The sequence below is a fragment of the Stegostoma tigrinum genome, chromosome 9 (genome assembly GCF_030684315.1).
Source record: "Stegostoma tigrinum isolate sSteTig4 chromosome 9, sSteTig4.hap1, whole genome shotgun sequence".
NCBI lineage: Eukaryota > Metazoa > Chordata > Chondrichthyes > Orectolobiformes > Stegostomatidae > Stegostoma > Stegostoma tigrinum.
The window spans coordinates 21,900,028-21,972,116 of NC_081362.1; the positions used below are offsets into that span (position 1 = coordinate 21,900,028).

At 42.5% G+C, this 72,089-nt stretch overlaps 2 protein-coding genes across 3 annotated transcripts in view; one reads left to right on the forward strand and one right to left on the reverse strand.

The window, feature by feature from the left end:
- The first annotated feature begins 11,663 nt into the window (after positions 1-11,663).
- LOC125455124 (solute carrier family 22 member 3-like) lies at positions 11,664-47,744 on the forward strand. 2 transcript variants are annotated; one of them, XM_048536766.2, is made up of 11 exons: positions 11,664-11,683; positions 16,099-16,202; positions 16,284-16,438; positions 16,730-16,898; positions 17,002-17,119; positions 19,704-19,810; positions 23,472-23,686; positions 28,289-28,397; positions 31,945-32,057; positions 46,938-47,037; positions 47,133-47,744. In XM_048536766.2, exons 2-11 carry the CDS (start codon positions 16,135-16,137, stop codon positions 47,185-47,187), a joined length of 1,209 nt encoding a protein of 402 aa, XP_048392723.1. In that variant the 5' UTR covers positions 11,664-11,683; positions 16,099-16,134; the 3' UTR covers positions 47,188-47,744. The 2 variants fall into 2 exon arrangements, with proteins under 2 accessions (XP_048392723.1, XP_048392722.1); XM_048536765.1 differs by lacking the exon at positions 11,664-11,683 and adding an exon at positions 12,197-12,705.
- Positions 47,745-66,791: 19,047 nt separating this feature from the next.
- Positions 66,792-72,089, reverse strand: part of LOC125455031 (cystatin-like) — a 5,598-nt gene continuing 300 nt past the window's right edge. Inside the window, exons 2-3 of the mRNA XM_048536519.2 lie at positions 69,021-69,086; positions 66,792-67,056 (exon numbers count right to left, since the gene is read on the reverse strand). Coding sequence (XP_048392476.1) covers positions 66,982-67,056; positions 69,021-69,086 — 141 coding nt within the window. The 3' untranslated portion in view covers positions 66,792-66,981. The remainder of the gene's footprint in view (positions 67,057-69,020; positions 69,087-72,089) is intronic.

Below are 72,089 nucleotides of genomic sequence, written 5' to 3' on the forward strand. Positions count from 1 at the left end.
TAGGCCTGAAACGTCAGCTTTCCTGCTCCTCTGATGCTGCTTGGCCTGCTGTGTTCATCCAGCTCTACACCTTGTTATCCCTTGTCACTGGATTTGGGGGTTGGATAAAAAAGCATGGAAGGATGGAATCAGGCTTGAAAGTTGCTGAACTTGAAGTTGAATCCCAAAAACTGCAGGGTCCCCAGGTGGTAAATGAGATGTTCTCCCAGCTTGTACTGAGGCTTACTGGAACATTGCAGCAGGATTGAGATAGAAATGTTGTCATGGGAACATGGTGGCGCATAGGATCCATACTCACTTGTACATTTTGGGTAGAATCAGCCCAAAAATAGTTAATGCATTTCTGGCCCTGAGCATCAATCTGTACCGTCTTCATTCTCCCTCATTCTTTTGAGAATTTCTGAATTTCTGAAAACTTGGATGGAACATAGCTTCACAGGTTTGGCTGAGTTTGCCTTCCAAACATCTGCTGATCATAGTAAGTGCATATTCAGAAGTGCGGATCCTGAGTGTAGCATTACAATATAAAAACCTTGTTTCGTTGCATTTGTTATGATCCTGACTTACGTTCTGGCTAGGCCAGTAATCTTTGGTTTTAAAAGGAGACAGGAGACCTAGTGAGAAAAAAAGGCTAAAACTCCCATTGTTTTGGATATTAGAACAGTAATGTAACCAACAAGGTATTTACAACCTATTTCTAACACTCAGAATTAACATGTAAATAGACAGTGACTAAGCACCTTAGTGCACAATATACAGTAAAATGATCAATACAGTATGCATCGATATCTTCACAATTCCTCATAGACATTAATGACATGGGGGTTCTGAATCCTATTAAACGTCACAAGGTATCACATTTCTTCACTTCTGCTAATCTGTCCTTGAAGATTCTTCTCAAAAACCAATCCAACTGCTTCAATAGCCTCTCTCATTCTGCTCTATAGCCCTCCTAGCCTAGACTCCGACCTTCTTCTGCATATGTTTAGTCCAGGTCAGTTTCTGATCAATGTTAACCTTCAGGATTTTAAGAGTAGGGGATTCAGTAATGACAATGCCATTGAATGTTGAGGGACAACAGTTAGGTTGCCTCTTACTGGGGATGGTCATTACTTGGCATTTGTGTGGTTCAAATGTTATTTGCCTCTCATAAGCTCAAGCATAGATAAGCCCAAGGCTTGCAGCAATTGAACATGGGCTGCTTCAGTATCTGAGGAGTTGTGAATGGTGCTGAAGATTGTGCAAACATCAGCGATCCCCACTTTTGGTGAGTCTAACTTCAGTGAGTACTGACATGACATTTTCGTTAATCAAACACGTCACTCTCCTCCTCTCTTGCCTCCCGTGCTATCCTTTCTATAGCATTTGCACCTTGGAACATTCAGCTGCTGCCAGTCCCGTCTATCTCTCTCTCTCAGCCATGTTTCTGTAATAGCTATTATATCCCAGTCCCAGTTCCCAACCATGCCCTGAGTTCATTTGCCTTACCTATCAGGCCCCTTGCATTGACATAAATGTAGTTTAATTCATCAGTCTTCCCTCATTTCCTGCTATGCCTGCCTTATCTATTCAACTGGGTCTCTTCAACACCTGTACCAGCCTCAACCTTCTTTCTTGTCTCACTACTGTTTAGGATCCCACCCTCCTGTCAGACTAGTTTAAACCCTTCCAAGTGATTCTAGCAAAGCCCCATGACAGGTTGTTAGTCCCCCTCAAGTTCAGGTGCAACCTGTCCCTCTAGTACAGGTCATCACTGCCCCAGAAGAGATCCTTATGTCCAAAAATCTAAATCTCTGCCCCCCTGCACCAGCTCCTAAATCAGACATTTATCTCTCCTATCCTCCTATGCCTACTCTCACTAGCATGTGGCACTGGGAGTAACCCAGAGGCTACTCCCCTTGAGATCCTTCTTTTCAAAGACCTCCCTAACTCCCTGCGATCACTGTGCAGGACCTCAGCCCTTTTTCTATCAAGGTCCTTAGTACCAATGTGTACAACAACCCCCGGCTGCTCATACTGCCTTTTGAGAATTGTTGCAACCGCTCCAAGACAGCTTTGACCCTGGCACCAGGGAGGCAACATGCCATCTTTGAGTTTCATTCACAGTCACAGAAATGCCTGTCCGTTCCCCTGACTGAAGAGTGCAGTATCACAATTGTTCGCTTGGACATGGCCATAGCCTGCTTTACCGCAGAGCCAGTTGTAATGTCAAAGACCTGGCTGCTGCTGAGAGACTATACCTCCCCCCTCAAAAGTATCCAAGATGGTTTGTTTGAGAGGGGGATAGTCACAGAAGACTATCACACTACTTGTCTACCTCTCCTGGTGATCAACCGTCAGCTTGACTGAACCTGCAGTGTGACCACTTCCCCGAAGTTACCATCTATCGCCTTTCTCCTACAATTTATACTCAATTTGGCACACATGTTCCTAAAGGTCAATCTTCATCTTGTGGCCATTGACAGATACGATGTCTTCAGGTGTACCCAATATATTGGAGATGACACTCATTGTATCTGCCATGGACACACTTGAAGCATTCTTTAACTGCCTAACAATTGGAAATTTGGAGATGATAACTGGAAGAATCTTGTCTCTATGCACTGTGAATAAATTTGTTGTGATTTTGAAACAAGGGATAGTGCTGTGGTTGGTGACTCTGGTGATCTCAAACTCCTCATTGTCTACTCAATGCCATTGTTAATTCCTAGCCGTTGTGCCAGGTGTCTTGTTCACTCTATGCCCATGTGTCATTGATGTAACTATGACAGTATTTCCTGGTGAAAAGCTTTAGGTAAAAACCCTGATTTCCTTATGACAGTTACAGCTCCTGTGATATCTGGTTAATTAGTTCTTGACCAGAAGCACCCAAGAGAGGAGGAACAGTGACATAGTTTCAAGCAAGTGGCTTGGAAAGAAACTCACAAGTGTATGTGCCCCATGCACTTGCTGTATTTGCCCTTGCAAGAGGTAGGCATTGTGGGTTTGGAAAGCGCTGACAGGGGAACCTTGGTGAATTACTGCAGTGCATCTTGTAGATAGTCCACACAATGGTGAAGGGACTGCATGTTGAAGGTGGTGGATGGCTGTCAATCAAACATTGATTCTGTCTAGATGGTGTCGAATATCTTGAGTGTTGCTGGAGTTTGATTCATCTAAGCAAATAGGCATTATCTGTCACACTCCTCACATGTGCCTTGAAGATGATAGGCAGGCTTTGGGGAGCTAGTTACTCACTGCCATACCCCTAGCCTCTGACTTGCTCTTATAGCTACAGCAATTATATGGCTAGGCCAGTTCAGTTTTTGGTCAATAGTAACCCTTAAGATTTTGATAGTGGAGCATTTAGTAACGGCAATGCCATTGAGTGTCAAAGGGCAATGGTTATGCTGTCTCTTATTAGAGATGCTCATTGGCTGGCATTTGCGTGGCATGAATATTATTTGCCACTTGTAAACTCCAGTCTGGATTTTGTCCAGGAAATATCCCACTTCTGAACTCCTGATGGAGGGAACTGTCATTATGAAGATGGTTGAATGGAGAGGACCTCTTGAGGTCATGTCTTGGTGCTGTGATGATTGGCCTCCAGCAACCACAACTCTCTTCTAGTTATTACTCGAACCAACTAAGAACACCTAGGAAAATGGCTCAAAGATTACTGCCCAAGGATTTGCTGAGATGATCCATTGGCTTGTCTAGACTTGCTGCTCTTCAGTCTTCCTTCTCCAGCTCTTCCCTGAGGTGCAATATAGATTCAGATTTGAAGTTTTCTATGATCTCAATATGCCTGTTAAAAACTGGCTGTAATTTCTGGGCAGACTTGATGGCAGCATTCATTGCTACTTCTGCTGTAATTGATATCTTGGTCCATTTACGCCTACCATGTAAAATCTCTGTGCAGAATCCCCATTGCTACATTTAATTGTGAATGCACCAATGTAAGGATGAATGATTCATTATATGCAGTTATGTTTGCTGTTGTAAGTTGTATCAATGATTGCCAAAGATCTAGCTACATACCCTTCTGAATTATGACTGCTAGCATATTTGCATTGGCTCCCCTAAAGACTTAGGTCTTGAGCATGTGTTTACCAATTTTCTTCAGCTAAATAATATTAATTTTGGTGAAAGCTTCCCATTGTTTTTCCCTATCCATACCATCTATGCCCATGAGTCAGAACCCCCTCAGCCTTCTCTGCCATAAAAAAAATCCCAGCCTATCTAGTCTCTGTTCATAGCTGAATGGCTCCTATATCATACGATCTAAAGCTATGGGCCTAGTATGAGAAAATAAGACTAGTTTAGGAAGCAGTATATTTTTTGGGGTACAGACTTGATGGGCCAAAGAGCCTTATCTGTACTGCATGATTCTATCATTTTATGATCCTATCATTATTTAAGTGCAGTGGCCAGACCTGCACACAGTACTCCATCTATGTCCGAACTAATATTATACACAGTTCCATCATAACCTCCTTGATCTTGTACTCAGTTCCTTGACTAATAAAGGTGAGTAGCTGAGATACCTTCTTAACCACCCTATCTACCTCTGCTGCTGCCATAAAGGATTTATGAACATGCACACCAAGTTATCTCTGATCCTCTGCACTTCCTAGGATCCTATGCTTCAAAATGTATTCCCTTGCCTTGTTAGTTCTCCCCAAAATTCTTTTCTTGATAAGAAACTGTTGAGTTCAAAATTTGTGAAATGTAGGTCAGCTTAATTGTTTATGTGAGAGACACCCCCTCCCAGCTAGCCTTCTGTGCCCTGACTACCAGCCAATTTGGGTAAATACACCTAATACTTGCTGATGTTATTGTCTAGCTAAAATGGTTTCACATTTTAGCAACTTGCTAATCTCACATTCTTCCTTTTTCTTTAAAAGGTTTTTGATGGGTGTTAAAGCGATAACCTGCTCCATTATTTGCTCAGCCTTGGTCACAGTCACAGTCACAATCGCAATCATAGTCACAGTCACAGATCCTACTGAACTGATCAATTGGTCATTTTGGCTGTTGCCTCAAAGTCATCAGCTCTAGATGATAAATTGTAAAGTTCACTTTCATAGGAAAGTGATCCTCCATAGTTCAGCAGGATCTTTCTGATCCTCTTCAGACCAGCCTGAAACAATGACCCCATGAAGCCCCTTGTTTCTAGTGGCTATATTTATTTTCACTGCTTGCTTGCCCATTCTGCAGTAGTTAAATCTAAAAAAAACTCCATCATTCGTTTAAAAAAACCTAAATTCAGATAGGACGTCTGTAACCTTCCAATTCACATTAGGGAATTTGCTAGTCATCTTCCGATGGGCCCCTGAGCTTTGCAGATGTTATTGATGTAGAGGGCATTTGCTGGCTTGGTAGACAATGCGGACAATGATCTTCATTTGCTTTTCTCTAATCCTCTCCTGCACTGTTTTCAGTTGTGGCTCAAGTTTTTCTGAGTCACATGCATTTTTCTTTCTGTTCAAGAATTATGCCCCAATTTATTTCAAAGGCCCTGTGTTTTGAAGTCCAATTCAAAGGTGACTTGCTGCTCCCGTGGATCACCAGCCAGCTTACAAATGAAATCACACTTTACCTGTCGTACTTTGTATAGTAACTATTTTCTCCAGGTTCTCAACGCAAAGGTAACCTCTGTCCTTTGAATCTTGGCTACGGCTTTGTGTTTTAGGAAAAATCACCAGCGATGTATCTGCCGTAATCTTGTTTCAGAGATAGTAGGAACTGCAGATGCTGGATAATCTGAGATAACAAGGTGTAGAAATGATATCTGAAGAAGAATCTAGGCCTGAAAAGTCAGCTTTCCTGCTCCTCTGATGCTGCTTGGCCTGCTGTGTTCATCCAGCTCTACACGGTGTTATGTTGTATTCTTGTGTTGTGTTCCTTAAGACTGAATTATTGGATTATTAACAAGCACAACTCCGAAAGCAGTAACACAAGAATACACACTTAGAGGTTAATCTCCTCATGGTACAAATATGTCTTTAACAAGCGTAGCTCTTAAAGCAACAACTATGCATACATTGAGGTTAATCTCCTTTTGGCACAAATATGTTTTTAACCTACACTGCCTGGTAGACCTATCTGGTATCACACTTGTGGCAACAACAAAGTTATAGGTTGACTGTTTTTTTGCCCGCCCTGACTGAATAGTTAGGAATATAAAATAAAATCAAGCAGAGTCAGCATGGCTTCATGGAAGAGAAATCATGCTTGACAAATTTATTGAAGTTCTTTGAAGAGGTAACAAACAGGATAGATAAAGGAGAATTAGTAGATTAAATATATTTAGATTTCTAAAAGCATTTGAAAAGGTGCCACACATAAGGCAGTGTAATAAGAAAAGAGACCATGACGTTAGCAATACGTTAGTATGGAGAGAGAGTTGGCTGACTAATAGAAGACAAAGAGTCAGAAGGCATTTTCAAGATGGCAATCTGTAACTAATGGAATGCCACAGGGATTAGTGCTGGGCTACAATCATTTGCAATAAATAAATGACTGATGAAGAAAGTGAACGTAGTGTCACTAAGTTTGTGCGATAAGAGAATGATCAGGGAGAAGGTAGGGCCGATCAGGGATAGCGTAGGGAACTTGTGCGTGGAGTCTGAGCAGATAGGGGAAGCCCTAAATGAGTTTTTTGCTTCGGTTTTCACTAAGGAAAGGGACCTTGTTGTGAATGAGAACTTTGAGGAGCAGGAAAACAGGCTTGAACAGATCGAGATTGAGGAAGTTGATGTGCCGGAAATTTTAGTGAACATTAAGATTGATAAATCCGCAGGGCCAGACCAGATTTATCTTAGGTTGCTCTGGGAAGTGAGAACGGAGGTTGCTAAGCCACTGGCGAAGATCTTTGCTTCCTCACTCTCCATGGGAGTCGTACCGGAAGATTGGAGAGAGGCAAATGTTGTTCCTCTTTTCAAGAAGGGGAATAGGGAAATCCCTGGAAATTACAGACCAGTCAGTCTTACGTCTGTGGTCAGCAAGGTTTTGGAAAGAATTCTGAGGGATAGGATTTTTGACTATTTGGAAAAGCATAATGTGATTAAAGGGAGTCAGCATGGCTTTGTGAGGGGCAGGTCATGCCTCACAAGTCTTATTGAGTTCTTTGAGGAGGTCACGAGGCAGGTTGATGAGGGTTGAGCAGTGGATGTGGTGTACATGGACTTCAGCAAGGCATTTGATAAGGTTCCCACAGCAGGATCATTCATAAAGTCAGGAGGTATGGGATACAGGGTGATTTGGCTGTCTGGATTCAGAATTGGTTGGCTGACAGGAGGCAGACAGTGGTTGTAGATGGTAAGTATTCTGCCTGGAGGTCAGTGCTGAGTGGTGTCGCGCAGGGCTCTGTCCTCGGGCCTCTGCTCTTTGTAGATTTTATAAATGACTTGGATGAGGAGGTTGAAGGGTGGGTTAGTATGTTTGCTGATGACACAAAGGTTGGAGGTACCGTTGATAGTATTGAGGGCTATTGCAGGCTTCAGAGAGACATTGACAGTATGCAGAGCTGGGCTGAGAAATGGCAGATAGAGTTCAATCTGGATAAATGCAAAGTGATGTATTTTGGAAGGTTGAACTTAAATGCTGAATATAGGATTAAAGGCAGGATTCTCGACAGTGTGGAGGAACAGCAGGATCTTGGTGTTCAAGTGCATAGCTCCCTCAAAGTTGCCACCCAAGTGGATAAGGTTGTTAAGAAAGCATATGGTGTTTTGGCTTTCATTAACAGGGGGATCGAGTGTAAGAGCCGCAAGGTTATGCTGCAGCTCTACAAAACCCTGGTGAGACAACACTTAGAATATTGTGTCCAGTTCTGGTTGCCCTATTATAAGAAAGATGTGGAGGCTTTGGAGAGGGTGCAAAGGAGGTTTACCAGGATGCTGCCTGGACTGGAGGGCTTGTCTTACGAGGAGAGGTTGACTGAGCTTGGACTTTTCTCTCTGGAGAGAAGGAGGAAGAGGGGTGACCTGATTGAGGTGTACAAGGTAATGAGAGGCATGGATAGAGTCAATAGCCAGAGACTTTTCCCCAGGCCAGGATTGACTGCCACGAGGGGTTATAGTTTTAAGGTGTTAGGAGGAAGGTATAGAGGAGACATCAGAGGGAAGTTCTTCACCCAGAGAGTTGTGAGCGCATGGAATAGTTTACCAGTGGGAGTCGTGGAAGCAGAGTCATTAGTAACATTTAAGCGACTGCTGGACATGCACATGGACAGCAGTGAATTGAGGGGAATGTAAACTAAGTCATTTTATTTTTGGATTAGGATTATTCCACGGCACAACATCGTGGGCCGAAGGGCCTGTACTGTGCTGTACTTTTCTATGTTCTATGTTCTAAAACAGAAAAGTAGGTGGGCAGGCAAATAGTGAGGATGCCACGAAGAGTCTGCAGAGGAGTATAGACTGCTTAGGTTAGGGACCAAAACTTGCCAGTGGAATACAATGTTGGAGAAAAGAGGAGCTGAATATTATTCAAACAGAAAAATAATGTAGAAATGTGTGGTATAGAAGAATTTACTTCCGCCACCTGCAATCTGACCCCACCACCGAAGAGACATTTCCCTCCCCACCCCTCACTCATTCTGTAACTCCCTTGAACGCTCCACGCACCCCACTGACCCCACTACACCCGGCATCTTTCCCTGCAATTGCAGGAAGTGCTACACCTGCCTCTACAACTCCCCTCTCACCTCTGTCCAAGGCTCCAAACAATCTTTCCAAATCCGACAGGGATTCACTTATATATCTTCCCATCTGGTCTACTGTATCTGTTGTTCCCAATGTGCTCTCCTCTACATCGGTGAGACCAAGTACAGACTCGGTGATCGATTCGCAGAGCATCTACCCTCCGTACACTATAATCAACAAGACCTTCCCAATTCTAACCATTTTAACTCCCCCTCCCACTCCCTTGGTTGGCCTCCTCCAGTGTCACAGTGATGTTACACATAAACTGGAGGAGCAGCACTTCATATTCCGCCTCGGGATCTTACAGCTTGATGGCCTCAACGTAGAATTCACCAGCTTCAAAATCTCCCCATTCCCAGCCTTATCCCATGTCTAGCCCTGCCTATCATTCCTGCTTCCTTGACCTGACACAATCTGTCCATCGTTCTCACCCACCCTCCCCACTGACTAATCTCCACTACCTCCACCTGCATCCACCTATCACCATCCCTCATACCCTCCCCCAGCTCCACTCCCTCAATTATTTCTGAGCTCTGTTCCCTCTCCACAATACTGATGAAGGGTGTACACCCGAAACGTCAATTTTCCTGCCCCTCTGATGCTGCCTGACCTTCCTGCTGTGTTCCTCCAGTTCCACACTGCATTGACTCCAGCATCTGCCGTTATTGTTATCTCCCTCAATTTCCCTGCCTCTTTTAAGAATTGTGCACTGTCTTACAAAAAGTGCAGAGTTTGGAAATTAGAAGTGGAAAATGTGGAAAGAATGGAATGAGACCTTCAGCGAAGGTTTTCTTTCCCGTGAGGGATGGCATTAGGATGAGGATGAGAGAGCTGGTGGTTCTGATTTGGGTAGGAGTATCTGCTGTAATGTGTATTGCCCTGAGGAGCTCTGTGTAGTTGGAGGGTGGAGGTGATTGTGCCATTCACCTTTCTTGCTCTCATGAAAGTATTCAATCTCTTTTGAAGTGGTGCAGCTAACCACAAGGGACAAAACTCTTACTGCTCACTGCCTCAGCGAGACCCCAGCTCTCTAAACTGGAGAGGGTTCAGAAGAGATTTACCAGGATGTTGCTTGGACTGGAGGGTTTAAATTTCCAGGCAAGGAACTTCTTTTCACAGGAGTGTAGGAGGTTGAGGGGTGATCTTATAGAGGTTTATAAAATCATGAGGTAAATAGATAATGTGAATGGCTGGTGTCTTTTCCCTCAGGTGGGGGAATTTATGACTATTTTTAAAGTGAAAGATTTTAAAAGACGTGAGGGGTTATATGTTTAGACAGAGTGATGCTTGGGTATTGAATGAACTGCCAGAGTTAGAGGTGGATGCGCGTACACTTATGTTTGGAGGGATATAAGCTAAGCCCAGGCAAGTGGCCCTAGTTTAGTTTGGGATTGTGCATTGGCATCACTCCTGCTGCGCAATGAGCCACCCTGACAGCAGCAGCAAGCCCACTGCTGAGGTAGCTGGAGTTTTGACCCTGTGCCCACCCCTTCTACAGCTGAGAGTCTGTCTATTGTAATTCCATTCTCTTCAGAAACTTCTAAATTCCTGACCTCGGAAACATTATCAAGCTCTGATGGGCTAAAGGTCAGTATGTTGCCCTGTGACCAGCGATCATGGTCATTCTGCATTGCAGCACTCCAGGCCAAGGGTGTGTCCAGACAGTATTCTGTACTGTGTGACTTAGTTTTAGCTTTAAACAAACACACAAGCAATTTTCAAGTAAATGCAATCAATGCAGTTAATTTTTGTGACATATAGATGTCACAAACAGCAATGATAATAACATTCTAATTTTTCTCATCAAAAACAACAGAACAACAGCCTTTGAAGCAGTGGCAAGTCCCAAACTAATCAATGGGACCAATATTTCAGTGTATATGTGTTTATTCTATAAGGAAGGCTCTCTATGGAGACAATGGAAAATGATTAGTATTAAGTCATAGCCTGCTAACTACACTGATTTCATTCCAGAAATAATATTTTGGGACAACCCATACAAGTAGTGTCACATAGTAAATGCAACAAACTTACGAGGGACTGAATGACTTTCCACACCTTTATAATACATTTACTGCTAGTGTTTTCGTTCAGTCATATCTGGGCCTGATGTAAACTGATTGATAGAGATAGATCATTATAATTACTCAACAAGCTCCATTGTTGTAACTCACTCAGAGATAGTAAGAAGAACTGCTGATGCTGGAGTCTGAGACAACACAGTGCGGAGCTGGAGGAACACAGCAGGCCGGGCAGCACTAGAGGAGCAGGAAAGTTGATGTTTTGGGTTGGAAACCTTCTTCAGAAATGTGGGAGGGGAAGTAAAATAAGAAATAAATAGAGAGGGGGTGTTGGGCTGGGGAAGGTATGTGGGATGGTGATAGCAGGTAGGGAGTGGTGGGATTGGTCAGTGAGGTGGGAGGAGCAGATAGGTGGGAGAGAAGACGGACAGGTCAAGGAGGCACGGATGAGAGGGAGGGTTGGTCTTGAGATAAGGCTGGGGGTGGGGACATTTTGAGGCTAATAATGTTCACATTGAGACCATTATCACAATGACCCCACCCAGAAACTGGAGGAGGAGCACCTTATATTCTGCCTCGGGAGCCTACAGCCCAATGGCCTATATGTGCATTTTGCTAGTTTCAAAATCTCCCCACCCCCGACCTCATCCCATGCCCAACCATCCCTCTCATCCCCACCTCCTTGACCTGACACAATCAGTCCATCTTTTGTCCCATCTATCCATCCCTCCCATCTCACTGACCAATCCCCGGCACTCCTTACCAGCAATCATCAATCACCATCCCACCTACATTCCCCAGCTCCACCCCTCCTCTCTCTATTTACTTCAGAGCTTCCTTCCCTCCTCCCCGTCCACATCCTCGCCCATTTCTGAAGAAGATTCCCGGCCTGAAATGTCACTTTCCTGCTCCTCTGATGGTACCTGGCCTGCTGCGTTCCTCCAGCTCCAGGCTAAGTAACCCCAAATAAAGGTGTGTCATAACTTTATTGAAGATTATCTGCAGGATGTAATGCAACAAGATACTAATGTTCTTTTAGTAGCACCTCCCAAGCTGTGTGTTTCAGGTCCTTGAAGCAAGATGGAAGCAGGTCTATGGCTCCAGAAGTTTCTAATCAAGTTACACATCATCCTAGCTTGAAAGAAGATTGTTGTTGTTGGGGAAAAGTGCTGGAACTTGCTGCCAAGCAGAATTGAGGGAATACCTTCACCCTAGGAGCTGCAACAATTGCAGAAGATGGCCTGCCATTGCCTCCTTCAGGGCAACAAAGGACAGGCTAGACATGTCCACCACATTTGTTTCTACAGTTTTCATATCCTTATAACATTTTTATTAAATTGCATTAAGGTGATAGATTGTATTCAAAGCTGTTTCTGAGTTTTGATGGCTTTTATGAATGGTCAACACTTTTTGAATCAGTTTATTGGAATTTACAGTCATGGTGTTTATGTGAACTCTGTTCTACTTTCACTGTGTACTAGTGAACCGTGACAGCCCATGAGAGAGGACGTGAGCCCGCAAAGGCGGACAGCAGTAAATCTTTGTTTCTTTGTGCAAGACACTGTCCAACCTAACCTGCAAAAATGTTAACCTATGATGATATTTTAAAGGACATCGGAGAGTTTGGAAGATACCAGAGGTGGATTATCCTGCTTTTGTCTTTAAGTGGGGTAACATTTTCGTTCCTGATTATCGCATTTGTTTTTCTGGGAATGACTCCAAATCACTGGTGCAGGGGTCCCCCTGACCTATTGGCGCTAAGAGAAAGGTGTGGATGGTCTCTGGATCAGGAAAAGAATTATACTGTGCCTCTGGAGAGATCGAGCAGCTCCTCATACAGTCAATGTGAAAGCTATGAGATAGACTGGAATGCAACGTTTCTCACCTGTGAATATCCTGTGTCATTAATGACTAATGATTCTGGAGATTTTCTACGCACAACTTGTAAAAATGGTTGGTCTTTTGATGGTTCACGAACAACAGTTGTCAGCGAGGTAACTGGAAATCATATTTGTTTCATGAATCAGCGAGTTTTGAGAAGATTTGTAGCTCAGGTTGAGGTTCTGGATGTGAGATTGCTTGCTGAGCTGGAAGGTTCATTTTCAGACGTTTTGTCACCATTCTAGGTAACATCATCAGTGAGCCTCCGACGAAGCCCTTGTTTCATGAATGTGCAGCGGGGTGAATATTGGCAAATGTGTAATGTTCTTGCTAGTTCCCGTTGGTCCACAAATAGGTAATTGTGAAAGTGAGCCTTTTTAAGTTTGACTACACTAAGTATAACTCGAGGTTTCATAGAATCATAGAAAGTTACAGCACAGAAGAAGGCCATTTGGCCCCTCATGCTTATACATGTTTGTCCCATCTTGAAGCATGCCTCAGTTTTCTCCTTGTAAATCTGTAAATTAGTCCTCTAAACATTTGTGTAATTTCATTCTGAAAGTCCCTATTGACTGTGTTGCCACCTGCCTTTCAATTTGTGCATTTTAGATGCAGATATTTCTCTGTGAAAAATATATTCTTCTATTTCCAGCCCTTGAATTTGCCAACGATTTTAAATGTGCATCCTTTGGTTAGTGATTCAATAGCTTCTCCCTACTTTCTCTATTTAAACCCCTCATAGTTTTAAATATTTCTATTAAGACTTCTTTCTACAATCTGCTGTAAGGAGAAGATGCCCATTTCATTGATGCCTCTCATACCTGCTGTCATCCTTGTAAATTATTGACAGTGCGTCAGGAAGTAAAGGTTATAAAGAGTGCTTATTTTTTCCTTCTGGTGTGTGGTAACACTTAAAAGTCTCATTTCCAATGGTGAATAATTTATAGAAATTGCAGTAAATCATCATAACTTCTCCACTTTGTAATCTGTATGTCCGGTGTTTCCATGTAACTGTCCTTTTGTCCTCAGGTAGGGGGAAGAAAAGTGCAGAGTGCAAACCCTCCAGATTTCCTCATGTAAACATGTAAAATCCTGATGGGACTGGACAGGCTAGATTCAGGAAGAATGCTCCCAAAGTCCAGAACTAGGGGTCACAGTCTAACAATAAGGGCTAAGCCATTCAGGGCTGAGTTGAGGAAGAATTTCTTCCCTCAGAGTGTTGTGAACTTGTGTAATTCTCTCTCACAGGAAGCTGCTGGGGCCAATTCATTAGATATAAAAAAGAGGGAACTGGATGTGTCCCTTGTGGCTAAAGGGATCATGGGGTATGGGGAGAAAGCAGGAATGGGATACTGAAATTGCATGATCAGCTACTGCTGCACCTATTTTCTACATTCCTATGTTTCTATTGTGTTATTACATTAGCATAACTCCAACAAGTTGTCTCCTTTTCTCCTGATACTGAGACCAGCTGCAGAATTCTGGCTTCGATTTTCACTCAGGTCTTTTTCTAGCTGAAATTACACATTTTAGATAAAGAAAGACTTTATAACTTAACCTATGAACTAAGAATGAAAAGAGGAAAAATCTGTAGTTGTATTAGGTATAGCTGTCATAGTCTTGCCAGGGCTGCTCTCTCATTTGAGAGAGATGGCTGATAGTGATTTAACCTCAGTATCACCACATCTCAGGCAATGGGAGAGATCAAGAAACTGAACCTTTATAGTGACCATTGTCAGTGCAGGAATTGAGTCCACGCTTAGCACCACTTAGCATTGCAAACTAATTGTTCAGCAAGCTGAGTTAAATCAACCCCCAGTAATTGTATGGTGTCCGACAACACCATTATCTGGATTGTTTAACTTTTTAACTTCAGAGTTTTAGACTCAATCTTCTGCCTAAGAGGTTGGTGGCAAAATTAACCATCTAAATTACTATATAACAAGGTGTAGAGCTGGATGAACACAGCAGGCCAAGCAGCACCAGAGGAGCGGGAAAGCTGATGTTTCAAGTCTAGACCTTTCTTCAGAAATTTGTTTGTTTTGGTTTCATCAATTTCTGATAAAGGATTAACTAGTTGTAGATTTAAATTATGGCACCAATGTTCTGCATATGTAACTGCAACAGTTGCTTACTCGCCCGAAAGGGATTGTCTTTTATGGCTGACATTCCCTCTTCAATTCATTGTAACAATCTTAATGAAGAGGCACACCCATTACTCAATGCTGTCCAACCAACTCTAACAATTTCATGAATGGCTTCTCTCATCACAGATGGACTGAGGATGTTTGCTGGCAATTCTACCAAGTTCAGTTTCATTCACAATTTCTTTAAGGACAAAGTTTCCCACTCTGCCTGGCAATGGGATCCGACAAAAAACAATTTCTGTGCTGATAAGTGGAGATACTGTTCACACAATCTCACACAAAAATAGTCTCATCCTTGTTGCAATTGCCATTTATACTGCTGGCTTGCCATATCGAAACTGGAGCAGTGATTCAGAAAACCCAAGAGGAGGAGCATGCTTTATTTCTGATGTTTCATATTATTTTCATCTTTTGGCCCAAAGGCAGATCCTCTGCAGTCATTTGCCAAACCACAGCAAAGCTTTGTGAATTTTCTTTTACTCAAAGGTAACCAAGGAGGCAGGTCTCATCTGGAATGGAAATCTAACTTCATGATGTTGGTATTGACCTAATCTGTCGAACAAACTGAGCTAGCTGGTCCCTTGACACACTATGACCCCTGGGTCCTTTAGCCATCCTATAATGTACAATCCTATTCACTTCATGCCTAAGGTCAAACTTGGTTTCATAGGAAATACAGGCTTGCTTTGAGCTTCGGTACTTTGGGAGAGGAGCCAGAATAGTTCCACAGGGTAGTGGCTATTCTCACGGTTATGCCGCATGTAGCACAGATCACAGGTTTCCCGATGCACAGGACGAAGGTAGGGAATTGATAAATATGGCAGTGACAACATTGAAGTGGGAAAAATGCAACAAATTTCAGTAGAGATGGAAACTATTTAGCCTTTGATTTCTGCACTGGTTCTCTGAAAGTGTTATCCCTCTTAATGTGGCCTTCATCAAGTATATATCCTTCCTTTCCCTTCTTTTTTCTTACTTTATAAAAATTATTAAAAACTCCAATTTTTTCTCCACTATTCCAGCAATCCACTGTGTAAGGAAAATTCTCTCAACCTTTCTCATCATTTGCTTTGCAGATCTAACTATTAAGTCTTCAGTACCCAGGGGAAATCCTTCATTTTCACTGTTCACACTGTTGAAGCCTTTTCTTTATTAATGGAAGAGAGTTTGACTGTACTACAGAAAAGGAAGGACACAAGAGGGTGAAATTCCAGGAATCTGTCCAGGAGCAAGCCAGTATTATCAGGAAAGAACCAGATGTATCAGATGTATTTGTAACATTTGAGATTCGGAAATGCATGGTAAATCTATACAGCTAATAAACTATCTCCTTTCTTCCCATATTATCATCTCCCAAAGTATGAACTAGTGTGTGAAGATGCCTGGAAGGTGGATATGTCTCAAACATGTATTGAAATCGGCTTTTTCCTAGGAGCACTGATCACAGGCTATTCTGCAGATAGGTACGTGGCACACACAGCCTGATTATTGCCTTGTCCACTTACTCCTTCATTGCCTAAGTGAAGCAGTCTTTCAATTTTCAGGTTTGGACGAAAGCTTTGCTTGCTGGCCTGTCTGGCTGGAACAGGAGTTTCTGGGATTGCTGTCGCTGTTGCACCAACTTACCCAATGTTTGTGATTTTTCGAATTCTACAAGGCTTATTTGGAAGAGGGATATGCTTGATCAATGCCGTCATCGGTAAATTTTAGATTCAAATGTGTTTTGAGTGTAGTAAATGCCTTTTAAAAGTATAATTTTGCAATCTTGGCTCTTAATAACATAAGCGTACTTCCATCCACTAATCCCTCCTGTTGATACAATAATCCAACTTTGTTTCACTCTCTCACTAGATATGCAGCCTTACCCAAGAGTCTTCTAGTCTGTTGTTGTCAGCTCAAAGCTCAGTTATAGTCAAATAAAATAACCATGTGTATCTGATGTTTTATTGTGTGTAACCCACAGAGCAAATGAACTTGCTTTCTCTTTCAGCCGCAGAATTGGTTGGACCAAGATACAGAAGAGTTGTTATAGTTGTAACACAAGCAGCTATCTCATCGGGTATCATGGTACTTCCTGGTTTGGCCTATTTAATTCGATCTTGGAAAGGAATCCAAATGGCCATTACCATTCCAAACTTTGTTCTGCTGCTTTACTGCTGGTAACTTGAATTTGTAGGGAAAGTTCACATTGATAATATTGCACCGCAATCACTTGCTGTATGACGGAATTGATTGCGTATTATTGACTGTTTCCACTTTTAGCTTAATCCCAGAATCTCCTCGATGGTTGTTGACTCGTAAGCGGATCAAAGAAGCATTGAAAATTGCCCAGGATATTGCAGAACAGAATGGCAAGAGTCTCCCATCGACTTACAAAGAGGTAGTAGATGGTGTTTTATGCTGGGATATTGGATAACCAGCTCTGAATTTCAAATGTCCCAGTCTTGATGCTGTACAGAGCTTAAAATGTATAAAAATTTAAAAATATTGTTATGATTCCTGTAAGGACCCTTTAACCAAGGTCACTGAATGTACTGAACACCACTGCAAATGAAGAAAATAATGGACAAGATTCCATTTCTTTTAACTTCTGTTTTAAAATGAGTCAGAGTCAATCAAAAAGTAACAGGCAACTTGTGTCCATAATGACATATAAATAAGAAAATATTTTTGTATCCAGTAAACAAATTAAACAATACTATGTATGGATCATATATATTGAAAACATATAAAAGCAAACCCTAAATAGTTTTGTCATGGACACGTCTAGGCCTAAATATACTTTGAGGTGAAAGAAATAATGGGAACTGCAGATGCTGGAGAATCCACAATAACAAAGTGTGGAGCTGGATGAACACAGCAGGCCAAGCAGCATCTTAGGAGCACAAAAGCTGACGTTTCGGGCCTAGACCCTTTATCAGAATTGGCGCGCTGTGTTCATCCAGCTCTACACTCTATACTTTGAGGTGACATTGGTGTCACCACTACTCTGCTGTCACCTATAAAGGATCAGTAAGGGGAGCAAAATAAGAGTTCAAGCACCCATTTAATACTTAGTGAATATCTGGCCACTCCTACGTCCCCAAAACCTGTTGGGTTTTTGCTTTTTTTTGTCTATCTGTATGTTTTATTATTATTTACTCCAAGATTGGTTCTTGGATTCTGGGTTTGTGAGAGATGTGGGTTTTTCTGTGTGTCTGAAGTTATCAATTAAATTGAAGCATTTCTGCATCTATGGTGGTTTATTTCAAAAGCAGTTTTTGAGGCACAGCTTTACAGAAATGGGTTTGCTCATGGACTTGTGTGTACTTTAGATTGTTTTGCAACTCAGCAAGGTAAATTAAGGGGCCTCAAGGTTTGTTAAAGACTTTTAGGGAAATACCCATAGTTTATAGTTTTTTTTGCAGTTTTATTTTGTGATTGAAGCAATCCTACAAAGACTTTTGAACGAGATGGCTGTGTAGACCAGTTCTCTTGAGACGGGAAGGATATATAATGAACCAAGTTACCTTAGAGTGAAGAGTGAATGTTAGCCCCAGACTAGAAGTGTTGGACAAAACCCTGAAGAGGTTATTTCATACTGAGTATATTTAGCACGTATATATTAGCTCCAGGAAAAAGCAGCTGGTAGTCCCAGCCTAAACGTTGACATCACAAGTGTCTTAAACATTCTGGGCACTGTCCGATCCATTGTCTTTTAGCTGAGATATTGTCTGAGCTGTAACTTGAATGCCTCTCTACTTTGCAAGTTTGATAAAGTAGAAAACAGGAACTTGCACATCTGGGGAAACCATAGTTAATGAGTTTTGGGTTACTGTTGCAGAATTAGTTTTATAAGGTAATGATTCTGAAGGAGTTTATGTTCATACTACATTGACTCCACCCAATCTGCTGATTCACAATCTGTGGTGCTCGACTATAGCTTTTGAAGGGAGCAGACATACCAGCTCCCTAAAATCCTATAAATTATAGCAAATCAAAAATAGCTACACTTATTAATATTTAGCAATAACCCTTATTGTTATCAAAAACAGTACCTTTTTTATAGATATTCTATAGTAGTGTCTCCTCTACCACTAATCATGAGATAGTTCAAGCACAAAGGAGGATTAGTAGCAATGAAGTACCTTACATCACACTTGCCCAGTACCACATATTAATAGAGGCGGTAAGGAGTGGTCATCTGGGAAAATGTTACAGGGTTGTAGCAGTATGAATCTGATCCCTACTGTAAGGTGAAAAAATTGAGAAAGCCCTGAAGAATAGAAAATGCTTTGAAAAGATAAGTTTACTAGATTAAGTGGAGACTTAGTGAAGACACTGTCAGAGAGAGAGACACCAGTCACCATGGAAGCAACAAAAAGGCTAACTTAGAACTCCAGAGGCAAAACTTCATTCAGTAGCTCGTAAGGTGTAGGCTAGAAGAGCAAAGAAATGCCAGCTACAGTTAGAAAATACAAAGATCTTAGCGAAGGAGGTTCTGAAAGGAGCTCCGTAATGGAAGTTTCCAGGAAATAAAGTTAGTGAGGGTCAGTGTGGCCTAGATGGGCTAACTAGCCTGCTTCCACACTGTAGGGATTATATGATTATACGGGATGAGGAGCTAAATGGCAAACAACGTACCATCTGTCATAGGTCTCTCTGCTCAATTGTGGGCGTTCTCCTTCCAAAGGAAGGGCAGACACTACGGAAGACGAAAGTGATGGCCCAGTTGTGACTGTCTGTGTTGATGTCACAGTTAAATCATTTTTAGTATCCATTTAAAAAAAAACTTTCACAAAATCTATAACATTGTAACGACCCATTTATGATACTATTTTGGAGAGCTTGTTGAGCAGAAATGATCTACCATTTTCCCTAATGAAGTACAGGTACTACTCTTCAAAATTACTTCATTTGTACAAAAGCATTTTGAACATGAACTTTCCTTCCAATGATATGGTGCGTTTGCTGGTGTTTTTCAGATGGTAAGAGGAGAGAACAGCTCTGACAAAATAAAAAGTCCCTCCTTACTTGATCTGTTCAGAACACCACAAATGAGAAAGCGAACATTTATTTTAATGTACTCCTGGTAAGGTCACTTATATAAACTTTGTGCGGGTTGCTCGAATGTGTTACTGAAAAATTAAGACTCTTTTTCTGTTTGAAGTACAATAGTGCTCTACCTTTGTAATTCAGGACTATGTTGAGTTTGGGCGGCACGGTGGCTCAGTGGTTAACACTGCTGCCTCGCAGCGCCAGGGACCCGGGTTTTATTTCACCTTCGGGCGACTGTCTGTGTGGTGCTTGCACATTCTCCCAAATCTGCGTGGGTTTCCTCCGGGTGCTCTGGTTTCCTCCCACAGTCCAAGGATGTGCAGGCGAGGTAGATTGGCCATGCTAAATTGTCTTCGTGCCCAGGAATGTTTAAGTTAAGTGGGTTAGACCTGGGAAATGCACAGGTAGGGGAAATGGGTCTGGGTGGGATGCTCTTTGGAGGGGCAGTGTTGACTTGTTGGGCTGATTGGTCTGTTTCCACACTGTAGGGATTCTGTAAATTAGTACTGTTGAATAAAAAAAGCATACTGACCTGGAAGATTCGAGGTCCAACTTGCGCTCAGTTCATTATTGTAGAAGGAATGCTATAGGCCTTTGTTTTAGGCAGTGGAAAATCGTCCTTCCTTGGCCTTTAATAACTCCCATTGGAAGTGTATGTGTGTAGATGTTGGGGTTCAGAGTCAGCAGTTGTCATAATGCCAGCAAGTTTCTGTGCATGACTACAAGTTAAACCAGCACGGATGAAGTGAAAGAAAATTAGGCAGGAGTAGCATTGTTCAATATGAGCAGGCAAAAATGTTTCTCGGTCACAATTCAGAAGGAATATTTGTAAAGATAATTTGATTACAATTTGTAAGCAGGTAATGTTGCAAATCATGCAATTTGGCACTATTTGTTATTGGAAGCCATTTACCTGTTACGTGACAATCTATAATATCTGTGCTGTCTATTACAGTGTAACTCTTTTCACCACTCAATTATCGGGTATTAAGGTAAAAAAAAGTCAAATGATGTGCTTCATCGACATTGCCTTGCCCCAAAGATTCATAAACCAGGGTTCGCCTGGTGAAAAATTGCAGTTTCCCATCCACCCAGCCAGCATTGCGCATGGGCCTTATATTCTGGAATACTTTTACCAGTCATCACCTCAAAGTCTAACTTGAGTGCTTGGCCTCTACATTAAAGTCATTGGGCAAAATCTCACTGCTTCTAAGCATCTTCCGAGGTTGGAACTGAGCGTGGGTCCCACTGCCATTAGTGCTGTAAAGGTGCCCACCTGTGCCCCGTTCCTGATGAAGACATTAACTCGAAAGAACATAATCCAAGATGGTGGATAGGGTATGAATGCAGTTGGGCCAATGTGAGGGCCTGCGGAGATGCTAGCATGGAGTACCACTGCAGCATGACGATGGACATCAAGACGGAGGCACTCTTTGAAGATGTAAGAATGTTTTAAAATAACTTAGGATAACCAAAGATGTGCAGGTTAGGTGGATTGGACATGTTAAGTTGCCCGTAGTGTTCAGGGATGTGTAGATTAGATGGGTTACAGGGGGGATGGGTCTGGGTGGGATGCTCTGAGGGTCGATGTGGACTTGTTGGGCCAAAGGGCCTGTTTCCACACTGTAGAGATTCTATGAAATGAAGATATGTCTTGTCCAACCATGGGCCTTGTCCATAGTTTAAGGACCATCTGTAGCGGTTAAGATCCCGACAGCACTCCAAGTGGCTTATTAACTGGAATGAATGGCTACCATGTCCCTGGGGGTGGGGGAGGGGGTTGCGGTGAGAGGCTAATGGCCACCTCTCATGCTCATTCGTTCTGGCAGGATTAGCCAGTGGCTGGATCGTGCTGAGTGGGTGATCCAAATTCCATGTGCCACGTTTAAAATATCGCCCCCTGTGTCATCAGGCTGACCTCAGCAAAGCTGGTCAGATTCCATCAGTGAGGAGTACACACTCATCACTAAGGAATCTATGGTATTGAGCAGGCCGGTCTCATTGAGATCAAACTTTGCGAAGCTTTGTACCAAATTCAACTTTTGCTGTTTTTGACCTTGTGGAGTTTCTCTGGAAGCTTCTGCTGTTCGCAGTGAGTGTTGGGGAGAGTTGATTGAAACGTCACTAATTTGATTTACCTTACTTCTGATCTTATGGGGGAGGAAGAAACTGCAAAGGATTAATTGAACAATTGAGAAAGAGGTATCACAGAATAAGTTTCCTTTCTTACTTATACACCTCGACTCCATAGGGTTTACAGACTTAGGAGCCTAATTTGGTTTTTGTTGTTGAAATCCATAGAGTACTATGTTTTCCCTAGGCGCACCTGGAGAATTATGTTGGGTCTGACTGAAGAATTTCAATACATTTCCATTAAGGAAGCAGCACAGTGAATTGAACTGAACATGACAGTCGTTTTGAATTTTACTTTTTTGCCACCAGCTCCTTCCAGGTTGGAGGATCGCTCCCACATCAGCAAGGCTGAAACACAAAACTATCGACATAAGCAGCATTCCCAGTGCAAGGTGACAGAACACAAAAGAATGTAGCCATTATGGTGTAGATACGATATCTCAGTGGAAACAGCAAATCCCTTCATTTTGAAAAACAGCCAGGCTTCTCTAGTCAACAACTCATGCCTAATTAAACATTCACACATTACTTCAAAAAGACACAGAAACATTAAGATTTTTCTAATTATTTGGTCATCATCTAACCATTGACATTTCAACAGAGCAGCCTTTATCTGTTTTTATCTCATCACTTTCATTTCAGCTAACCCAGAAAATTTGAGATTAGCACCAACACCCTAGATCCTCTGTCATTCTTGTCTGGCCTATATATAACGCCAGATCCAAGCAAATATGATTAACTTTTAACTGCTCTGTAGAATGGCCTAGCAAGATACTCAGTTGAATTCAAGAAGGTGACTCATCACCTCCCTCAAACGAGGGCTTGATTTGCTCAGTTGGCTGGAAGGCTGGTTTGTGATGCAGAGTAACACCAACAGCACAGATTTAACTCCTGCACTGACTGAGAAAGACTCTCCTACTCAATCATTCTCCCTCACCCCTGCCTCACCTGAGGTGTGGCAACCCTCAGATTAAACCACCATCTGTTTTCTCTCTCTCTGTCAAATGAGAGAGCAGCCCTATGGTCCAATACAGATATAGTGACTTTACCCCATACTAAAGGGCGATTAGGGAGAGGAAATAAATGCTTTGCCAACCTTCCAAACATGAATAAGAAAGGATAATTAGTAAACCTGAAGGGTTTTCATTGGGTGAGCCACCAAGTCATAGCATTCATCTGGGTCTAGAGGAAGAACAGTGATCAGGAGAGAGGTCAGACACAGTGATTGCTGAAGGGCCCATTGCCTATGGTTCCAAATGACAGCCTGTGGTGTCATGGTCACATTTTGGTTGAAAATGTTACTGGGTCTAAATGCCATTGACCCATTAGTTCGTGAGGACTGGCGATCGGTATGAATGAGCCTCTAAGCAGGAGCAGCTATAAAAAACATGGGACAAAAAGCTATTTAATTTCTGTCCAATCCCTTCTTGTTAAGTGGAGCTTTAAAGAGATTAAAAAAGTTATGTTTTGATTTCAGCGGTGAGCGTGCGCAGTGAATGTAATGAGTGTCAGGCATTCAGAGGAACAAAAGCTGTTGTATTTCTTGTATCTCTTTATTTCAGGTTCACAAACAATTTGGTGTACGTTGGGCTTATCTTGCGTTTAGGAATCCAGGGAGGTGACAGTTACACAGATCTCTTAGTCGTGGGTGCAGTGGAACTTCTAGCAGCGATTCTTGGTATCCTGGTGGTCGATCGCTTTGGACGGCGCAGTCCCTTGTTGATTTCCAACATACTGGCAGGGACATTCTGTCTACTGGCGGCATGTATTTCAGTTGGTAAGGCTTCACCAATTCTGTAAAGAAATTATTATCCCCATAATACATGGGAGAAATGTTAAAGAGAAACCTCAGGTGTTGCTGAGCTTTGATTTTCTCCTTGAACCCTGCCCTTCTCTGCAGAGTGGAATCGGTTTCAGTTCTTATCCAGGGGTTTGCTGTTTCAGGCAGAGCACTAACCTTCCTGTGCCAAAGGCACTTATAACCAAACAGTGGGATATGGCTTCTTGAATTATTGTTGTAAATGTGATGGGAGAAGAAATCTTTTCACTCAATAAGTGGTTAGTGTATGGAATGCACTACCTGGAGACAGGTTTAATGGTCGCATTGGATGGCTGTTCAGATGGACATGATATCACAAGCATACGGGGAGAAAGCAGGAGGTTGACACTGGACTCCACCTATAACCCATGAAGCTTCCCCCACTGTCTTTCATGTTCCCTTTTGTGTTGCTGTCCCTGTGGCCTCTAGGACCTTTCAACCTCTGTTCATTCCTATTGAGCACCTTTATACAAATATTAGTACCCCTACCTTTCCACCAGAGCCCACAACCTTAGAAATCCCCTTGTCCTTCTTGGTTTTACTCTCTCCATATGTAGAGGCCATTACCTGTGTGAACCTATCCCTCACCGCACTTATCCCTCCACGACTCCCTCCTACTCTATTTGTGGGCACACCCTGATTTTTCCAATGGTCCCCTGTAACAGTGACAGTTCCCTCAACAGCCCAGTCCAATGAAGTCCATGCCCAGTCTTTGATTGGCCATTTTCTCCAGGACTCCATGGACTGCCACCTGATACGTTCCCTGAATATTATTGAACAAACCTCGAAGACTGGCTTGACAGGGCAACCCTTACTGAGCATGGCCCAGCCCCAGAACTGATGTCTCCACGACTCCCCGAGTGACTGGCCTATAATCCCTGGAATGGTTGCACTTGACTTGGAGTAACCCCAGGCAGGAATGATGTGGATGCCCAGATGGTGACTGACTATGTCCAAACCCCTGAACAGGACTCAGGCAAGGGCCTCATTTGGGTGTGGCCGTATACCCAGATTGACTGTCTTGACTCCACATTGAGCTGCCCCCCTCCCACTACCATACATCACCCTTTTGGTAAATGACATGCAGGAGTTTGCTGCATAAACAGCTGGCACATGTTCCAGATGTACCATTGGTACAGCACAGAACCGCAGAGTGACGTGTCTAGCCCCTTAACAGTTCAGTGCCGCCAACAATAACAGCCTGTCAACCTCTTTCTTGGCATTAATTCACGATGCAACAAAGCAGTAAAGAGGCTGTGAGCCCATAATTCAGTGCTCATGTCAGTGTGCATGCCCTAATGGAATCGAATGAGCTTTGTTGTCATATGTACTCTAATGATACAGTGAAGAATTTATAAGTCGCCACTTATAACACTATTATAAGCACCGAGGTACCACATATTCAGTTACAGATTAGTGACAGCAACGTCACCAGCACACAGAGCCACCTTATCTATACAGTGCTGAGGTGCAACCCTTCGTAACAGAACAGAAAAAGCAAGAAAAGGATATTACATTACAGCTATATGCAGCATAGGTCAGAGAGACAAAATTTAAAAAAAGCCTTTCCCAAAGGGCTCCGTACCAGAGCACTACCACCACACTATGTACCAGGGCACTACTGCCACATTCTGTGCCAGAACACTACCACCACACTCCGTACCGGAGCACTATCGCCACTCTCCATACCGGAGCACTATCGCCACACTCCATACCGGAGCACTACCGCCACACTATGTACCAGGGCACTACCGCCACACTCCGTACCGGAGCACTACCGCCACACTCCGTACCGGAGCACTACCACCACACTCCGTACCGGAGCACTACCGCCACACTCCATACCGGAGCACTACGGCCACACTCCATACCGGAGCACTACCGCCACACTCTGTATCGGAGCACTACCGCCACATTCTGTACCGGAGCACTACCGCCACACTCCGTACCGGAGCACTACCACCACACTCCGTAACAAGGCACTACCGCCACCCCCCGTACCGGAGCACTACCGCCACACTCCGTACTGGAACACTACCGCCACACTCCATACTGGAGCACTACCGCCAAACTCCGTACTGGAGCACTACCGCCACACTACCTACCAGATCACTACCACCACAATTCCTACTGGGGTCCTACTGCCACATTCTGTACCGGGGCACTGCCACCACGCTCTGTACTGGGGAACTGTCACCACTTTCTGTACCAGGACACTGCTGTCACGCTCCGTACCCAAATGCTGGTTGCTGGCGAAGAAAGCAAAGTGAAGTATACAGAGGCTGGCACCCTCAAAATAAAGCAAGCACAAAGTGAATGAGTGTTGCAAAGGCAAGAGGAGAGCCCTAACCATGTGTGTTTCATTGCACACGAAGCAGCTTGACAATCATGCAAGCCATACATCACCTTGCGCTCCATAATAAACTGTTGAAGGGCTGAAGTGGCATGTGGATCAGATCAAGAGCAGACACGATGATGTGGGGAGGCTTGTGATTTGTCAATGCCAACCTACAAGGGTGAAGGGTCTCGGAGGGTGGTATATATGGAGCATGTAGGATTGTTGTTGTGTATCTGCTCGGATTTACATTGGGTGCTTGTCATTTAGTTTCTCAGGGAAGCAGTGAATTGGACGTAGCTGATGGAAAAGGCCAGATTGGGCTTTATTAAGATGCCAATGCATGAATGAGGTGGTTGCCATTTAATGGTGAGATTCTGAAGTTGCCATTTCCTCTTGAAGGGAAAATCGCAAAACTTCTCCTTAACTTTAAGATTCAGATTCTTAAAAATTCTCATCATAGTTTCCTACCTTTCTTGATATTACTCACACCACAACAGGGAGGGGAATATTCCGCCCAAGTCTGAATATCTCCTGGTTGCTACTTAGAGCAAGCTAAATGTACTGTGACAAGTATAGAAAGCAACCAATTATGTTTCATGTTAAGCTTTACTAAAGTCACAGTAGAAAAGGGTGTGAATAACACAATTCTTTCAGGAGAGGACTACTCCATCGTCTTTGATGCTTAAACATCTTGAGCACTTTTACATAATAAGGAGGAGATTATCATTAATGTTTCATTAATTCTTGGAAAACCTGTCTGACTGCTCTTCTTGTAGCAGTTCAGAGAAGGTCTCTGGCACTGAGGTGCCAGTGAATGGGGCTGCAGAGTCAGCACTGTATCCTGTCAATGAAATGGGTCTCATCTTTACGTGATCATATGGCTGCTTTGCAAACAATGCCCCATTTCTTTGTCTAATTTTACTGAGAAGTGTTTCCACAGCCTTGGAACTTGGCCAGAGCCCCTTGGGAATGTTTCAGATCTCAGCTTTTTTGGCAATTATTCCTGTTAAGCAGGGTGCAAAATCTCACCTGACAGAGCATCGATAAAGTGAATAGCAAAGCTCTTTTCCGCAGGGTGGGAGTGCTCAAATCTACAGGGCATAATTTTAAGGTGAGAGGAGAAAGATCTAAAAGGAATCTGAGGGACAGCTTTTTGACACAGGGAGTTGTTTATGTGCCACATTAACACACGAGGAAGTGGTAGATGCTGGTGCAGATACAACATTTAAAATGCATTTGGGCAGGTTCATGAATAGAAAAGGTTTAGAAGGATATGGGCCAAATGCAGGCAAATGGGGCTAGTTCAGTTTGGGAAACTTTTTTGGTATGGGCTAATTGGACCGATTAGTCTGTTTCCATGCTGTGTGACGCTATGATTCTGTAACACAAACAATCATCTCTACATACCAAGTGGTGAATTTGTGATTAGAACTGCATTCATGATACCAGGAGGATTTTGTCATTCAATTAATTTGGTTGATGCCAGGAGTTCTGAAGTGGAGTTGGCCTAGGATGCCAATTTCCTGAATGGAAAGCCACAAATCTTAATCAAGATAGCTTCTTTCTCTGAGATCTCTTGGACACTAATCTCCAAAATTTGCTGATGCAAAACCTGGCTGCTATATGAATGTACTGAGGCAAAGTGAACTCTGGTTATTAGGAGGCAATGCCAGCACCAGGTATATGCTTGGGATATACATTGGCACTCTGTGCACATCCAGTCCAGTGTCACGTTTCTGAGCCCGCACTACACTTACCTCAACACTCGGTAGTTCAGCATCTTGCTACCGTCAAACACTTTACTGACATAATTGAAGAGAATTAACAGCAGGTCAAATCTGAGCTAAAGTGACAACAATAAATAGTGAACACACTTTCAAAAAGAAATCTCAAAGAAAAAGAGATTGTTGGGCTTGGAGTTACAGTCTTGTGCTATGTCCAAATGAAAGCAGAAGATGTTTAGTATTGGGCTGCATCAAACCCTTGATCAATTTTTCCACTGCATATAGCATAAAAATAATTGGGGAGAGCATTGATAAATGTTTTAAAAATCAGGTATTTTGATGGTGATTTCCTTTTTAGAAAATGTATGATGCAATTGAATGGGTGTGTTTAGTGTTCAATGGAAATCATGTACCAAAAGTGACTGACTGTTCTGCTGTCTTGCCAACTCTACATTTCGTTCTACATTCTTATATCAACTTTGTTTTCTCATCTCAAAGATATGCACTGGCTCAAAAGTGCTGTTGCCACATTGGGCAGATGCGGAACAACAATGTCACTCAGTATACTCTTTCTTGTGACCAATGAGCTACAACCCACTTCAATAAGGTAACTGATAAAACCTTTTCAATGACTGTTGATTGAATGAAGAAAGGATAGATGTGCTATCTCAGTTCTTATTTCCCTTATACCCATTTTCAGCATCGCCGATAACCTGACGAAAGATACTTTCTAATCTACTGGCTCAATCTTTTCAAGCTGGGAATTCCAGGGTGATCATATGTTTCAAATTGCCAAAAATCCTCCCCTCATCTTCCCTGGTTATTTTGCTGGTTAGTTCGCATCTGTCTCCTCCTTTGGGGTGGCATGGTGACTCAGTGATTAGCACTGGTGCCTCACAGCCCCAGGGACCCAGGGTTAATTTAAGCTTCAGGCAACTGTTGGCTAAGAGTTGCCTCTGCATGGCTCTGGCTTCCGCCCACAGTCCAGAGATGTGCAGGTTAGGTGGATTGGCCAAGCTAAATTATCGCAAAGTGTCTAGGGATGTGCAGGCTTGATGGATTAGCTTTGGAAAATGCAGAGTTACAGGCGTAGAGGAGAGGCTGAGGCTGGGTGGGATGCTCTTCAGAGGGTTGGTGTGAACTCAATGAACTGAACGGCCTGCTTCCACACTGTAGGGATTCTATGGTTCCTCTCATTATTGAACATCCTGCCAGCAGAAGCATTTCTTCCTATTGATTCTTTTGAAATCCCCCAAAAAGCTCTATAAAATCCCTCCTTGCCTTTCTCCCTTCCACAGAGAAAAACCCAAGGTCTCTCTGTGCCACTGAAGTGCAGGTAGGACAGGCCTCTACAATAATTATCCTGTGGTGCGAACCAATGATGTGTAATTCCAGAGATGAAAAGAGAATAGTAAAGGTAACAAAACAGATGTGTTCATGAGGGTTTGTTGGAGAAATAAAGGAAATAAGGTAGTAGTATTTATTTTAAAGATTAAATGTGAGATACAACAGAATTCAACACAATTGAATCCAATACAAACCCAACTTTTCTTTAAGGGATAACAAGGTGTAGAGCTGGATGAACACAGCGGGCCAAGCAGTATTATAGGAGCAGGAAGGCTGAGGCTTTCGGGTTGAGACCCTTCTTCAGAAATGGGGGAGGGGAAGGGGGTTCTGAAATAAATAGGGAAAGAGGGGGAGGCGGATAGAAGATGGATAGAGGAGAAGATAGGGTGAGAGGAGACAGACCGGTCAACGAGGCGGGAATGGAGCCAGTAAAGGTGAATGTAGGTAGAGAATTAAGGAGGGGATAGGTCAGTCTGGGGAGGACAGACAGGTCAAGGGGGCGGGATGAAGTTAGTGGGTAGGAGATGGGGGTGTGGCTTATTGTTGGAGGAATGGTAAGGAAGGCGGCGATGAGCTGGGCTGGTTTTGGGATGTGGTCAGGGGAGGGGAGATTTTGGAGCTTGTGAAGTCCACATTGATACCCTTGGGCTGCAGAGTTCCCAAGAAAAATATGAAATGCTGTTCGTGCAGCTTTCGGGTGGCATCATTATGGCACTGCAGGAATGGGAGACGGAGTTGAAATGGTTCATGACTGGGAGGTGCAGTTGTTTGTTGCGAACCAAGGTAGGTGTTCTGCAAAGCGGTCCACAAGCCTCCGCTTGGTTTCCCCAATGTAAAGGAAGCCACACCAGGAACAGCGGATGCAGTATACCACATTGGCAGATGTGCAGGTGAACATCTGCTTGATGTGGAACGTCTTCTTAGGGCCTGGGATAGCGGTGAGTGGGGAGCTGTAGGGACAGGTGTAGTGCTTTGTGTGGTTTGCAGGGAAAAGTGCCAGATCTGGTGGGGCTGGAGGGGAGTGTGGAGCAGACAAGGGAGTCACAGAGAGTGGTCCCTGCGGAAAGCAAATAAGGATGGGGAGGGAAAAATGTCTTTGGTGGTGGGGTCGGATTGTATTTGGTGGAAGTGTCAGAGGATGATGCGTTGGATCCGGAGGTTGGTGGGGTGGTATGTGAGGACGAGGGGGCTTCTGTTTTGGTTATTATTGTGAGGACGGGGTGTGAGGGATGAGGTGCGGGAAATGCGAGAGTCACGGTTGAGGGCATTTTTGACCACTGTGGAGGGGAAGTTGCAGCCCTTGAAAAACGCGGACATCTGGGATGTCCGAGAGTGGAATGCCTCATCTCGGGAGCAGATGCGGTGGAGGCAAAGGCATTAGGAATAGGGGATAACCTTTTTGCAGGAAGGTGGGTGGGAGGAAGTGTCTTCTAGGTAGCTGTGGGAGTCGGTGGGCTCGAAATAGACACCAATTTCCAGGTGAATACCAGAGATGGAAACAGAGTGGTTCAGGAAGGAGAGCGAGGTATCAGTGATGGTCCAGATGAACTAAAGTTCGGGGTGGAAGGTGTTACTGAATGTTGGGAGCATGTGGCGGCGCTGATACAGTCATCAATGTAACGGAGGAAGAGATGGGGTATAGGGCCAGTGTAGGTGCGGAACAGGGATTGTTCCACGTAAGCTACAAAGAGGCAGGTATAGCTTGGGCCCATGTGGGTACACATGGCCACCCCCTTTGTCTGTAGGAAGTGGGAAGAGTTGAAGGAGAAGTTGTTGAGGGTGAGGACGAGTTCAGCTAAACGGATGAGGGTGTAAGTGTCAGACCTGCAGGACAGGAAGAAGCGGAGGGCCTTTGTGCCATCTATATGGGGAATGCAGGTGAATCGGGACTGGACGTCCATGGCAAAGATGAGGTGATGGGGACCAGGGAATCAGAAGATTTGGAGGAGGTGGAGGATGTGGGAGATGTCATGGACGTAGGTAGGGGGTTCCTGCACCAAGGGGGAGAAAATGGAGCCAAATAGGTGGAGATGAGTTCGGTTGGGCAGCAGCAGGCGGAGACAATGGGTCAACCAGGGCAGGCAGGTTTGTGGATTTTGGGAAGTAGATAGAAGTGGGCAGTGCGGTGCTGGGGAATGATGAGGTTGGAAGCTATGGGTGGGAGGTCACCTGAGGTGATGAGGTTGTGGATGGTCTGGGTGATAATGGTTTTGTGCTCGGGGATGGGGTCATGATCAAGGGGGCGGTAGTAGGAGGTGTCGGAGAGTTGGCATTTGGCCTCGGCGATGTAGAGGTCAGTGTGCCATACTACCACTGCGCCTCCCTTGTCTACGGGTTTGATGGTGAAGTTGGGGTTGGAGCGGAGGGAGCAGAGGGCTGCATGTCCTGCAGGGGAGAGGTTGGAGTGGGTGAGAGGGGTGGAGAGGTTGAGGCAATTGATGTCTTGGCGGCAGTTGGAGATGAAGAGGGACGATAGGAGGCCTTGGGGTGGTGTCCAGGAGGATGGGGTGTGTTGGATGCGGGTTATCTCAGTTCCTCTTTAAGGGAGCCTGATTTACTAACTCTCCACTGCATCCTCTCTACCTTTTCTGCTCCTGCCAACTTTATGCTGCTAATGCTTTGACTTTCTTCCCTCATCTGCTCCTTTCTACCTTTCATCTCCTTCTTGCCTATCTGCAAACTTGTCCTCCAGTCTCTACCATTTATTTCTCTGTCAGCACTTGGTTTTGGTTTATTTTGTTTGCCTGCTCTCTCTTTTCTTGGTCTAAAATTCTAATGAAGTAATTGTTGTTGCTTTAAAACAACAGGACTTTTGGTGTTTCAGCATGTTCATCCCTCAGTGCCATTGGTGGGATTGCTGCGCCATTTGTGCTCTTCAAATCAGCAATCATTTGGAGCGAACTTCCTCTGGTAATTTTTGGTGAGTTTTTGAAAGCACTTAATTGAATGAATTTATTTTACCCAATTTTTGGAGAACAGAACTATTGAGTCCATTCTCCCCAAGATGTTGAAACTACGTCGGAGATTGTACCATAAAGCTATTATTTTGTCAAAACTAAACTTACTGAATTTTTGTTAGGTGAATATATTAAAGATTAAGGAACCAAAATGGGTAGATAGCATTACGATACAAATCATCCATGACTTTTCTGAATGGCAGAATGGGTTGAGAGGGCTGAATGGCCTCCTCCTGTTACTCAGGTAGATGAACTTTCATCCTCTTAGATGTCCTTAATGGACGATGCTGTTCCTGAAGTCAGCATGTGGCCAATTACAGACCAAGGAGGCCCAAACCTCTCTGATGAAATAATTATTTACTTCCTTGCAGTATCCTGCATTTCTGGACCAGGTAATTGCTTTTCAATTGGAATAGGCATTCTCTTTTTTGCGGTATCATGGGAGTTTCAATCAGGCAATTTCTCTTTTTTACTTAAATGTGTCCTGAATCTGTGGATGTTGGTCAGGCTTCAACAGAATCATCTACAGCTCATCTCCACTTTCTATAGCAAATCTTCGCTCTCAATCTACCGAAACATCTGAAATGAAGCATAGAGTCGTAGAGTCATTGGGGTCTACAGGCCCTTTGGCCCACCTTACCCATGCCATCCAGTTTTCACAATTAAACTAGTCCAATTTGCCTGTGTTTGGTCCATAACCTTCCATACATATCCCAAATATGTTCCTGTCTAAACGTTTCTTAAATGATGAAATTGTATTTGCTTCCACCGCTCCCTGTAGCAGCTCATTCCAGACACTCACCACCCTCTAAGTGAAAAATAATGCCCTTCTGGAGCCATTTGTATTTCTCCCCTCTCACCTTATACCCTCTAGCTTTAGACTCCCCTATTATGGGGAAAAGCTGTTGGCTATATACCTTAACAATGCCTCTGATGATTTTATATACCTCTATAAGGTCACTCCTCAGTCTCCTACACTCCAGGGAATAAAGCCCCATCCTAATCAACCTCTCCTTATAACTCCAACCTTCCAGTCCAGGTAGCACCCTAGTAAATCTTGTCAGTACTCTTTCTAATTTAATAATATTCTTTCTATATTATGGCAGCCACAACTCTACGCAGTATTCCAAATGCGGCCTCACCTACATCGTGTAAGGTTGCAACAAGACATCTCAAATCCTATACTCAGTGTTCTGACCAATGAAACCAAGCATGCCGAAAGCTTTCTTCACCACCCTGTCCACCTGTGACTCCATTTCCAAGGAGCTATGAATCTGTAACCTTCGAGATAGTAGGAACTGCAGATGCTGGAGAATCTGAGGTAACAAGGCGTAGAGCTGGATGAACACAGCAGGCCAAGCAGCATTAGAGGAGCAGGAAGGCAGATGTTTCGGCCCAGACCCTTCTTCAGAAACCTTAATCTGAAGAAGAGTCCAGGCCTGAAATGTCAACCTTCCTGCTCCTCTGATGCTTCTTGGCCTGCTGTGTTCATCTAGCTCCACACCTTGTTAACCTGTAGCCTTAGATCTCTTTGTTCTATAACTGTTCCCCAGAGCCCTATCATTGACTGTATATGTCCTGCCTGGTTTGACCCACCAAAATGCAACACTTTGCATTTATATTTCAACTTGTTGAATAAGTTTGACATCTTCATTCACTACCCCTGGTTGTCTTTAAGGTGGTGAATGAGATATTTTCACATTCTCACTCATGCTACTGGAAGAATACTGCTCACTTGCCACGATTTTTGGACTGGTAATTTTGCTTTGGGAGACAACAAACCAAAATGTTCTGGTGATGTGCGATGAGGCAGGTTTAATGAATAATCTGAGACTGAAGAGTCCCTTCGGAAACAGTGACCATAACGTGGCAGAATTTAGCATTCTATTTGACAACGAGAAAATGAGTCAGAAACAACGGTGCTAAACCAAATTACAAAGGAGTAGAGGCTGAATCGGCTGAAGTGGACAAGGAAAGGAATTTAGCAAAAAAAATGGTCGAGGCACAATTGCAGATGTTTCATGACTCGCAAAGGGACTTATCCCTGTAAGAAAGACTGATTCTAGGAAGGGGATATGTCAGCTGTGTTTAACCATAGACTATAAGGATAGCATTAAATTGAAAAAAAAATGCAATTTGGCAACCATTAGTCACAACATAGCAGATAGGAAGTTTTAAAAACTAACAAAAGACAACCAAAGAACAAGTAAAGATGGAGACAGTAAACGTTTAGGGTAAAGTAGCAAGTAGGAACAGAGGAAGAGGGGGTAGGCCATTCAGACCCTGGAGCTGTTCTGTCATTTAATAAGATCATGGCTGATATTTAACCTAATTCTGTATACCTGCCATTAGCCCATATCCCTTAATACCCCTGCTTAACAAAAATGTATTATCTCAGATTTAAAATGAACAGCTGATCTAACATCCACTGCCATTGGTGGAAGAAAGTTCCAAATCTCCTCCTCCCTTTATGTGTAAAAATACTTCCCAACATCTCTTCTGAATGGCCTAGCCCTAACTTTTAAATTGTGTTCCCTAGTTCTAGAATCCCCAACCAGTAGTAATTGCTTTTCTTTATCAACCTTGACTTTTCCTGTTAACATCTTGAAAACTTTGATCAGATCACCCCTTAACCTTCTAAAGTCTACAGAATATTATGAAAATGGACAGTTAGTATCTATAAAGAGCAAAAGAGATTCCAAAGTGAATGTAGGCCCTTGAGAGGACACAGCTGGGGAAATAACAATCAGGAACTGGCAGAGTCATGGAGCCATAGAGTCATACAGCACGAAAACAGACCTTTTCGTCCAACTAATCCATGCAACTTTGTTCCTGAACTACAATGGTCCCACCTGCCTGCATTTGGCCTGTATATCTCCAAACCTTTCCTATTCATGTACTTACCCAAATGCCTTTAAAATGTTGTAGCTGTACCTGCATCCACGACTTCCTCTGGCAGCCCATTCCATACAGGAAACACTCTGTAGGTAAAAAAATGTTGTCCCTCATGTCCTTTTTAAAACTTTCTCCTCTCACCTTAAAAATATGCCCCCTAGTTTTGAAGCCCCACCCCACTTCAGGGAAAAGACCTTTGCTATTGACCTTATCTATGCCCCTCATGATTTTACAAACCTCTGTTAGGCCACCCCTAAGCTCCAGTGAAAAAAGTCCCAGCCTCTCCAGCCTGTTTCTATAACTCAAGCCCTCCATTCCCAGCAACATGCCTGGTAAATCTTTTCTGAACAGGCTAACCAGAACTGCACACAATACTGTGCTTCGTTAAGATGAAGCAAGGGATGGCAGATGCTAGAAATCTGTAATAAATACGGAAATTACTAGAGAGACTCAGCTGGTTTAGCAGCATCTGTGGAGGGAAAAAACAGTTAATGCTTAGTCCAATTCTGAAGAAGGGTCACTGGACACAAAACGTTAATTCTGCTTTGTCTCCAAAGTTTATATTTTGCATCAGTGTTCACAGTGGACTATTAGTATTCCAAAAATGCTAAATACTCAAGAACAAAGGGAGGAAAAGGAAATTATTGCTACAAAAAAATAGCACCAGTAAAGTGGGGTGCCAATCTCCCCATGTCGGTCATGTCTAGGTCAAATGTCAAGAGCCACATAGGGCAGCTCCAAACTGGCAGGTACCTCTCCTGGTACACATCAGATACTTTTAAAGGTGGTGTGCCAATGAATTCTAGAATATCAACAGGTAGGTGCATTATTCCAGGGATAGCAGGTGGAAAGATTGGTCAGAAATTGGAAGTAAGACACTCCAAAAATTGGTTAATTAACGAGGGAAGCTTGGTGAGGTATGATGAGTGTAACTGTTAAGCCTCACAGCTAGAACTCCTCCAAAAAACTGGATGTAACTTTGTCTTTGCCAAAATATGTAAGATTCAGTCCTTGGTGTTCTAGTTCATTGATTTTTTTTCTCAGATTATAGTCGGTCAGGCATTAACCATTGTTGCTTGGTTACCACCCTCAACAACAGTTAACAGGCTGGCAAAAAGAAAGAGAGAGCCAAATCTGTATCAACTAACTATTAACTTTATGATAATAAAATGTGAGGCTGGATGAACACAGCAGGCCAAGCAGCATCTCAGGAGCACAAAAGCTGACGTTTCGGGCCTAGGGTCTAGGCCCGAAACGTCAGCTTTTGTCTTCCTGAGATGCTGCTTGGCCTGCTGTGTTCATCCAGCCTCACATTTTATTATCTTGGAATTCTCCAGCATCTGCAGTTCCCATTATCTCTATTAACTTTATGAGTTTAGTTAAAGCAGACATACAATTCACACCACTTGGTTTAAAAAAAGAGTTAAAAACAGGCATGCAACTCATACATGACTAAAATCTATGCGCATACCCTTTGGGTTTCTCTGATGTTCCCTGGACAGTCACAGAAAAAGAAGCTGATCACCAAGAAAATAAAATGTGAGGCTGGATGAACTCAGCAGGCCAAGCAGCATTTCAGGAGCACAAAAGCTGACGTTTCGGGCCTAGACCCTTCATCAGAGAGGGGGATGGGGAGAGGGAACTAGAATAAATAGGGAGAGAGGGGGAGGCGGACCGAAGATGGAGAGTAAAGAAGATAGGTGGAGAGAGTGTAGGTGGGGAGGTAGGGAGGGGATAGGTCAGTCCAGGGAAGACGGACAGGTCAAGGAGGTGGGATGAGGTTAGTAGGTAGCTGGGGGTGCGGCTTGGGGTGGGAGGAAGGGATGGGTGAGAGGAAGACAAGAGAGTTGCAATGGGAGAGAGATTCCCTGAGGTTGGTCCGGAGGGAGGAGGGTAACTTCTTCAGGTTAGGCATCCCTGGAAGAGGCTTCGCAGTGAGGTTAAAATAGTATCAGAGATAATGGGAACTGCAGATGCTGGAGAATTCCAAGATAATAAAATGTGAGGCTGGATGAACACAGCAGGCCAAGCAGCATCTCAGGAGCACAAAAGCTGACGTTTCGGGCCTAGACCCTTCATCAGAGAGGGGGATGGGGAGAGGGAACTGGAATAAATAGGGAGAGAGGGGGAGGCGGACCGAAGATGGAGAGTAAAGAAGATAGGTGGAGAGGGTGTAGGTGGGTAGGTAGGGAGGGGATAGGTCAGTCCAGGGAAGACGGACAGGTCAGGGAGGTGGGATGAGGTTAGTAGGTAGCTGGGGGTGCGGCTTGGGGTGGGAGGAAGGGATGGGTGAGAGGAAGACAAGAGAGTTGCAATGGGAGAGAGATTCCCTGAGGTTGGTCCGGAGGGAGGAGGGTAACTTCTTCAGGTTAGGCATCCCTGGAAGAGGCTTCGCAGTGAGGTTAAAATAGTATCAGAGATCAGTATCTGATTACCAAGAATATGCGTTCACACTGGTCAGACAATCCCTTGGGTCCTCGGCGTAGTCTCCATGTTTCTAATGTGGGGTCTTCCACTTGGGATCTTTTTGCTCTCTGGAGTTTTCGCTGGCTGCACGTTTGAAATCCTTCATTTCTATCTTTTTCCCTTATCTTCCCAAACTGTGGCGTCTTGCTTTCATTGGCTTTGAATCATCTGCCAGGCCTGCGTCCTTTTGTTATAGGGTCTGGCCCAAGGACACTGGTAGCATTACCTCACTTCTCTTCCACCAAATACAGATTTGTACCTTGTGTCATTTTCTTTGCTTTCCTCTGAATCAAGCTAGTTCTGGCTAGGCCCACCCAACACAAGCCAGTGGCTGGGGCTTGGATTACTTCAGTTCACAAACTGCTGTTTTTATGTATGAGCTGCCCTTGGCTGGCAACATCCTAGAGGTTAAATTGGCCATACTCCACACTTGTGATGATTTGGGGAAAAGTGAGGATCAATGCACTTTTCCCACCAGGACTGTGACAAGAGTTTGAGTCCAGGATCTTCAAACATGGAGAGTGAGGAATTGGATAAGATTAATTGGTAAAGGATAAAAGGACAGAAATCAGATTTGATGCTGTATGGTAAGGTAACATTTTGAGCAGCAAAAATATCCTCTAATTAAAGGAAATGGAACTGACTCTTTCACAAGAATTAACTAAGTCAAAGGCCATGGAATTGGCAAAGAAAATGAAGATGAAATTTTCTGCGAAAACTAGGAAGGCAGAGATAATTAACATTTTAGCACAGGGATTGCACAAATACAAAAGAGATCAGGTATTCCAAGCAGTAAGGGTATGGACATGGTTATGATTGAATTACAGTTAAGGCAGTTCCAGCTTGAAAAAGGATTGAGACAGAGAGAAAAGAACATTGCGTTTGAAAAGAATGGAGATGGAGATGAAATGGTTTGAGCCTGAGAGAAAAAGAGAAAGAAAAAGAGTGAGAATTCCTGAGATCAGAAAAGGAAAGTGTAAAGAGAATTTGAGAAGTTGGAACTTGAATTACATCAGGAAATAGAAGAGGGGAAAGAAACAAAATATTAGTTTAGAAGACTACAGTTAGAAGAAACAAAATGACTTAGATGTAGAAGATGGGGAGCACCTTAGTCATAACTTAAAGAATAAGTCAAGAATGTTTAATTCTATTTGAACCCTACATGGGTTGTAGAATCATTCATTATGCCATTGAAAATGAAGTAAAACAATAGAATAGCTGACTACATTAAGTAGAGTACATTAGATGTATGCATCACTGTCAAAGGACTTTATGACACTAAAAAAAAGTACTATTCTATGTCTATATGAGTCTGTTCCTGAATTATAGAGGCAATAGTTTTGAAATTTAAGGAACCCGTCTGGGCAAATCCATACTGAATTTGAAAGTGTAAAACAAAGTAATTTTGACCATTTGATATGGACATTTGGAGTAAATACCATGTATGAAATCAGACTTTTAAAAGAATTTAAAAACTCACTACTTATTGTAATTGAAACCCCCGTTGAAGTCTATAGGCTAGCAGCTGCAAAGCAAGTAGCAAAAATGAACAACAACTATGAGCTGGTATATAAAACTAAACCCATTTTCTGTCACCCCTGTAAACTCAAAATGGGTAGACAGTGGAAGAATAGAAAGGAAGACAGGTAGCTATGGTCAAGAAGGGACATCTGGGACTGCACCAAGATCTCCTCTTCTGATCAGGAAGGAAGATATTGAGCACGGAAGTGAGAGCTATAGGCTGAAGTATTTCCATTGTGACAAAGTGGGACCCTTTCATTCAGAATGCTACAAGTTGAATGGGAAATCCATGGCAGTTAATAGAGTTCATGACAATGAATCTGAGAAGAGAATTCACAAAGAATATGCAACAGCTCAAATTGTGGCTTTAGCTATAATCAGGAAACTGGAAGTAAAAACTTCTAAGAGTGCAGGTGAGGTGAATAAGTAAGAAGAGAGGCATGAAATGTCTTTGTCAAAAGGGAAATAACCTTCTTTTCTTCAAATGTTCCAGCAAAACCCAGAACTATCTTAATGGTTACAGGAGCTATGCAAACTGCTTTGCTGGAGAAGGTCTTAGTATTTTTTTTCCTCGAGGGAATGCATTGAAAGCTGAGGTCCGAGGTAACGTGACAAATGGAGAGCGCACAACTGTTTATTTGTGAATACTGAACTTGGGAGATGACTTGATGTCCGGGACAGTGGTAATGGGGTTGTTCAGAAATAACCCGTGGATGGAGTTGACTTATTTCTGGGTAATGATTTAGAAGGAAAGTTATAGTTTCACCTATAAGCACAGAAAGTCCAAACGAGATTTAAGAGACAGAATGGTTATAGGAAAAAATTCCAGGTATTTTCCCATCGTGTGTGGTAACGTGAGCAATAGCTAAACAAAGTTCAAGAGCTGAGGTCAAAATGAGACCAAAAACAGATGTTAGAGTAACCAAACCTTTCTTTAAGGAAGGGGATAATTCATGAAGCATTTAGCATGTCTTCTCTAACTGAGGCTTGGGAAGCAGATCCAGAGTTAAACAAGTTAATACAACCAGTTTGCTCTGGAGTTGAGATGAAAGGTGTTGTGGAATATCATTATGCTAGGTATGAAGTTCTAATGAGGAAGTGGAGATGCCCTTCACAGATCTGCAGGTGAGGAATGCATGGTTGTTCAATGGATATCATAAGGGGATATTGTGAGTGGCACATGGAATTCCTATGGCAGGATATGGAGGAATACAGAAAACTCAAGCATAGAAAAACAGGCAGTTTAACTGGGTAGGACTTTATAAAGGTGTGGGCCAATGCTGTAAAACACGCCACACGTGTCAGCTAGTAAGGAAATCTTAAAATGTTATCAAACCTTAATACCCACCATGTTTTCAAGAAAAAATACTTAAAGTAAATGCAGCTTGCCAGTATTTCCTTACAGTTATAGATGTGTTAATCTGATTTCCAGAAATTATTCCTTAAGGGGAATTACAGCGAAGATAATTAGGACTCTTGTTTTTCCTGATTTATATTAATGATCTGGATCTGGTGCGCAGGGGACAATTACAAATGTTTGCAGTTGACATGAAACTTGGTAGAATTGAAAACTGTGAGGAGTTCCAAAAGGACATTGACAAATTGGTGGAGTAAGTGGATAAGTGACAGATGCAGAAAAGTGTGAGCTGACATACTTTGGTAGGAACAGCATTGAGAGACAACACATAATGGGGGACTATTCTAAAGGGAGCAGAGGGACCTGCATGTATACATGCATCAATCATTGTAGTTGTTACGACAGGTGGAGAGATCAGCTAATAAAGCATGCAGTGTTCTTGGCTTTTGTTTCAGAGAACTAAATGTTTTATTTGTTAATCAGGTATTGATGTACAAAGCATATCCTTCCATCACCATTTCCTCAGTGTGTGATAGAGGACCAATCTTATCATTCATTCCAAGATTCCCTTTTGCAAGAATCTGATGTTTTGGTTTCACACTTCCAAATACATTAGCATCCCTCATGGCCTCAAATGCCTTCACGGATTCATATTTCCTCAAAAAGTCAGCAAATGCTTTCTTCCTGGTTCACCTACTAGAAACCTGAAGATGCCAGTTGTTGTAAAAACTAAAGCAAATGCAACATGCCAAGTGAAACTGTAGATGTTTGGCCGACAGGCCTCTCATATAGGCTTGGCAATCTCTGCAGAAGACATGGCTTGTTCTCTCTTGTTCCATTGTGGGCTTTCTTGTTAGTGGAATCAGACCTTCAGTCAGTGCAGAGGAGCCAAACCCCAATGAAGGACATAGAGTATAAGAGTGAGGAGGTGGTATAGAGCTTGTAAGAGATTCTTGTTTGATCTCAGATGAGGTATTGTGTACAGTTCTGGATGCTGCGTTATAGGAAAAATGTGAATGCATTGGAGAGAATATAGAATCGATTTACAAGAATGGTTTGAGGAATGAGAAACTTCAGTTATGAGGACAGATGGAAGAGATTGTGACTGCTTTCCTTGGAGAGAAGAAGGCTCAGAGGAGATTTAATATAAGTTTTCAATATCATAAGTGGGGTTGAATAGAGTGAATAGGCAAAATACCTGTTTCCACTCATAAAGGAACAAGAATCAGTGGGCATTGAATTAAAATGATGTGCAATAGAAGCATGGTGATGTGAGAGAAAATGTTTTTGGGCATAGCAAGATGTTAAGGTATGGAATGCAGAGCTTGGAAATGTCAAGGAGACAGATTCAATTGAGACATTCAAGTGTGTATTGGCTGATTACTTGGATGTAAAAGTGTGCAAAGGTATGGGGATAAAAATAAGAGATTGCCAGTAAATCATGATGCTTGTTTGAAGAGCTAGTCAGTCATGACAGGCTGAATGATCTCCTACTGTGCCATAATAATTGTGAGATGCTAAAACCATACCAAAATCAATTCAGATTTTTTATTCATTGCAGACTAGTAATGAAAAAATGGACTAAATTTCCAAATTAATGTCAAAAGTTTCAAGACACAATCAATAATTTGGATATAAAATATTTGAGGTCAACTGCTTATTATTCTCAAATACAGGGTGTTGTAGAGGGATACCGTCAGATTCTTAAGGCAATGCTGAAGACATATTGTTACAGATACCTGCAAGATTGGGACAAAGGATTGAAGTTTTGTTAATTGTTACCAGAGATTCCCCAAACTAATCCAATAGGTCTACTTGATCTCTGGTCATGGGATAAGTGGTCCAATAAAATTGATCAGAGAAAGGTTTTTAAGGCAAAAAGAACAAATTGTCAATGTTGGCTTACATGTCATATTTCTAGACAGGCTTATATGAACATGTACAGTGGCGCAGGAGCAATTAAAAACTCCACAGATGAAAGAATGTGCAGACAGATCTGTTATATATAGCTAGAACATTTCAAACAGAAGCTGAAGTGTTAGTGTTACAAAGTGAACCTTTGAAAGTGAGATTTAGTGATTGATGTAAGGTAATTAGGAGTGTGCATAAAATGTCTTATGACAGATGTTCCAGATCACACAAAGAGGAATAGCTTATGTCACATAAGCATGTTAAAGCAATATTAATGTGGAGAGAAAAATAACAAAAAGCCAGTTTGTTTTGTGGTAAGAGCAGTTGAAGATGGCAGAGACAGTAAGCAGTAAGGCAGAAGAAAAGCTAGACAGGTCAAAAGTGTACTTCCTACAATCCAATTGGCCAATACTTAAAGGCTGGAACAGTAGTACATTGTACTTTCATACTTCTGGGAAAGAAAGCAGGGAAACCTAGTAAGTTTAGCTAAGAAAGTGAAGGCAATCTATAGTGACACACTGGATAGAGTCATAGAGTTGTACAGCATATAAGCAAACCCTTTGGTCCAACTCATTAATGTTGACCAGGCATCCTAATTCAATCTAATCTCATTTGCCAGCTTTTGGCCCATATCCCTCCAAACCCTTTGTATTCATGTACTGATTCAGATACCTTTTAAATGTTGTAATTGTAACAGCCTCCACCACTTCCTCTGGCAATTTATTCCAAACATGCTCCACACTCTGATGAAAAAATGTCTCGTAGGTCCCTTTAAATATTCTCCCTCTCAACCTAAACCTATGCCCCCCTAGTCTTGGACTCCCCTACCCTGCGGAAAAGACCTTTGCTATTCATCCTAACCATGCACCTCATGACACTGACCTCTGACACTCCAGGGAAAATAGCCCTAGCCTATTCAGCCTCTCTCTGTGGATCAAACCCTCCAATCCTGGCCACATCCTTGTAACTATTTTCTGAACCTTTTCATATTTAATAACAACTTTCCTATAGCAGGGAGACCAGAATTGAACACAGTATTCTAAAAGTGTCCTAACCAATGTGACCTCCCAATTCCTATACTCTGTGGATGTAGGAGAATTATTATAGACATAACAACATCCTTATCGTTTAAACCCAAAAGTGGAAATGGAGATTCAATACCTGCTTGAGAATAACTTGATAACCTAGAAAATGAACAGGTAACAGTAATATGGTCCAAAGAGTGTCAAACAGTTTTGGGAAGCTGAAGGCCAACCTAATGAATTGATGTTGGTCACACGTGAATTTGTAATTTTTTGAAAATGGCAATTGGCATTAATGACTTGAAGGTGGGTGTAATCTTATTGTAAAATGTACCAAGAATAGGGAAACCTGTAGGGTACATTACTAAGAAATTAATCAGAAGAAATATTCTGCAGTGGAGAAGGAGACTTTGGGATTGATACTGGCACTTAAACATTGTGAAGTTTATGTGCACCATGGCTAGAAAGAAGCACTGACATTAATCCCTTTGCTTTTGTAGACTTAAGTTAAATCTTCGACAGTACTTACTAATTTGACCATATAATGTCAGATTGTTCACTTTACTGGAATGGAGAATATAATTGCAGACACATTATCAAGAACATGAATATACTGGAATAGGTTAATAATTTGAAAATAAAATAAAAAATTGTACAAACCCTGTAAAAAAATCCTGTAAAAGAATAAATGAGACGATTTGATTCAATTTTTTTGTGTTTTATTTTTCATTTAAAACTGGCATTTCACTATTTCAAGAGGAGGTTATGTATGGACTATAGATATATTATAAATTATAAAATAGAAGCTTGAACGACTTGAAGGATAGAGGAACTGTGTGGCATTCATTTGCTGGAACCGGACTTAATACTTTTGAGACACCATGACCACATGTCATGACAAAATGTAGCTAATCAGCCAAAAAGGTTTGCATTGGTTTAAGACAGTTTAGAAGCAGTTGGAATACAGATTTCTAAAAGCCTGTAAGCAAGCCAAATACTTCTTTCTGTCTCTCTCTTTCTTTCTTTATAATTGGACATTAAATAGCAACCAATGGCATTGCAAAAGGAAAGATAACTTTGAATTCAAGTCAAGACCTAGGCATAACTGGTTGATCATCGAGTTGAGGTTCACCATTGTCAAAAAGAATATAACATTGCTGCCAAAAAAATAAATAAATTGGAGAAAGGTCATCTCTTCTACACTTTTGGTTTGAACTTGGAGACACAGGCATTGTGCCTTTTTGCATTTTTTTAACCCATGATATTCCTAAGCAGAGATAATGGGAACTGCAGATGCTGGAGAATTCCAAGATAATAAAATGTGAGGCTGGATGAACACAGCAGGCCAAGCAGCATCTCAGGAGCACAAAAGCTGACGTTTCAGGCCTAGACCCTTCATCAGAGAGGGGGATGGGGAGAGGGAACTGGAATGAATAGGGAGAGAGGGGGAGGCGGACCGAAGATGGAGAGTAAAGAAGATAGTTGGAGAGAGTATAGGTGGGGAGGTAGGGAGGGGATAGGTCAGTCCAGGGAAGATGGACAGGTCAAGGAGGTGGGATGAGGTTAGTAGGTAGCTGGGGGTGCGGCTTGGGGTGGGAGGAAGGGATGGGTGAGAGGAAGAACCGGTTAGGGAGGCAGAGACAGGTTGGACTGGTTTTGGGATGCAGTGGGTGGGGGGGGAAGAGCTGGGCTGGTTGTGTGGTGCAGTGGGGGTAGGGGACGAACTGGGCTGGTTCAGGGATGCAGTTGGGGAAGGGGAGATCTTGAAACTGGTGAAGTCCACATTGATACCATTAGGCTGCAGGGATCCCAGGCGGAATATGAGTTGCTGTTCCTGCAACCTTCGGGTGGCATCATTGTGGCACTGCAGGAGGCCCATGATGGACATGTCATCTAAAGAATGGGAGGGGGAGTGGAAATGGTTTGCGACTGGGAGGTGCAGTAGTTTGTTGCGTACTGAGCGGAGGTGTTCTGCAAAGTGGTCTCTAAGCCTCCGCTTGGCTTCCGCAATGTAGAGGAAGCCACACCGGGTACAGTGGATGCAGTATACCACATTGGCAGATGTGCAGGTGAACCTCTGCTTAATGTGGAATGTCATCTTGGGGCCTGGGATAGGGGTGATAGGCACCCTACCAACATCCGGACTCACACACCACCCCACCAACCTCCGGATACAACGCATCATCCTCCGACACTTCCGCCATCTACAATCCAACCCCACCACCCAAGACATTTTTCCATCCCCACCCCTGTCTGCTTTCTGGAGAGACCACTCTCTCCGTGACTCCCTTGTTCGCTCCACACTGCCCTCCAACCCCACCACACCCGGCACCTTCCCCCACAACCGCAGGAAATGCTACACTTGCCCCCACACCTCCTCCCTCACCCCTATCCCAGGCCCCAGGATGACATTCCACATTAAGCAGAGGTTCACCTGCACATCTGCCAATGTGGTATACTGCATCCACTGTACCCGGTGTGGCTTCCTCTACATTGGGGAAACCAAGCGGAGGCTTGGAGACCGCTTTGCAGAGCACCTCCGCTCAGTTCGCAACAAACAACTGCACCTCCCAGTCGCAAACCATTTCCACTCTCCCTCCCATTCTTTAGATGACATGTCCTTCATGGGCCTCCTGCAGTGCCACAATGATGCCACCCGAAGGTTGCAGGAGCAGCAACTCATATTCTGCCTGGGAACCCTGCAGCCTAATGGTATCAATGTGGACTTCACCCGTTTCAAGATCTCCCCTTCCCCTACTGCATCCCTAAACCAGCCCAGTTCGTCCCCTTCCCTCACTGCACCACACAACCAGCCCAGCTCTTCCCCCCCACCCACTGCATCCCAAAACCAGTCCAACCTGTCTCTGCCTCCCTAACCGGTTCTTCCTCTCACCCATCCCTTCCTCCCACCCCAAGCCGCACCCCCATCTACCTACTAACCTCATCCCACCTCCTTGACCTGTCCGTCTTCCCTGGACTGACCTATCCCCTCCCTACCTCCCCACCTATACCCTCTCCAACTATCTTCTTTACTCTCCATCTTCGGTCCGCCTCCCCCTCTCTCCCTATTTATTCCCGTTCCCTCTCCCCATCCCCCTCTCTGATGAAGGGTCTAGGCCCGAAACGTCAGCTTTTGTGCTCCTGAGATGCTGCTTGGCCTGCTGTGTTCATCCAGCCTCACATTTTATTATCTATAAATGAATGTATATGTGTTTAGATTTAAAGTGGGTGTAGTTTATGCTTGCATTGGTAATTAACAATCTGTTCCGTCACATGTCAGAGGATGATTTTGTTAGAATAAATTTTTGGTTTCCTGTTCATTGATGAAGTCTGAGGTTTCTTTTATCTCAGTCAATGGTTACAGTTAAGCATTATTCATTCTAGAGATTAAATCGGTTACATTTTACACTTGTGATATTCTCTGCTAAGAATAGTGGGACATGATTTCCAGTGCACTATTCCAACTGAAATCTTGACACTTGCAATGCGTATTTTTTTTAACTTATGACAACCGTGTTCAGACTGATATTTACTGTACATTCAACTTTTCAATACATAATGTAAGTTTGTTTTAAATCAAAGACTGGCCAATAGAGGTCTCCACATAATCAAACAGTGGTGGTTATTGTAGCATAAGCAGTGTATTGTAAGTGGCTTCTATTATCTTCCAGGTGCTCTATCTCTGGTAGCTGGTGGTCTGATGCAATTGTTACCTGAAACAAAGGGCACAAGATTACTAGAAACAATCGACGATGTGGAAAATATTATGCGGTAACTACCAATGTGATCCTGAATGGCTTCGGTCGCTTTGCTTCTTTTCAAACAGTGATATCAGATTCACGCTCTCTTCCACTTTTTACTTGCAGGCTTTATAACCAAGATGAATATAAAGAGATGATCGATCTCAGCATTTCGACCTAGAGAATGGAAAGAAAACTATTACAGGAAGAGAGAGATCCATGTCAAACCAAAATTCAGTGAAATCTTACTTGTCTGTCTTTCTACAATCAATTGTTTTCATTCTGCTGGTAGCGCTTTGTGCAAAAGACAAAATTAAGTGAATAACTGATGAAAGTGTCTATTTCTGAACGTATCAATTGGAAGCTTATTACGTATTGTTGAATAATAAATCATAGTTGCAAAATATGTAGTAATAGATTGCCCATTATAACTGATATGACAACATTGATCTATAACTTGCATCTATAACTTACTAATGGGAATATGAAGTTAAATTATCAGGATCAGGAAACTTTGATTTGAAGAAAGATCACTGGATTTGAAATGTTAAGTCTGTTTTCTTTCTCCACCGATGCTGCCAGACCTGCTGAGTTTCTCCAGCAATTTCTGCTCTTGTTTCAGATTTTCAGCCTCTGCAGTTTTTTGTTGCATAACATTAAAAATTAAGTGTACTATAAAGGAAAGAATTGAATCATTTGAAAACATTGAAATGGAATAAAACAAAACTAATATTAGAATTCTTTACATGTTAAAATTTAAAATATGTGTTTAATTACCAAACATTGCACTCCCTAAAAATCTGTTTAAATTGTGGCACAGCATAAATTTGCACAGCAAAATACATAAGGACATAATGGAAAGTTGTTTTCCATTTTTCCTCGCTCAGGCAACAATGGAATCAGGGCCAAATGTAATGTAGTACAGTAGTGCAAATAACTGCAGAATGCACCCATTACCATAGGCTAGAAATCCATTTGCTTGAAGCTCTGCTCAAAGCGCTGTCCACACCATCAGGTCAGTCCACATAGCCAATTAAAAACAAACAGCATTACTCAGTGGAAGAATTAGTCATTGTTTGGCAATCCCGTTGCCTTGTGATGTCTTGATTCAGTCGAAAGGGAATTATTACAAATTATTCTGCGTGGGACAATTTACATTTGCACATATAGGCCTGTCCATTTGTACAGGCACTTCACCTCAACAGTACTGACCAGTCCATCAAACCATGGCTTTATTTACTTGCATCTCAGCACAGGTTTCGAATGCTGAGCAACACATCCCAGTAACAGATCCTTCTTCATTCCTACTGCAGTCTTGCTGGTTAGATTAATTCTCAGTCAATCTGAGAGCAGAGCATTGACCAGAGTAAGGCCGAATGTGAGGCAGTAGAAAAGTACAACTGTATGCACATGAGAAAGATTGCATAGTCATGTCGTACTGGAGGGAAAAAAAGGATGATAGGAGATCTTCAGAGGCAAATGTTTTACATAAACTAACAGTAATTTAAAGCGGTTAGTTCTGATAAAATTACTGCACTGCCTGAGTGCGGCTCTCACACTCAAGAAGCTTGACACAATCCAAAACAAAGTGGCCCACTTCATTGACATCCCTCTTAAACATGAACTCCTTCCATCACTGGGGTACAGGGGCAGCAGTGAATACCATCTGTAATTTACACAGCAGCAACTCACCATGCTTCCAATCAGTATCATCGGAACCTATGACCTCTACCACCTTGTGCCTAGTGTCACTTTGTGTTTTATGTTTCTTGAACCAGGACAGTGGGCACATGGCAATGTCACCAGTTGCTGGGTCTGCATTCAAACTGTATACCATCTTGACTCAGATCGACATTGCTGTTCCCTCACTGTAACCACAGCGCATGGACTGCAATAATTCAAGAAGGTGGCTCATCGCCACCTTCGCCAGGGTAAGTAGTGATGGGCAATAAGTGTTGACCCAACTGGCGCTGTGGGGAAAAGTCGGGAGGTGAATGAGGAATATTGAATGGCTGCAAAAATGTGGAACGAGGACCATGACGCTTGCTTGCTGCAAAACCTATTCATTAAATAATTGCCTCTTGTAGCTCACAGCTAAACAGATTTTTGAACGGGTTGCAAACATCAGGATTGAGAGCAAGGTCACATGACATCACCACGCACCAAATGCTAACTTGCAGTACTCAAGAGGGCAGGTGTATTCTGACTGGGGCAGTTACTAGGAGTTGCTGGTCAGGAGAGTCTCACCCACATAGCGGATTGGCTAATGGTGCCTGAAAAGGTGAAGGCACTCCAAGGATCTCAGATGCTGCACTAGAAGGCCAGAGGGAGGAGGTGAAGATGAGGAGAGATGACTATATATCTACCAGATCCACCAGGCAGACACTGAGAAGGCCATGGAACTAGCAGTTCTTATAGAGTCATACAGCATGCAGACAGACTATTCAGCCCAACAGTCCATGCCGGTCATAATCCCAAACTAAGCTAGTTCCACCTGCCTGCACTTGGCCCATGTACCTCCAAACACTTCCTATTTACGCGCTAATCTAGAATGTCTTTTAAACTTTGTCATTGCATCCAATTCCACAACTTCCCCTGGAAATTCATTCCACAAAGCCACTCGTTGTGTAAAAAAAATTGCCCCTCATGTCTTTTTAAATTCTTTCTCCACTCACTGTAAAAATATGCCCCCTGGTAGGGCCTCCCACCCATCCACCTCCTCTAACTTTATACACCAGGGACAAATCAGGTAAGTTTCTCTTTTTCTTTATTTACTTTCTGATAAGGGGACTAGCAGGGATGGCAGTGCAGGAAAGGAATGTTCCTCCTGCATGATGTTTGAGGTGAGGTTGATGTTCATGTATTCTGATGGCTAGTTTCTTTCCTGCCTGTTTGATGTAAAGTTTGTGGCAGTCGTTACATGGTGGTTTGTAAACTATGTTGTGGGAAAGGGGTAGATTGGCTGTGGACTTGTGTGCCACCATGATTCCTAGTGGTCTCAGGAGTCTTGTTGTCAGTTCTAATATGTTCGTCATGTAGGCTAGTGTGGCCGGTGTGTTAGGGCTCACTGTGTCCTCTTGTGGTGGTCCAGTTAGTAAGCAAGTCAACAACCTTGCCTTTACTATTCCTCATCTCCACTCAAACTGGCTCTACGTCCTGATTCCCAGAACTAAAATCATCTCTCTCCATGGTACAAAATGATTCTTAATTAACAAAGTTACCCCTCCACCTTATCTAAACTTTTCACATTTCCACCATGTCATGTATCTTTGAATATTCTGGTCCGTGTCTTGACCATGTTGTAGACATATATACCTCTATAATGGTTATCAGATTAAATATATTTATTTCTATTTGCACTGTCATTTTATTTATTTTGTTAAGAATGCTGTATGTGTTGATATACATAGCAGTTAGTTTGGTCTTTTTTCTGATTTTGTGATCCCTAACACTCTTTATTGTTGCATTCTTAGGTTTATGCAATCTGTTCTTTCCCATCATATTCTAGCTGCTATTTTCATTATTGCTGCCTTGCTTCCTTAACCTATCTTCACCATTTAACTTTCAGGATCCTCACAAACTTGATCCCTTGATCTCTCTATTTAATTTATCGGTATTGTTATGACAAGCGGCTGGGTGACGCTCCCTAAATTTTTACCGTTCTAGATGAGATACCCCAAACTGTTAAACTCTTGGGTGAGGAGGGATGAACTGTCTTGGATTGCAGCATGTATCTCAACGGTTCTTCTCAGATTCGGGTAAATATAACCAAGAGAAGGCTCAGCAATAGCAATTTTCTTAAATATGAATGTTTATTAAGCAATAGTAAATGATTATAGTGGTCAACACAAATGGAAAAGAAAAGAGAAAGAGAAGCAACAAATCTCACACCTTTCGAGAAAAAGCGACGAGTCTCATGTTCTTCTGCTTGTCAGGGATCTCTCAGTCGATAGCTGGCCTGGAGGCTTAGGTTCATTCCTGGCACTGTTTGTGATTCTGAGCCGAACAGAAATCCGGCAGCAGCAGAGGCAGCTTGGAAAAATACTCTCTCTGTCTCTCTTACACAGTGTGACAAACAGCCAGCAAAAAGAAAGCAGATGCAGCAAGACAAAACTGCTGGCTGGTGCAGACAACACAGGATGGGCAAACAAGTGCAGCTCTCATCTTCAGCTTGTAAAGGAATGTACACAGGACTCATTCAAGGTCATGCAGCTTGTTAATTATTATTCTAAACTCTTCCAGCCTATGTGCCCATCCTGTACAATCTATTTTCTCATGTAGCCCTCGAATATCATCATTAACCTTTAGCCCTTCGGCCCATCCTATACATTTCACCCCTGATGTTATTTGACAGCGCATGTTACAGCTGCAAACCCAGATGCAAATCACTGATAGCTGTGCAATTACATATAATAAGTGTGTGTAACGTGCACTAGAAGATTAAAACCACAATGAGAATACCTAGCATCAATACGAGTACAACCGTGGGGTGTTTCATCAAATTAATGATCACAGTTGCTTTTGGGGATCCACTCTTAAACATGTATATCCCACCCCTGATGTACAGACAAAGTTGTGATGGAACCAGCAAGTTGTGCCACCTGATTGAGGTGACCAGAATACCGTCTGCGTTCTTTTTCAATTAATCTATTTGCATAATTTGCTCTCAAATTCGATATATTCCACATTCAGGTTCTTTAATTTGTGTTTTGTTTTTATCCTCCAGTTCCTTATCTGCAGACCACCTCAACCAATAACTGTAAAATAACATCACATATATGTTTGCCTGTTTGCTAATTGTATGAATGATTGTATCATTGAGTGGTAACAACCTCCAAATGCAGGTACCCCCTTCTGAAATACAATATACATGGTAAACACTGGAGTACATGCAACACACAAACACTCAAGATGGGTATCTGCATGTCACCTGATGGGTCCTTTCACTCAGTCCACCATTACTCCCCCCGAGTCCATATTCTTTCATTTCTGTAGCATTTTGACAGAAAAGCCAGACACATTTTTATTTCGATTGTAATTCATTTTACACCCCTTTCACTACTACTGCATTAATTGTTTTAAAGTCAGCTTCTCTATGGATTTTGTGTCAGTGTCTTACCATTTAAACTATGTTTTTATCCCCTTCAAGGCCACACTAATCCTCCTACCAAGTAGGTGTACATGTCTGAGACCCATTCTTCAGTGCTTGTTTTGGCACTGTCTCATGTTTGCTACCTCTGAGGTAACATTCACTTTTGCACACTTATATCAGTATCCCAAGATCATGTCATGCATTCTTGATTCCCACTTGATCTTATCAAATGATCTACAAAGTTTTACTTACCTCTCCACATATGGCCCTGATGCCTCAGGTAGTGGCTTGATCACCAATTCAGTCTTTCTTAAAAAGAAAGACAAGGACACAAACATCACAAAGAGAAAGCTATCAGTTTGGTACTGTCATTCCATTTCTCTACTGTAACATTTTAATCTGAATTGTTGCTTGAATCCTTTTTTATAACACTTTTTTGTCTTCTGCCTCAAGTCTCCACCCTGAATTATTTTGTCTCATCCAATTTTGCAATTTAATATTACCATCATATCTGATTAACAGAGATCTGTGGAGAATTGATAGTCCACGGAACATAATCTTATAATATTTTAAAACAGAAGTCAAATTTGTCTGTTTGATTCCGGCACAACATACTTTGTTCTTTCTCTAAGATGTCCCACATTTTTTTAAAAGCTACTTGACAATTCATTTTAGATATTTGATATATCTCTATGCAAGTTTGCCCACATTCAATATTCTGTTTGGTCCCTTAAAATTATTAACAATTTTCGACGTATTGAGCCATTGAGACTGTGTGTATATGTACTTAATCATTTTTCAGAATCCCTTTAAATTTTCAGGTAACTATTCCATTTAAATGTTCTTGAATACCAGGGCATGTGAGTCTTAATATAGTTCTGGTCATGACATGCTTAAGTGCACCCAGGGTCAGTGGCTTTAGGATTCCTAACACTCACTACAATTGATATTTTCACAGTGCTTCCCCAACACTGAAATGTGTTATTGATGAATTGCATGATCAAGGGTACATCATCCATCACCATGTTGCAATGTTGAAATTCTGCAAACAGGTTCAGCTGTCAGTGCCTCCAATTTCTAAAATCAACAAACAAGCTCCAACCATTCTGCATCAGTCACATTGGGTTAATTAGTGTTAATCTACAATGGGTTGAGAAAAAGGGGTGGGGTGTAAATTCTGCACATAATTATGTTATCCTTCTCTCCTCCCCCTTGAAGGAAGGAAAAGCCCACCCCTTTGTTGAATTTGCCTTCCCGACACTCCTCACACACAGGGAGTTGAATTTTCAATATTCCAACATCCGTATTGCTTGGATATTAACATTGACACAATCTTATCATTCGGAATTAAAGGTTCACATATGTTAAAACAATATTAGGATGTTCATTCTGGCCATGAAATTTCAAGCATGGTAATTTCTGGAAGTAAAATTTACCCAAGTCCAAACATAACATGGGGCCAATTCCAAAAGGTAAGTTTTTACTGAGCTCTCTGAACCAAATTTTTAAACCAGCATTTTGTAGATATTTTGCTTTACACAACCACTGACAGTTTCTTAAAAGGATATTACATTAGGCATACATACCCCACACTGATACAGGCACACAACACACTTTCAAATCACCAGACACTCCCAAAATGCAACCTAAAACTTCAAAGTATCCCCAGATCCCGAGCTCCAGGAAACCAAAAGACACAAATTGTACAAGACAACATTTAGCAACCGACAAAGGGACATTCAAACCAGACCACAAAAGGTGAACACTTCTTCGGCATTCTTGAAAGTATTTTGAATGACATTTTAAAGTCATTGTGCGATTATTTTCAACATTGCTCATTGGGAAATGTATGGGCTTGTGCCGCTTGATTTATGTGCAGAACATGGCCTTCCATTGAGTAGCACTGTGTTTCCCGGAGCAGAGACCTTTCTTAAGTGAGCTGCACCGATGCCAGATTGAGTTGCTTCTAATAATGCAGTTTGTGCCTCTTCAACATTCACAACAGATTCTGTGGTGAACTTCTCAGTCTTTGGGAAACCTGGAGGAGGAGCAGGAGGAGGAAGAGGAGCACAAGGTTCAGTGGCTGGTTATCCTGTTTGAGAATATTCCCTTATATCCTGTAGCTCTTTTGATACTGCAGAAGCTGTCTATGTCAGTGTTGTAATTCCAGTGTGCTCCAACTGATGCCAAAAGTTCAGAGAGTTCATTCTCTGGTGCAATAAATGAATCTTTTTTTAAGGTTCCATTTATCACTGTATCAGAATTTTTTAATCACTGTTTCAGAAATCCTGTTAAGCCATTCTTCATTTTGCAGCTTCCATTAGAGAACTGTGTAAGCACTCATCTTTCTGTACAGGCTTCTGACTGAATTTCTTGACAGGCCCAAACATGTTGGTATTGGGTTTGGTATTGAAACAGTCTGTGTGAAAAGAAGGTGAAGTTTCTGAAATCATGACATCTTTCGTTAAAGGTGAATGAATTTTACTTAGTGCAATCTGCCTATTTGTAGTGGGACAGTGCTAGTCAGAAGGAAAGGCATGCATTTGTTTAGTGAATGAATTCTGATTTGGAACAGCTTTAGCTTTCATATGTATTATCAATTTTTCAACATTTTCTGAGTTGGAGTGGAGTGCAAACGCTGCTTTATGTTGGTTTTTCTTTCCTCCCTCCACAGCTGCTTTGATCCCTCTTACTTCCTTATGCTTCGGAGAGCAGTGAGTTCTCCACATATTTAACTTGGCGCTCATAAGTATTCTGCCTATCTTACTCCTCTCTATTTCCAGCTTTCAGTAATGCAGTCCATATTTCCCTACCGGTTTTTCTTTGTTCACCTTCAAACCGATCCCATCTCTAACTTGTTGTCCCTGTTTGTCACTTGCTCAGGTGGACCTTACTCTTCGCTTACCAGCCTACACATCCCCTAACTGTCTTCACAACAAACATACCTGCCCCATTGCCTGTCTCTGGGTTGGCCCTAATAGGGCCAATAGGGCACCTCTCATCCACTTGGACCATTTCACATTAGCCAGCTCCTCATTCCAGTTGCGAAAGCTTCCTGATCTGGACCCTGAAATTGTGGGAGAATACATAACCGCTTGCGTAGCCAAATCCCTCAAACATTTTATAACTTCTGGTATGCTCTCCCATTTTTCAACATCACCTTCCCAGTCTATTGGAGAAGGATACTTGTTTCCTACTGCTAGTGTCAGTACATTCCACAATGATTCAGTTTGTGCTACGTTTCTAAAGACGTTATTCACATGCGGATCAACACTTCGTGATCCCAGATTCCCTCACTCTGTGGCACTCAGCATAATAAGGGCGGCACCCTGGCCCAATGACTGCATCAACCAAGAGGCCATGGGTTTGCTCAACTTCTGCTTAAAGAGTAACCCCAAATCCTGCAATTTGGACATAGAGTAATCTCTCACTATTCTCAAATTTTATGGATTCTGTCCTCCTCCCTGTTTTGCCTTATTTGTAATTAGGGATCATGCAACTAGCCCCTTCTCATAGGATGGCTCTGGAGCTGCAGCATTTTCCTCCCCATCTGTCTATTTAGACTCTGAATCAGATGAACACCAAATGTCTCAATCCCATTGGTCAGGGTCCCATTGCGAGGTTAATAACACTCTGGGTCAACATTCCAATTGCAGTGTTTTTCTCTATTTTTCTGTTGTTCTGTTGCCAGATGTCTGGTTCTGTTTCTCCTTTGCCTTCGCAGCTGTCTCCCGTGCTGCCTTAACTGCTTCTGTTAGGATAACATTGCACTGTTCCACTGCCATCAATGCAAATTCACCTGCCTGTATCTGGCCTGGCAGTCTTCCAATTCCCTACACATAGAACACAAAGCTGTTAACAATATCCATCCCATTTGTGATACGCTGTCCTCGTTTCTGGGGAAGCCTGGCTCTGACAAGCATTCTTGTATGACAACCTATAATAAAGGCCCTCTGTCCTCTCTTTTTCCTATTATGACATCCCTAATTGAGCTAACAAATTAGCTACAGACCTAAATTCAGAGTGTGCCTGCATTCCATCCTGGAATACAAAAGCTCTGGAACAGCAGATTGCCTTTCCCTTCTCTTAAATATTTTCCCACATCCCATCCTCATCACCAAAAGGTGCTTTGGATCACAGCACATACCCGAGCATTTCTTTTCCAATTGGGGTAAATATAATCAGAAGAAGGCTCGACAACAGCAATTTATTTTAAATATGAATGTTTATTAAGCAATAGTAAATTATTATAGTGGTCATAACAAATGGAAAAGAAAAGCCACAAATCTCACACCTTTCGAGAAAAAGCAAGGAGTCTCGTATTCTTCTGCTTGTCGGGGATCTCTCAGCCGATAGCTGGCCTGGAGGTCTACGTTCATTCCTGGCACTGTTTGTGATTCTGAGCCGAACAGAAATCCAGCAGCAGCAGCAGCAGCAGCTTGGAATAAAACTCTCTCTGTCTCTCTTACACAGTGTGACAAACAGCCAGCAAAAAGAAAGCAGATGCAGCAAGACAAAACTGCTGGCTGGTGCAGACAACACAGGATGGGCAAACAAGTGCAGCTCTCATCTTCAGCTTGTAAAGGAATGTACACAGGACTCATTCAAGGTCATGCAGCTTGTAAAGTATTATTCTAAACTCTCCCAGCTAATTTTCCCCTCCTGCACAATCCATTTTCTCATGTGGCCCTCGAATATCATCATTAACTTTTAGCCTTCCGGCCCAAACTATACATGAACCAGATCTATTTCTTTATTCACCAAACCCTTAGTTGGTTGCAACAAAGTTAATTTATAAAGAATCCCTTCCTTTGTCAATGCTTTTCTCCCAGAAGTAAATGAACTTACATTTTAAAGGGAGTCAATTTAACCAGGTTTTTCTGAATTAATAAAATAAATTGAGTTTATTAATTACTAAACACAAAAAAAATGCTACAACATGCATACAGAGTAGAAACGAGGTCCAAAAATACAAAAGAGTTTTTAAAAAGACACACATGTTGCATGGTGGATCATTGGTAAGGACTGCTTCATAATACCGAGGAGCCAGGTTCAATTCCAGCCTTGGGTGACTGTGTGAGGTTGTGATGCTCTTTGGAGGGTCAGTGCAGGCTGCAGACAATACAGATGGACCTCTTCCTACATTGTAGAGATCCTATTGTCAGGCTTTAAATCATTGACAAAGTGAATATTTGAATGGTTTAATTGTTGTAGTGAAAGCTCCTTTACTGTAGTGTTGAGTTTGAAAGCTGAGCAGTTGCTTTAGAGTATCTTAGTTTTGTCGGTTGAATCAGGGTGCGAGAGAGTCTCCTGTTGCTTTGTTTCCTTTTAACTGGTTTGCAGTACTTGGGCTCAGCAGTACTTGGGCTCAGAGAGCGCCTTTACCTGCAACACTGGGATAACTAGGGGATAGTTCTTTGACTGTGATCTTTACAGCTTGCTAATACTTAAACCCAAACTACTCACAAGTGTACACAAACAGAAGTTGCTGGAAATGCTCAGCAGATCTGGCAGCATTTGTGAAGAAAAAGTCAGAGTTAATGTTTTGGATGTGGTGATCCTTCCTCAGAACACATGAGAGTGGTCAGTCCAACTAGTCCTTTCCAGGAGCATTGAAACTACCTATTTAAATCCTGTCCTGGAGGGTGAAACAATTTGTCTGTAAGAGATGGCTTTCTGTCAAGATAGGCGAGATTGTCAACTTACATTGGTATCTCTTCTTGTTAAATCTCTCCCTGTTTGAAGTTTCCCTAATAATTTGCTTGCGATATTCCAATGGCTTCACACAGGTCTTTGCAAGAGAGTCTCTGAACTTAAATCTTAAAATCCCCCTTTTGAAAACAATGCATGCTGGAATTAAAAGGAATAAATGTTTACAAATTCTTCAGGGTTCTGATCCATCATCATAACAAAACATACAAGTGACAGCCATGGTCCAACAATGGACAAAAGTACTGACTACCAGAGAGGGAGATAAGAATAGTTGCCTTTAACATCAAGGCAGCTCTAGATTAAGTATGGCATCAGAAGCTCTAAGTATATTGAAATTAATAGGAATCGGGGGAGAAAGCTCCAATTTGATGGTATAGCTCACACAAAGGAAGATGGCTGGGATGTGGGAGCCCAATCACCTCAGACCTAGAACATCATTGTAGAGTTTCCTTGGGATAGTGTCCAAGGCCCAACCATTTTCAATTGATTCATCAATGACAATCCATTAGAAGGTTAGCAGTGAAGATATTGGTAAGGTCTGCCTAAATTTGAAAGGCATAAAATAGCCATTAAGGGATAATCATAATTAAAAACTTTGTTTCAGTAAGACACAAAATGGTCGACTAGAGATAAATAAAATTCAGCAACCTGCTCCAGCACTAACATGAAACGTAATGGTACCTTTGAACAGGGCCGCTCCAAGATGAACAGTAAGTCCTATACAAGCAGTCATCCTAGACAGTTTGATAAGAGGATATTTAAGAATACACACAAATTCATTAAAATATAACAGGGGATTGATTACAGGCTTATTGAGGAAACGAGGTTGTCCCATTAGGTGAACAATTCCAGTTAGAACAAAGGGTGTAAATCTCAGAAGTGAACCAGTCAGCCTAGCACGTTAAACGGCTATCAAAACAAGAGCTAGTTATGTTGTAGTAATCATTTGTGTTTTTGAAGTTATGTACAATATTAAAAAATAGATTCTAGTTAAGGATTCTTCAAATAATCAAAGAGATAGATTTCAACATAATTATAGATACACGCGTTTATATAACCAAAGCATAAGAGAAGCATTTGGGGGGGAAAACATTTAAACATAGATGTGAAAGTTAATTAGACTCAGGAAGCACTTTCCTTATCTCAAAAAAGATGCCTGACACATCCAGAACAAAACAGATTGTTCACAATTTAGTAGCTAAAAAGTGCTAACAGTAGGAGTAGCTGTAAAATTCTACAATACTACTAATCTTACAGCAGTTAGTTAAAACCAACTGTCTTTTGTATTTTTTTCTAGAATAATTGGGACAGTGAAAAATATAAGAGGAATAGTAGAATTTGATACAGATAGCACATGGAATATAATGAATAACAGAATTCAAGCAGCCCTTAGAGATAAACAATTCTGGGACAGGCCTGAAGCAGAATAATCAGTAACTTCGGAATGTGAATTAATGGGATGCATAAAAGATCCTAAGACTTGGCAATGACAATGTCTGTTGGACCAGTCCTGATGAAGGATGTAAACCCGAAACGTTGACTTCCCTGCTCCTCTGATGCTGCCTGATCTGCTGTGTTCCTCTGGCTCCACATTTTCTTGAATTTGACTCTAGCATCTGCAGCTCTTGCTATCTCCAAGACAAACTCCAGCCTGTGGTAAAATGGATCTGGTCACGATGGGACAACACTGCCGTGTTCAAGCTGTCTAATGTGCTATGTGGGCACTAATGACATCGTCCCCCTTGACACAACGAGGGAAGGTGATACTACACTCACCACCCAGTATGGTCTAGCTATCAGAAACTGGCAAACTAAGAGGTGTGACAGACAGTACGTGAGCCAAATGAGAAGCTGCACTATTACCAGGACACAATCGCATAGAGGTAGTTAAAGATAATAGAGAAAACCCAGGAAGCTATGTGAATCAGGAAGGAGAGACATATGATTGTATCTCCTTCATGGAACAGGAAGAACGGAGACCAGGTCGAGCTAAGGAAGAGCCAATAAAGGGGCCAAATGTGAAATGCATGTTTGTAGACAGGGCATGGAAATATTATGATGGCGAGGCCTGGACAGGGCGGGCTGTGGTTAATCTGAAAGGAGAGCTTTTGGCAAGAGAAAGGTTGGAAGAACTAAAAGCGCTTACCTCCATCCTGCAGTTCGAGGACAAAGGGTTAATGGGTGCACAGGAGTAGATATTCCTTCAGTGTAGTCCATGAGTACGTACATGATGGCATGGGAAAGGCAAGGTTATGTTACCTCGAGTGGTAGTGTAATTCCTAGTCAAGGACTTTGTGGCTGCAGCTATTGAGCCGAAGGAGGAAGCAGTAACTAAAATAAAAACACAAAGCAAGATTCAGACACCAGAGCAGAGACGGAACGACAATGCAGAGAGTGCAGCAAAAGCAATGTTAGAAAAGGAAGTGATAACAATAGCAGCTGTGAGGGAGCTAGAAGCCAAAGATGATGAATGGAACATTTTAACTTTACAAAGCAGCAGCTAGTTCAGAAGAAAAAGCCGAATGGATTAACGATGGGGCAACGTTAGGAGCAGATGATATTTGGAGTGAGGAAGATAAGGTGGTAGCTCCCAGTTTATGCCAACTGACCCTATGCAATATTTACCATGGATTAGCACACGTAGGGAGGGATAAAATGATACAGCTGATATGTAATTGCTGATGATGGAAAAGAATGGGAAGAAACATTGCTAAATTTTGCCAGAGGTGCACTGCATGTGCACAGACAGAGCCAGGACAGGGAATTAAAATTAAAATAAGCCTTCAGCCCTGGTCGCAAATCCTAATGGGCTTTATAGGGCCACCCCCAACAAAGTCAGATAAAAAAATTCTGTCGAGTCATGGTGGACCAATTTACCAGATGGGTAGAAGCTTTCCCCACAAGAGTTTGTACTGCAACCTCAGTGGCAAAAATACTGGCAGCAGAAATAGTACCCAGGTGGGGAAGGCTTCCCCTACAACTAGACCCAGACCAAGGGAGTCATTCCACAGGCAAGTGCCTGAAGGAAGCTTGTAAACTCTTGGGAATAACACAAAGATATCATATCCCCTACCAGCCACAGAGCTTGGGGATGGTGGAGGAAATGAATAGAATGCTGAGAAATACTCTGATCAAGGCCATGATAGGAGAAGAGGTTAAATGAACCCTTTCCCTGCCAACCATTCTGATGGCCCAGAGGGCAACATCCTCAAGAGCCACTGGACAAACACCCATTGAGCTCATGACAGGATGAGCATTGACGCTCCACCAGGACATAATCACAGAGAGAGCTGTTCCTGGAGACAGGGATAACACAGTGTGAAGCTGGAGGAACACAGCAGGCCATGCAGTATCAGAGGAGCAGGAAAGCTGACGTTTCGGGTTGGGCCCTTCTTCAAAAATGGGCAAGGGGAAGAAAGCTGTGAAATAAACAGAGAGAGGAGGGGTGGGGCTAGGGAAGGTAGGTGGGATGGTGATAGGTGACTGCAGGTAGTGAATGGTGGGGATTGGTCAGTGAGGTGGGAGGAGCAGATAGGTGGGAGGGAAGCCGGATAGTTTGTGTCAGGTCAAGGAGGCGAGGATAAGAGGGAGGGTTGGTCATGGAATGAGGTTGGGGGTGGGAGGATTTTGAAACCAGTAAAGTTAACATTGAGACCATTGCATTGATGGCTCCCAAAGTGGAATATGAGGTGCTGCTCCTCCAGTTTCCGGATGGTGTCATTCTGGAGGAAGCCCGGAATGTACATGTTGTCCAGGGAGCAGGGGGGTGGGGTTTGAAATAGTTCGCGACTGAGAGGTGTTGTCATTTGTCATGAACAGAGCACTGGTGGTCTACAACAAGGAGTTTGAACAGTTCATCAACTTTACTAACACCTTTCACCCCAAACTCAAGTTCACATGGACTATCTCTGACACTCTCTCTCCTTCCTGGACCTCTCTGTCTTCATTTCCGGTTACGTCCTCGAAACTGACATCTATTTCAAGTCCACCGACTCCCACAGCTCCGTCCTGTCACCCCCCCTCCCTGCAAGAATGCAATCCCCTACAACTAATTCCTCCGCCTCTGCCGCATCTACTCCCAAGATGGGGCGTTCCACTCCTGTACATCCCAGATGTCCTCCTAGTTCAAGGACCACAACTTCCCTCCTTTGGTGGTTGAAAACAACTCTCAACTGCATCTCTTGTGTGTCCCGCACTGCTGCTCTCACAGCCCCTCCCCACAATAAAAACAAAGACAGAATCCCTTTTGTCCTCACATATCAACCCATTAACCTCCATATTCAAAGTATCATTCTCCATCACTTCTGCCATCTACAATCCAACTCTACAACCAAAGATATATTTCCTTCCCCAGCCCTATTTGCCTTTCGAAAGGACTGGTCTCTCAGTGACTCCCTTGTCTGCTCCACACTCCCCACTAGCCCCACCACCCTCGGTATCTGTCCCTGTAACCTCAAGAAGTGCTAGACCTGCCCCTATGCCTACCCCTCACCTCCATCCAAAACACCAAACACCTTTCACATCAGACAGAGGTCACCTGCACAGGTCAAAGTGGTCTATTGCATCCGCTACTCCTGATGTGGAGTCCTCTGCATCGGTGAGACCAAGTGGAGGCTCAGAGACCACTTTGTAGAGCACCTGCGCTCTGTTTGCAACAAAACGACAACTAGCTGAATGGGTATCGAGACAGAAAAGTACTACAGGGCATGTTTTCGGGGAGGGATATCAATGCCCAAATGAAGCATCAATACCAGCGGCTACTGGGTCCAGCGGAAGTCACAGGGTGATTGCCTTTGCAGGGTGGTACCAGACCAACTGCAAGACCTCACAACAGCATCCCTTTCTCAGACTGACCAACATGTCAGGAATAGGGAAGCCCGCCAGTGTGATTTGCTTGGAAAGAGCAGATGCTAGAGGGCTGCAAATGGGAATTAGTAATTGCACTCAGACATACATTATCCACTACTCCCCCAACGTCACTTCGGTGGTGGCACCTGTTTGGCCTTCATGAATCACACGAGGGAACTTTCCGACAATGCTGACACTCTGGGTTTATCTCCTGGTTCACCGCCTACAATGGCACTACTTTGTGTGCAGACAAAGGGCCTATGCCTGGCTACCACCATCCTGGATAGGGTCATGTTTCCTGGTTTGTGTGGTACCATTCATGCGTCATGTGTCATCCCCCCTGAAGGAGGCGCTAAGACTGCACAAACATGCAATCTCAGAAATGAGAAGGTTCTTTGCCAAATTGGTACAGCTAAGTTCACCAAAGTATGGCTGCAGTCTTGGAGCGAGTGGTCGATGACACTTCACAGGGTCTGGGCAGGGGGGACTCAAGAAATGCTTTCCTTACCTCAAAAAAGATAACTGGCACATCCTGAATGAAATAGATTGTTTGCAACTTGTTCAATATATTCTGAGGTACATCAAAATCCAAATCATCTGGTTTTGATTCCTCACTCTGAGGGGCAGTAACTAATACCTGTTTCTCTGGCTCCCTGTCATAGCAAGGTTTCAACATATTCACATGACATACCCAATAAAGTCTTTTCCTCCCTGCCACGTTTTCCAGATAATTTACCTCACTCAACTTCTTCTCAATCTGATAAGGACTGCTAAATGAGTACAGAAATGGTTGCCATATGAACAATGGCACTGCAGAACGGGACCTACACAATCAATCATAACCCACGTGAAAAGTTTGTCAAATGTCAGAACTGACATCAAAGGCACTGGTTTTATTACTGTGTCTGACTTTCTTACCCTTTGACACGTATGACAGGCACAGCAAAATTCAACCACATCTTTATGTAATCTGGCTCAATAGAAATGCTTCTGTATCTTAGCCTGAGTCTTCCTCACTCCCAGATGACCTCCAACAGATAAATCATGTGCTACCAGCAATACTTCCTGCCTGTATTCTATCGACAACACAATCTGGTGAACTTCCATCTATTTCTCCCCTTCTGAATTTTGCCGTACCTGTCATACGTATCAGATGGTAAGAAAGGCAAAGGCTGTAATAAAACTAGTGCCTTTGAGGCCAAATCCTGCATTTGACGAACTGTTCATATGGGTTATTGATTGTGTAGGTCCTGTCCTTAAAACCAAAGTGGAAACCAGCATTTGTTAACCATAATGGCTATGTCTATCAGATTTCCAGAGGCAATTCTATTATGGAATTTTTAGGCAAATAAAGGTGGTGGAGGAGTTGCTCGCTTTCTTTACCCATTATGAACTACCCAGGGAGATTTGGTCAGACCACAGGTAAAACTTTACTGCCAAATTATTTAAGGAGGGCATGGATAGTTTAGGCAGCAAACACTTTTAATCAAGTGCATACCAACCTGAATCTCAGGGAGCTTTGAATCGGTGGCATCACATCCGAAAGACCATACTGAGGGCTTATTGCCAGGATGACCCAAATGATATAAATCCCATTTAAATTGTTTGACACAAGAGATGCACCAAATGAATTGACTCAGTTTACTCCATTTGAGTTGATATTTGGAAGTAAGAGGATCTTTAAAATTAATTAAGGCAAGGTTGATATGTCTGAAGTCAGAGATCTCACAGTTGGATTATATACCTGAGGTGAGAGAAAGACTAAACAGAGTCGGTGAGTTAGCTAGACAGGATCTGAAGTTGGTACAGCAAGCAAGAAACAGAGAGGAAATCTAAAATTTGTACATTTGCCCAGGGTATGAAGTTTTGCTGTTGTTATCAGTGGTATATCCTTTCAAAGCAAGATTTAGCAGTCCTTATCAGATTGAGAAGAAGTTGAGTGAGGTAAATTATCTGGAAAACGTGGCAGGGAGGAAAAGACTTTATTGGGTATGTCATGTGAATATGTTGAAACCTTGCTATGACAGGGAGCCAGAGAAACAGGTATTAGTTACTGCCCCTCAGAGTGAGGAATCAAAACCAGATGATTTGGATTTTGATGTACCTCAGAATATATTGAACAAGTTGCAAACAATCTATTTCATTCAGGATGTGCCAGTTATCTTTTTTGAGGTAAGGAAAGCATTTCTTGAGTCTAATTAACTTTCACATCTATGTTTAAATGTTTTTCCCCTAGTGCTTCTATTATATTTCTTATTTCGATATAGAGAGACTGCATAATACTGAGATACAGAGAGATTTGGTTATTGCTTGCCCATAAATCGCCTGCACATCAAGGCAAAGATTCTGTCAAAAGAGACCTGGAAGTCCTTATGAAAAGTGGGAAAATTTAGATGACGATCAATGCGAATGGCAATATCTAGTCATATGCAAGAGCTCATCTTCACCATGACATATGGTTTCAGAAATTCAAAAGCACGATACCAGCCCTGTGGGCAAGATAACACCTTTGGTAAGGGAGGTCTTCATGGGTGTCCCTTGTTGCAGATTTTTCTTTTCCAGAACCTATTTGTTTGTCTATAAAAAGATGTGCAGCAGGTTATCTCATCTGACCACACTAATGTGCCGAGGCTGCATTCCTTTTATCTCTTGTAGATGGAAAAATGTAAGTGAACCATACATCCCCATTTTATATGTATCATTCAGCAAGTGATTAGGAACAGGAATAAAACATTTGCCTTTATTTCAATGGGATTGAATGATAAAATTACGGATCTCTTGTGCCATTTTACATGGTATTGACGAGAACACTCCTGGAGTATTGCTGAGGGAAATACTTTTTGTACTGAGCTGTGTGTTGCAGATATTAAAAACAAATCAATATTGAATCAAATGTAGTTTCTGCATTTGAGAATTGAACATTATATCAGGTTCTTTGTCACATTTGGTGAACACTACAATTTAATTCTTAAATTATTCTAATTTTGTTTCAGTTTTTATTACTTGATGTGTTCTAGATGTGTCTGGTGTAAATGAGCTACATTCAACAGGTAAGAGTAAAGAGTCTTACTCCTGAAATCCTGGTCTGCTCCTAAATCTTCAGTCTACTGAAATACTAATGAACAATTTCAGAAGACTTGAAAAGCTGGCAATCGCCAAAAATGAAGTAAATACGCCATTGCTCAGACTTCTGAGTATAGGAGTTGGGACGTAATATTGAGGCTGTAAAGGATGTTGGTGAGGCCTCTGCTGGGCTATTGTGTGTGGCTGTGGTCACTGCTATAGAAAGGATATTATTAAACTGGAGAGGGCTCAGAAAAAATTTACCAGGATATTGCCAGGAATGGAGGGTTTGAGATTTAAGGAGATGATGGATAGGCTGGGCCTTTTTGTCACTGGGATATCGAATATTGAGGTATAGAGGTTTATAAAATCATTAGGGGTATAGATTACGTGAACGGCGGGTGTCTTTTTTCTAAGGTGGGTGATTTCAAGGAAAGGGGCCATAGCTTTAAGGTAAGAAAGATTTTAAAAAGACAGGAGGGGCAGTTTTTTTTACACAGACAGTGGTTTGTGTATGGAATAAACTTCCAGAGGAAGTGGTGGATGTAGGTAGAGCTAACGCATTTAAAAGACATTTGAATAAGTACATGAATAAACAATGTTTGGAGGGATATGGACAAAGTGTAGGCAGGTGGGACTAGTTTAGAGATAACAAGGTATAGACTTGGATGATCACAGCAGGCCAAGCAGCAGCTAAGGAGCAGGAAGGCTGATGTTTCGGGCCTAGACCCTTCTTCTGATTTTCTGAAGCCCACATTTTGAGGCACAGGGACAATATCCATTGCTCCATGGATCCCTTGGAAAAGTTTTGCAATACCATATCATTGAGCAAAGACATGCTTTCAAGTTTATAATGAACAAAGTCACTCAACTACAGGGGTCCAAATCTTTTAAAGGTAAGTAATTGTAAGTTAAACTTGAATTTAATTCTGTGCACAACAGTCAAATGGTGACAGTTCGTGAATACATAAAAGGACATTGGTGTCACAAAGTGCACAGGTAGGGAAGCTCTGTAGTTGTGTAAAGAATCTACAAGATATAGACAATGTCTGACAAGTAAGAAAACCATATCCATGAATAAAGCTTATTTATTTTTTGTAACTATAATCAAGATGCCAATGCCTCATGAATAACTAACATTGCATGTGAGCTGGAGATGAATACAATAGGAACTACATGTGAAACTTTACCATATAACATTGTTAGCACAGGTATAGAAGAAATCAAATCTTAGTTGATTAGGATATTTGTTGCTTAGTTCTAAATGCTGCAGCTGTTGTATACAATATTCGTAGTATTGATCCAGGGACTGGTATGCACAACAATGTTACATCTCTGAAAGGGAAAACAAAACACGTTTTATTGTGAAATGTAACAAAGCCATCTCTTAGTTTGCATTATTGCTAATAAAACCACTAGTGTTCTAATTTAGCATTAACAATCTGTGACTTAACACGTCGTGTAATCTACTTTGTGCTGTTTCTCAGTAATGAACCTCTGACTATTAGTTCAGAAGGAAATAATAAGTAATTAAGTAATTCACTCTCTTAACAAAGTAAAAGATTTTATTGTTGGACACTGCAGCATCTTTTCACTTTTCTCAACAAACGCACACTGGACTGATATTAGACAATAGACAATAGGCGCAGTAGTAGGCCATTCGGCCCTTTGAGCCAGCACCACCATTCATTATGATCATGGCTGATCATCCACAATCAGTATCCTGTTCCTGCTTTATCCCCATAACCCTTGATTCCACTACCTTTAAGAGCTCTATCTATCTCTTTCTTGAAAGTATCCAGAGAGTTGGCCTCCACTGCCTCCTGGGGCAGAGCATTCCATATATCCACCACTCCCTGAGTGAAGAAGTTTTTCCTCAACTCTGTTCTAAATGGCCTACCCCTTTTTTTTAAACTGTGTCCTCTGGTTCTGGACTCACCCATCAACGAAAACATACTTCCTGCCTCCAGAGTGTCCAATATTGAATGAACAGACACTGTAATGCTTCCCTCCAAAGTGAACAAAGTGCCTTTTCCAAGAAGGGTTGCAGCAATTAGATTTTTTTTCCTTCCCATTCACTCCAGCTAACATCATGACCTGTTAATTCACATTTAAAATTCTTATCACAGTTGTGGATATCTCTGCTTCAAATCCTCTGCAAATTGGATTGAGCTGATTCATATCATTTGGGGCTCACAGAGGATTTAACCTTACAATTCTCGGTCTAATTGAAAGTTGGGTGAACTTCTGATGCCATTTAACCTCTAAATTTACATCTGTTAATCCTTCAGCATGGGCTTCACTATTGAACTGCACTCTTTTCATTTGCCAGGCAGTGTATAGTGGGAGACGTGGTATTAAAAAATATGAACTTCTCTAGGCAGAGTACAATGACCAATCTATCTATAATGTGTTATGTTATACTCAATTTTCAACAATACCTGGGGAGAGAGCAGGAGTTAAATTTATTAAGTGGGAAACCTCTGCACTTGATTTCTTAGGCGACTTCACTCAACCTATTGCATTTGCTGCTCACAATGTGGTCTCCTCCACATTGGGGAAAAGAAGTGTAGACTGGGTGACTGCCAAAAAATACCTGAGCTTCCAACTGCCTGCCATCTCAACAAACTATCTTGTACCCTGGCCAACATCTCTCTCTCTGGACTCAATGTTGAATTCAACAGTTTTAGGGTTTGAGGCACCTTCTTTTATGTCTTTACCCCTACACCCACACTCCAGGCTTTGTTATCACACAGTCTGCCATTACACACAATGCATTGTTAGCCACTAATGGTCCCCATTAGTAGCTAGTCATACTCCCAGGCTGATTGTTATCCACACTTTTGACTGTCCAACTGATCATCTGTCTCAGTGGGTTCTATATTGACCTATTGTTTACTCCTTATCCCCATCCCTCAACCTGCCCTCTGAATAAATACTAACTATTTTTTAGCTACCTTCAATTCTGAGGAAGGGTCACGGGACCTGAGACATTACCTCTGATTTCTCTCCACACATGCTGCCAGACCTGCTGAGCCTTTCCAGCAATTTCTGCTTTTTTTTCTGATTACAGCATCTGCAGTTCTCTGGGTTCTTACCTATTATCATTGTACTCCTTAACACAAACTAAGTAACTTCCAAAATAACAGTCTATGGACTGAGGGAACAGAATGGCTGGTGTCAAGGATGCACTTTGGTCAGGATGTAAATACCAGCATATCAAAGTTGTCTGCATGTTAAAGAAGGAAACTAATTAATTGTCTTTAATATAATTAATAACAACATAAAGCGTTTCTTACTGTCGAAGTGTTCAGCGTCTCCGATTCAATCTTAATGGTTAGATGCAACAACAATCCAGCAACCGCCTGATAATAATAACATATTGAACATTAGCCGATTTCACAAAATTAATCATTGAAAGACATTGAATCAATAACATTTTGTGACGTTAAATAGTTTACCAAGCTCCTGGTAGCCCAGGGAGAGCTCTGATAGTCCTGCTGACAAGGATGGTCCTGATATTGTCTGGTGAACCTTGGACAAGCTAAGCACCAGCTCTCGGACACCTCCTCCAACAGGTACTTGCCCCCCATCCTTGACCCCATCGTTGAGCATTAGGCCACGTGTCCACCTAATCTCTTCTGGGGATCTTCCCTCCACCATGGACCCCATCCCCACATAGCTTCCCAAAATCCAAAAACAGGGCTACCGAGGCAGACTCATTCTTTCTGTCCTACGGAACTTATTTCTTCCTACCTTGACTCCACACTTTCTCCCCTTGTCCAGTCCCTTCCCACTCACATCCAGAATTCTTCTGTCGCTTTCCATCAGTTGCAAAATTTATGGTTTGCAGGCACCAGCTGCCTCTCCTTCTTTCTGGATGTGCAATCCCTTTACATGTCCCTTCACCCATCAGGATGGTCTCAGGGCTCTCTGCTTCTTTCTGTTAAACAGGCCTGAACCGTCCCCACTGTCCACCACCCTCCTCCACCTGGCCACGCTCACTCAACAACATGTCCTCTAACTCCTCTCATTTTCTTCAGGTCAGAGGAATGGCCATGCTTACCTGCATGGGCCCCACTTATGCCTGTCACATTGTTGGGTCCATGGAACACTCCTTGTTCCAATCCTACTCGAACTCCAACCACAACTCTTCCTCTTGTAACATCAACACTGCTGCTTCCCTCTCTTGTCTGGAACTGGGAAGGTTTATCCATTTCACTTCCAATTTCCACCCTGCTGTCACCTTCACTTGGTCCATCTCTGGGTCCTCCCTTCCCTTCCTCAACATCTCTGTTTCCATTTCTGGCGATAAGCTAACTACCAATATCCACTGCAAACCTGCTGACTCCCAAAGGTTACCTGGACTTATACATCCTCACACCATGTTTCCTGTGAAGACCCTATCCCTTTCTCTGAGTTTCTCCATCCCCATTGCATCTATTCTAATGATGCCAGCTTTAGGGGAGTGGGGTGCTTCAGAAATGCCCAATTTTTCCCTCAACTGAGGAATTTGCCATCCCTGTGGTTGACAAGACCCTCAGCTGCATTCAACCTATTTCCAACATTTCAGCCCCCCACCCCTTCTCTTCACTAACAACAACAATAGGTTGTATTTATATATTGCCTTTAAAATAGTAAACTATTCCAATGTTCATCAGAGGAACATTATTAGTAAGGAATTGATGCAGAAGCAAGACCAAGCTGTTAGGTTAAAAGCTCAAAAGCTTCAAAGAGATTTAATTTTAAGTAGCATCTAAAAGGTGGCAGGCAAAGGGCTCTGGGAACGGAGCTCCAGAATTCAGGAACTTAGTGGCTAAAGGCATTGGCAACAAAGGTTTGAACGTGCAACAGGCCAGGATTAGAGGGATGTTTCTTGTAGGGCTGGAGGTTTTAAGGATAGAGCAGAGCATACCATAGTGGGATTTGAAATGAGGGAAGAATTTTAAAATTGAAGCCAAATTGTACAACCAAACTCGGTGTGTTCAGGACTTCAGAATAAAGAAGAATATCTGGTGAATAACAAAATTAAAAGAGACAGGAATAAAAAAGATAAATATCCACAACATGGTGCTATTACACTTCACAACTTCAAATGTGGTTTTAATATTGTTTTAAAGTGTGGTTACCGTTGTTGGATGCAGTAGCCATTTTGTGCACAAGAGAAAACAGCTATGAGATAAATGATCGGCTACTCTGTATTGAAGTTAACAGATAATTATTAGTCATGACTCTTGAAGAACTTCTTTAAAGGATATCTCCTAATCATTTATGCTCACCTAAATTAGCAGGCAGAGCCAATTGGTTTAACGTCTTATCAAAATTGTAGCACTGTTTTAATAGCCAGTTTGAAAGCTGCCTAATTCAGGGATGAAAGTGCTATCACGGAGAAAACATCAATTTATTTATTTATCAACTACATTAACCTTGTCCTATTATATCTATTAGGCCAAGTGCTATGAAGGAAACATTTCCATTTGGCTGCAGTTATGTATCATCCTCAAGCGATGAAACAAATTAAGGCTAATACATTATAATTCAGTCAAATATAAGCAAATGAAGTCACCAAATATCTTTTCTGGGTTTTCTCAAGTGTTTAGGGTGATGTGTTTTGTTACTCTGTACTTTTTCTGTGAAGATGGAAAATTAGTGACCCTGTAAACAAAAAATGGATTGTTAGGGGGAATGAATTAGGCAGCACGGTGGCCATTGATTTAGCACTGCTGCCTCACAGTGCCAGGGACACAGGTTCAATTCCACCCTCTGGTGACTGTTTTTGTGAAGTTTGCACATTCTCCCTGTGTCGGTGTGGGTTTCCTCTGGGCGCTCTAGTTTCCTCCCACAGTCCAAAGATGTGCAGGCTAAGTGGATTCGCCATACTATATTGCCTGGAGTGTTCAGGGATGTGTGGGTTATAGGGGGATGGGGATGGGTCTGGGTGGGACCCTCTGAGGGTCGGTGTGGACTTGTTGGACCGAAGGGCCTGTTTCCACACTGTAGAGATTCTATGAATTCATGCTGGCTTTGTGCTTTATCATGATACACCAATGTAGACTATCTGAATCAGCATATTACTACCTTGAGCCTACCAGACTTTTTATGGTGTCCAATTGATTTTTTTCAGCTCTGGAGAATTCTGGTCTCAGTGAAAATCTTTTGCTGAGGTGGCAGTGAACAAAGTGTCAGAACTCTCCACAAAGCACTTTCAAAGACCTCAGAAAATTGTTGGTAAATTGTTAAAGATGGCACTCACCACAGCAGGTTGACACTGAAACTTCAAACTTGGGTCCTACTTATCCTTATTAAAGAGGTTAAGCAAAGTCCCTGGAATTTAACATTGCCGCATAGCAGGGGTGAACATACACAGA

What these genes read in the sequence shown, in the direction of transcription:
- LOC125455124 (XM_048536765.1), top strand. Translation starts at nt 12,295, where the DNA reads ATGTTAACCTATGATGATATTTTAAAGGACATCGGAGAGTTTGGAAGA. An exon ending in GTTCTGCTGCTTTACTGCTG is followed by an intron (nt 16,899 to 17,001) that starts GTAACTTGAATT and finishes TTCCACTTTTAG; the next exon opens with CTTAATCCCAGAATCTCCTC. An exon ending in GGCGGCATGTATTTCAGTTG is followed by an intron (nt 23,687 to 28,288) that starts GTAAGGCTTCAC and finishes CTCATCTCAAAG; the next exon opens with ATATGCACTGGCTCAAAAGT.